This window comes from Lolium rigidum, chromosome 1 (genome assembly GCF_022539505.1).
Source record: "Lolium rigidum isolate FL_2022 chromosome 1, APGP_CSIRO_Lrig_0.1, whole genome shotgun sequence".
Classification (NCBI taxonomy): Eukaryota; Viridiplantae; Streptophyta; class Magnoliopsida; order Poales; family Poaceae; genus Lolium; species Lolium rigidum.
In genome coordinates this window covers 75,470,174-75,542,262 of record NC_061508.1, presented here as the reverse complement: position 1 = coordinate 75,542,262, position 72,089 = coordinate 75,470,174, and the positions used below count along the sequence as shown (strand labels likewise).

Sequence of the window (72,089 nt, the reverse complement as noted above, 5' to 3'; positions counted from 1 at the left end):
TTTACTCTCCGGAGGGGCTGAACCTGGGTAAACCCTTGCGTCCTGTGCACCTCGATCCGCGTATGGCCATGTTTCCTTGCCCCCGCATCAACGAAGTGCTGCCCCCGGTAGCATCTGCCGTGGTCATATCCACGACACCCTAGACCCATAAATGGTGAAGTGTCATGTAGTCGACGTTCACACGACACCACTAGAAGAATAACACCACAACTTAAATATCATAACATTGAATATTACTCAACCATAATTCACTACTAACATTTAGACTTCACCCATGTCCTCAAGAACTAAACGAACTACTCACGAGACATCATATGGAACATGATCGGAGGTGATATGATGATGAATAACAATCTGAACATAAACCTTGGTTCAATGGTTTCACTCAATAGCATCAATAACAAGTAGAAATCAATACCGGGAGAGTTTCCCCTATCAAACAATCAAGATCAAACCCAAATTGCTACAGTAGTGACGATGTCCAGCGGTGGAGATGGCGGTGATGATGATGAAGATGATGGTGATCGTGATGGAGATGATGTCCAGCTCGATGACGGTGACGATGGCGTCGATTTCCCCCTCCGGGAGGGAATTTCCCCGGCGGATTCCTGCCCGCCGGAGAGCTCTTTTCTCTCTGGTGTTCTCCACCCCGCAGAGGCGGCTGTAACCCTTCGTGAGGATTCCTCTCTGGCTTCCCCTTCGGGACGAAGGGTTTCGCGAAGAAAAGGAGGCGAAAGGGGCTGTGGGGGCCCCACACCACATGGTGGCGCGGCCAGGCCATGGGCCGCGCCGCCCTATGGTGTGGGCCCACCTTGGGTCCAGCTGGCTCCCCCTTCCGGCTTCCTTCGTCATCCGGAAAAATAGGATTTTTGGTAAAATTTCCTTCCACAGTTGATCTTCCGAAATATTGCATCCCGACGGTGCTTTTTCCAGCGAGAATCCTGGCTCCGGTGCGCGATCTCCAAATAATCATGAAACATGCAAAATAGATGAAATAACATAAGTATTGTGTCCCAATATGAAATATATCAATGAATAACAGCAAATTATGATATAAAATAGTGATGAAAATTGGACGTATCACGGCCCAAGCGCACCAGTTGCTTGTTGGGCTGCGCTGTGCGAATTAAATCCGTTTCGGCCCAGTAGTGTTTCCCGCCTAGCCCAATAATTCAAACTTAGGTTTATTAATAATTCAAATTGCTCTGCAGATGCTTTAGTAAATTTTGAATAGTTTGAAATCTACCAATCCAAATTTAGCAAATTTTATACCGTTGGAAAGCTAATGAATTTATCTATCCAATGCCACTGGTCCCATCTCCAAATTCGTAGTAGAATTCAAATGCTAAAAATAACAAGTCAGGGACTTTTGCAACTTGAAACTTAATTTAAAATTCAACCAAAATTGATTTTGAGTTGATTCCAATTCTCATAAATCACAATTGATGTTCTTTAATTGTTTATGCCATAATATAGCCTAGTTGTTTGCATGATCATGTACTGGATCAAAATAATGGTTACGTAGCCATTTCTAGTGCATTTCAAATTGTGGAATTCAAATTCTACAAATAGTATGAGAGCTACTCTCTCATTTAAATCTTGATCCTAAGTAATCCAACCAGAGGAAATGACCCTAGGCTAATGAACCTCTGATTAGTATTACTTAGAGATTTTAATACATTTAAATGGTACTATTAAATTGCGTGAAGTATAACACTTCATTTAAATTATACTCCCATACAATAGATGTGGAATGTTGACCTTGGTCAACTTATATTTCATACCTTATTATTATTTGTGGAGATTAAATCTTGATAGGATTTAATGAGAGGAAATTATTTTCTCTAAAGATTTAAAATAGCAAATCAAATAAATACTTAATGGGAGGAAATTATCTTCTCTTTAAATAAGAACAAACCAAGTAATCCACCATGCCATGATTGATGTGATGTTAGAATTAGTTGAGTGAACCCTCTTGTGTGATTTAGTCTAGCATGCAAGTATTTGTGTGGTGATTGTGTACTCGTATTCGTATATAGACGCTAGTAACGAGGAATACGTGGAGGAGGGAAGCTACTATCAAGAGGAGGAGGAAAACTTTGACTCCTATCCCCACCAAGGCAAGCTAATACTCTTGCTAACCACGATGATGCAAAGCTCTACAAGAGCAAGGCACCATCACCCCTTTAATTTTATGTTTTACCTATCCCATGTTTTTACCTTGCAATTATTTTTGCTTTTACTTCAAAGTACTTTTTGATATATGATTCACTTGGTATAGAGTAAAACAAGATTAAAGGTGAGCTTAGAAACACTCAAAGCTAGATAGCACCCCTCATGAAATAGTTGCTAGTGCTAATCAAATAAAATTTGACTACTCTAGATGGGAACATGTGACTTTGAAATGAATTTGAAACCTTGGAATGATGAGTCATTCCATTGAATGATTTTTTTTAAGGTGAATGTGACCAAGAGAAGATGGTGACTTTTGATATAAAACTGATATGGGTTTTGAATGCGATACCCTTCCAATTATACAAGTACCCCCACAATACCTGATTATGGGTAGGGCTTAACTAGAAGCTTGTGTATTTTAGTATGGGTTCCCTCTAAACAAGCATCATAGGGGTTACGCCGAGGCTGCCTCCGTATATGGGAAATGATGTGAATATGAGGTGAATGTACGACCCAAGCCATGTGCAGTTCCCGGGTTAACAGTTGGTTTTCATCGGGAGGCCAAGCTCATGGGGAGAGGTGCCTATACTAGTATATATAAGTGAAAGGTTAAGGTTGATGATCCGCGTACTGAGTTACGATGATTCGGGGTTATCCTCGACGGATGTAATCAAAAGTTGTGGCACAAGAGTACAACCTCTGCAGAGTGTTAAACCTATTCGAATAGCCGTGTCCGCGGTTATGGACAATTGGAAAGGCCATACTATTTTTCCGTTATCAGAATTTTGATCTTAAAAAGGATTAATGAATTGAAAGGTGATTTGACTTGGATCACCAATGATTTGTGGGAATGACACTAATGTTCCCACTTGAGTTAGTCTAGCAAATGATGGGTCTTTACTATATGTTTGATAAATTAAACTTGGCTTTATGCAAATCAACCTAGAGCTTAGCACCCCTTACTATACTCAATAAGTATTTAACTTAGTATTAGTTTGCGAGTACTTTAAAGTACTCATGGCTTTGCCCTGGCTATTCAAATGCCAGACTTTGAAGAGGAGCAACAATATCAGGATGACGGACAATAGGACGTCTATGATAACTAGGATCGTCTTCTAACGTCAAGCGTTGCCTGTGGAATAGATAGTCCACTACTACTACGCTTCCGCAACTTATGTGTGATGTTGAACAATCTATTTATGTAATATTGGATCATGAGATCCGTTGTTGTAAGACAAGTATGTGTTGTAATAAACGATGACTCTGAACTACTTACTATTATGTCTCGCAAAAACAATCTTCCTGGGATTGCGATGTATGATATAATGGGGCATCTGGACTTAAAAATCCGGGTATTGACAAGTCCTTCCGGGACTCCACCTTCCAAAGTGCGTTTCTTCCGGACTTTTCTAGAACCTTCTAGAACCTTCCATAAATGCACCGGATCATTTCCAAACTTAGAATATGACTTCCTATATATGAATCTTATTCTCCGGACCATTCCGGAACTCCTCGTGATGTCCTGGATCCCATCCGAGACTCCGAACAAAACTTCGAACTCCATTCCATATTCCATATCTACTCAAACGACATCAAACCTTAAGTGTGTCAACCTACGGTTCGCGAACTATGTAGACATGGTTGAGACTTCTCTCCGACCAATAACCAATAGCGGGATCTGGAGATCCATAATGGCTCCCACATATTCAACGATGACTTAGTGATCGAATGAACCATTTACATACGATACCGATTCCCTTTGTCACGCGATATTTTACTTGTTCGAGGTTTGATCATCGGTATCTCTATACCTCGTTCAACCTCGTCTCATGACAAGTACTCTTTACTCGTACCGTGGTATGTAGTCTCTTATGAACCATTCATATGTTTGCAAACTAATCAGACGACATTCCACCGAGAGGGCCCAGAGTATATCTATCCGTCATCGGGATGGACAAATCCCACGGTTGATCCATATGCCTCAACTCATACTTTCCGGATACCTAATCCCACCTTTATAACCACCCATTTACGCAGTGGCGTTTGATGTAATCAAAGTACCCTTCCGGCATAAGTGATTTACATGATCTCATGGTCGAAAGGACTAGGTAACTATGTATCGAAAGCTTATAGCAAATGAACTTAATGACGTGATCTTATGCTACGCTTATTTGGGTGTGTCCATTACATCATTCACATAATGACATAACCTTGTTATTAATAACATCCAATGTTCATGATCATGAAACGATGATCATCTATTAATCAAGAAGCTAGTTATACAAGAGGCTTACTAGGGACTTCTTATTGTTTACATAACACACATGTATCAATGTTTCGGTTAATACAATTATAGCATGGTATATAAACATTCATCATAAACACAAAGATATATAATAACCAATTTATTATTGCCTCTTGGGCATATCTCCAACAGTCTCCCACTTGCACTAGAGTCAATAATCTAGATTATATTGTAAGGTACCTAACACCCATGGCATTCTGGTGTTGGTCATGCTTTGCCCTAGGGAGAGCTTTAGTCAACGGATCTGCTACATTCAGATCAGTGTGTACTTTGCAAATCTTTACTTCTCCATCTTCGATGTACTCACGAATCGAATGAAAACGCAGCTTGATATGCTTCAGCTTCTTGCGTGACCTTGGTTCTTGTGCATTGGCGATGGCACCCATGTTGTCACAATAAATGACTAGTGTATCCAATGCACTAGGAACCACACCAAGCTCAACAATGAACCTCTTCATCCATACCGCTTCCGATGAAGCCTCCAAAGCCGCTACGTATTCCGATTCTGTTGAAGACTTCGCCACCGTGCACTGCTTGGAGTTGCACCAGCTTACCGCAACACCATTCAATATAAACACATAACCAGACTGAGACTTAGAGTCATCAGGATCAGTGTCCCAACTTGCATCGGTGTAACTGGTTACAACGAGCTCTTGGTCACCGCCATAACAAAGAAACATATCCTTAGTTCTTTTCAAGTACTTCGGGATATTCTTGACCGCTGTCCAGTGTTCCATTCCTGGATCACTTTGATATCTTCTAGTCAAACTAACAGCATGTGCTATATCCGGTCTAGTACACAGCATGGCATACATGATAGAGCCTACTGCCGAGGCATAGGGGATCTGATTCATCCTCTCTCTCTTTCTTCTGTCATAGCCGGACCTTGAGTCTTACTCAAGACCTTACCTGGCAACATCGGTAAGAATCCTTTCTTACTTTCATCCATTCTAAACTTTTTTAGAATCTTGTCCAGGTATGTACTCTGTGAAAGCCCTATTAGGCGTCTTGATCTATCTCTATAAATCTTGATGCCTAAAATGTATGCTGCTTCACCAAGGTCCTTCATTGAAAAACACTTATTCAAATAACCTTTTACACTGCTTAATAGTTCTATATCATTCCCAATCAATAATATGTCATCTACATATAATATCAGGAATGCTACAAAGCTCCCACTCACTTTCTTGTAAATACAGGCCTCTCCATGGCACTGTATAAACCCGAAGTCTTTGATCACCTTATCAAAGCGTCGGTTCCAACTCCTGGATGCTTGCTTCAGTCCATAAATGGAACGCTGAAGTTTGCATACCATGTTAGCATTTTTAGGATCGACAAAACCTTTGGGTTGTACCATATACAACTCTTTCTCAATGTCACCATTATGGAACGCCGTTTTGACATCCATCTGCCAAATCTCATAATCGAAAAATGCAGCTATTGCTAACAAAATCCTCACAGATTTTAGCTTCGCTACATGTGAGAAAGTCTCATCGTAGTCAACACCTTGAATTTGTCGGAAACCCTTTGCGACAAGTCGAGCTTTATAGACAGTAACATTACCATCAGCATCTGTTTTTCTCTTGAAGATCCATTTATTCTCGACAGCCTTGCAGCTATCGGGTAGATCTACCAAAGTCCACACTTTGTTATCATACATGGATCCCATTTCGGATTTCATGGCTTCTTGCCATTTGTTGGAATCTGGGCTCATCGTCGCTTCTTCATACGTCGCAGGGTCCTCATCATTGTTGTCCACAATCATGACATTTAGACAAGGATCATACCAGTCTGGAGTGGTACGTTCCCTTGTCGATCCGCGAGGTTCGGCAGCTACTTCGTTCGAAGTTTCATGATCATTATCATTAGCTTCCTCTCGTTACCGGTGCGGGCGGCACAGAACATCTTCCAAGATCTGCGCTACTTCCGATCAACGACAGAAGGTTCAGTAACCTCGTCGAGTTCTACTTTTCTTCCAGTCACTTCTTTAGCGAGAAACTCTTTTTCAAGAAAGGTTCCGTTCTTGGCAACAAAGATTTTGCCTTCAGATCTGTGATAGAAAGTATACCCTATAGTTTCCTTAGGATATCCTATGAAGACGCATTTCTCTGCTTTGGGTTCTAGCTTGTCCGGTTGTAACTTTTTTACATAGGCTTCGCAACCCCAAACTTTAAGGAACGACATCTTAGGTTTCTTATTAAACCATAATTCATACGGTGTCGTTGCAACGGATTTAGATGGTGCCCTATTTAAAGTGAATGCGGCTGTCTCTAATGCATAAACCCAAAACGATAACGGCAAATCTGTAAGAGACATCATAGAACGAACAATATCTAAGAGAGTTCGATTACGACGTTCGGACACACCATTGCGCTGTGGTGTTCCTGGCGGTGTCAATTGTGAAAGTATTCCGCATTTCTTTAAATGCATGCCAAACTCATAACTCAGATATTCGCCTCCGCGATCAGAACGCATGAAACTTGATCTTCTTGTTACGTTGATTTTCTACTTCACTTTGGAATTCCTTAAACTTCTGGAAAGTTTCGGATTTATGTTTCATGAAATAGATATACCCATATCTACTCGGATCATCCGTGAAGGTTAGAACATAACGATAACCACCGCGCGAGGCTACACTCATTGGTCCGCACACATCGGTATGTATGATTTCCAATAAGTCCGTAGCTCGCTCCATAATACCGAGAGAATGGAGTCTTAGTCATTTTTCCCATTAGACATGCTTCGCATCCGTCAAGTGACTCAAAGTCAAGTGACTCAAGTAGTCCATCGGAATGGAGTTTCTTCATGCGTTTCACTCCAGTATGACCAAGACGACAGTGCCACATATAAGTAGAATTATCATTCAATTTAATTCGCTTAGCATCAATGTTATGAACATGTGTATCACTACTATTGAGACTTAATAGAAATAAACCATTCTTCTCAGGCGCATGACCATAAAAGATATTATTCATAAAAATAGAACAACCATTATTCTCAGACTTAAATGAATAACCGTCTTGCATTAAACACGATCCAGATATAATGTTCATGCTCAACGCAGGCACCAAATAACAGTTATTGAGGTCTAAAACTAATCCCGATGGTAGATGTAGAGGGAGCGTGCCGACAGCGATCACATCGACCTTGGATCCATTTCCAACGCGCATCGTTACTTCATCCCTCTCTAGGTTTCGTTTATTCCGTAGTTCCTGTTTCGAGTTACATATGTGAGCAACCGAACCAGTATCAAATACCCAGGCACTAGTACGAGAACCAGTGAGATAAACATCTATAACATGTATATCAAATATACCTTTCTTCTTCTTGACAAGGCCGCTCTTCAGATCAGCCAAGTACTTGGGGCAATTCCGCTTCCAGTGCCCCTTCCCATTGCAGTAATAGCAGTCAGTATCAGGTTTAGGGCCACCCTTAGGCTTCTCAGGAGGAGCGGCAGCTTTCTTGCCGCCCTTCTTGAGGTCCTTCTTAGGTTTGCCCTGCTTCTTGAACTTGGTGGTCTTATTGACCATCAACACTTGGTGCTCTTTCTGTATCTCAATCTCAGCAGATTTTAGCATGGAGAAGAGTTCAGGTAACTCCTTGTTCATGTTCTGCATATTGTAGTTCATCACGAAGTTCTTGTAACTTGGTGGCAGTGATTGGAGAACACGATGAATGCCCAGCTGGTTGGGGATGATAATCCCCAAGTCACTGAGCTTCTTCGCGTGTCCGGACATAGCGAACACGTGCTCACTAACGGAGCTGCCCTCTTCCATCATGCAGCCAAAGAACTGCTTCGAGGCCTCATAGCTCTCCACAGCCGCATGAGTTTCAAAGATAACTTTGAGATCATTGATCATATCACAGGGGTCATGGTGCTCAAAACGTTTTTGGAGCTCTGCCTCTAGGCTGCATAGGATGGCACACTGAACTTGAGAATACACTTTAGTCCGATTCTCGAAAGCATTCCTTTCTTCCTCGGATACTGCAGGAGGTGGTGGGGAACCTAGCGGTGCGTCAAGCACATATTGCAGATTTCCGCCATTGAGGAAGATCCTCACATGACGGAACCAGTCGGTGAAGTTGCTACCATTGCTTTTAAGCTTTTCTTTCTCTAGGAACTGGTTAAAATTGATTGATGAGGACGCCATGATCTACAACATATATTTGCAATAGTTTAGACTAAGTTTATGACAAATTGAGTTCAAATTTTAATTCAACAAAAATAAAAATTAGGTGAACTCCGACTCAAAACAATATCCCTCGCATTGTCTTAGTGATCACACGAACCAAATCCACCACACCAAGCCCGATCATCACGAACAAGATGTAATTTCAATGGCGAACACCCAAGTGTTCATCATATCAATCATATGACTCATGCTCTACCTTTCGGTATCCCGTGTTCCGAGACCATGTCTGTACATGCTAGGCTCGTCAAGGCAACCTTAGTACCCGCGTGTACAAAACTGGCTTGTATACCCGTTGTATGCACATGTAGAATCTATCACACCCGATCATCACGAGATGCTTCGAAACGACAAGTCTTAGCAACGGTGCATACTAAGGATGAACACTTTATTATCTTGATATTTAGTGAGAGGGATCATCTTATAATGCTACCGTCGCGATCTAAGCAATATAAGATGCATAAAAGGATTAACATCACATGCAATTCATATGTGATATGATATGGCCCTTTTGTCTTTGCGCCTTTGATCTTCATCTCCAAAGCACGGACATGATCTCCATCATCAATGGGCATGATCTCCATCATCGTCGGCGTAGCACCAAGGTCAATGGCGCCGTCTTCATGATTGTCCTCCATGTAGCAACTATTACAACTACTTTGAAATACTACTCAACATGAAATTTAAAGACAACCATAAGGCTCCTGCCGGTTGCCACAATACAATAATGATCATCTCATACATATTCATCATCACATTATGGCCATATCACATCACCAAACCCTGCAAAAACAAGTTAGACCGTTCTAATTTGGTTTGCATATTTTACGTGGTTTAGGGTTTTCGCATAAGATCCAATCTACCTATGAACATGAACCACAACGGTGATACTAGTGTTGTCAATAGAAAGAGTAAGTTGGATCTTTACTATAGTAGGAGAGACGAGACACCCGCAAAGCCACTTATGCAATACAAGTTGCATGTCGAGCGTGGAGCAAATCTCATGAACGCGGCCATGTAAAGTTAGCCCGAGCCGCTTCATCCCACTATGCCACAAAGATGCAAAGTACTCGAACTAAAGACAACAAAGCATCAGCGCCCACAAAACAATTGTGTTCTACTCGTGCAACCAATCTATGCATAGACACGGCTCTGATACCACTGATGGGATTTGTAGCATAGAAAACAAAAAAATTCCTACCGCAAGAACGAAACACAATCCAAGATCTAATCTAGTAGACGGTAGCAACGAGGAGATGAAGAGACTAACCCTCGAAGATTCGCAAAGCTTAACGAGATTAGATCTCGGGGTGGATGTAGACGATCACTTGCCGCTTGCAAAAGCGCGTAGAAGATCTTGATCTCGACGGTGCCACAATCGGGCAGCACCTCCGTACTCGGTCACACGTTCGGTGTTGATGAAGACGACGTCCTTCTCCCCGTTCCAGCGGGCAGAAGAAGTAGTAGATCCTCCTCGGAATCCCGGCAGCACGACGGCGTGGTGGCGGTGGTGGTGGAGATCTCCGGCAGGGCTTCGCCTATGCGCTGCGGGAGATGTGGTGGAGGAGGAGGCGGCTAGGGTTTGGGGAGAGGCTAGGGTTTGGGGCGCCGGCCACTTGGGGGCTGCGGCCTTGGAGGCTTGGTGTGGCCGGACCCCTCCCCTTGGCTCCTCATTATATAGGTGGAAGTCCCCAAGAGTTGTAGTCCAAGTCTTCGAATAAGACCCCAACAACAAAACCTCCCAAAAGTGGGAAACCTACTCAAGGAGGGAGTCCTACTCAAGGAGGGACTCCCACCTTTCCTTGGTGGGGGGGGGGGGTGGCCAGCCACCACAGGTGGAGTCCACCTGGGACTCCTCCCTCTAGGGTTTGGCCGGCCATGGTTGTGGAGTCCTTCCGGGACTCCACCTTCCAAAGTGCGTTTCTTTCGGACTTTTCTAGAACCTTCCATAAATGCACCGGATCATTTCCAAACTTAGAATATGACTTCCTATATATGAATCTTATTCTCCGGACCATTCCGGAACTCCTCGTGATGTCCTGGATCCCATCCGAGACTCCGAACAAAACTTCGAACTCCATTCCATATTCCATATCTACTCAAACGACATCAAACCTTAAGTGTGTCACCCTACGGTTCGCGAACTATGTAGACATGGTTGAGACTTCTCTCCGACCAATAACCAATAGCGGGATCTGGAGATCCATAATGGCTCCCACATATTCAACGATGACTTAGTGATCGAATGAACCATTTACATACGATACCGATTCCCTTTGTCACGCGATATTTTACTTGTTCGAGGTTTGATCATCGGTATCTCTATACCTCGTTCAACCTCGTCTCATGACAAGTACTCTTTACTCGTACCGTGGTATGTAGTCTCTTATGAATCATTCATATGTTTGCAAACTAATCAGACGACATTCCACCGAGAGGGCCCAGAGTATATCTATCCGTCATCGGGATGGACAAATCCCACTGTTGATCCATATGCCTCAACTCATACTTTCCGGATACCTAATCCCACGTTTATAACCACCCATTTACGCAATGGCGTTTGATGTAATCAAAGTACCCTTCCGGCATAAGTGATTTACATGATCTCATGGTCGAAAGGACTAGGTAACTATGTATCGAAAGCTTATAGCAAATAAACTTAATGACGTGATCTTATGCTACGCTTATTTGGGTGTGTCCATTACATCATTCACATAATGACATAACCTTGTTATTAATAACATCCAATGTTCATGATCATGAAACGATGATCATCTATTAATCAACAAGCTAGTTATACAAGAGGCTTACTAGGGACTTCTTGTAGTTTACATAACACACATGTATCAATGTTCGGTTAATACAATTATAGCATGGTATATAAACATTCATCATAAACACAAAAATATATAATAACCAATTTATTATTGCCTCTTGGGCATATCTCCAACATTTGCGATCGCCCCTATCGAGAGCCCTGAGAGAAAACGGTTCGGTTACGTCCCAACATCACACCTTTGGCCGTACATTTAGCCTTTTATGGCCATCAACTTAAAGCATAGCTCTTCCTAACCCTCCCTCAAAAAAGGTATATCTCTGATATTTTTTATGGTTATTTTATAGTGCTACTAATGTTGGGTTTCGCCCATAGGTCGATCATATCAAAATAGACGATCACACATGAACACAAAATATATCGCCAAGGGTGCGTGTCGCACCCTCTAAACTTTTATCTTTATTTCTTGTTGTTATTTTCTTGATATAATCTGATAACACGGTGCGCATTAGCGTGTATATATACACGCAAAACCTGCACCGGCATATCCTATCCTACTCGAACAGGAGCAAACGAGTCTTGCTTGGACTCGAACACACTTCGTGGCATGCAAGCCATGACCTATATACGACTAATCTACTTAGAATGGGAAACTAATCCTAAACAGCTAGTCACGTCCGAACATACTGGAACTAGCACCAGGACTTGGTATTGACACGGAAGCTAACTAGGACTCACGTACGGCAACCTTGCCAAACTAACACTGGTACCGACTCGATCACTCAAATACCAGTGGCGCACTAGGGCCCATATGCGCCATAAAATGTATTACTGTAATAATAATAGTACTGTAAATAGATTTGTATATCTAACCTAGATTGAGATAAAATGCTTCCAACACACTTGTACATCCGGGCTGATATTGTATCATGTAGCAAAAATAGTAATGTAAACAGATTTATCTGGTAAATAGATCAAATTAACACATTTGTACATCCCACATGATATTGGATCAGTTTAATATAACGCAATATAGTATATCCAAGTAACATATTTGTACATCTGCCCTACATAAATAATGGATTTAACTCATGAACGAGTAAATGATCTAAATCACTAATCAAATCTTGCCCAATAGACTAGAGAAAATGAATATAATAGCAAGATCAAACCAACACTTGTAGATCCGCGCTATAAAGAGAGGGTAAACATGCAAAATCTAAGATATTAAACATTTGGCTCGGTGAGGGTAAAAACTCATCGTGGCCACGATGGAGGGTGAGGACGATTCAGATTGACCGAAGGTTTCGACGACAGGTTCAACCTACGAGCACGTTGAGTGGAGCGACTTCAGAGCCAACATGCATCCCGAGAGGTCATAGGCATTCTAGCGAGAAGATCTCCGTCCAGAAGCTAGCTTCTGCCTCGCTGACCAGATGAGTGTTCTGGGGACTAGTCGTGGTTCTAGAGAGGAGGCGATTGTGTAGTGGAGTGAGGCAAGATAAGAATCCCAGTTATTATTTATATAAGAAATTAAGTTGTTAGTGTTTGTAACTATCGTACGTTTTATCAACATGAAACTGTTTGTGTTGTACATGCGTCCTGACGATCTGCAGTTAACCATGTGAGATAGATTTTCCCAATATATTTCTTCCAGTTTTCACCCATTACATTATTTCATTTTAACACTTATCAGGATTGTTCTAAAATCTCTACTACTTGCACATGGATAAAGCTGAAAGTGTTATTACAACACCTATTAGAATTACAATGGAAGCCCAATCATAATGCAGCCTATTGTATATGTGATGGACATATCTTTTAATCTTCTTCATCTCCAACTTGCATGTCTAATTCATCTTCTATCTATGGATAATATCTGCCAAATGATGTTTCATCTTTGTATTTTCTTCTTCAAACATCTTTGTTTTTTAATATGTTTCTTCTTCTCCTCGACATCAATGTTCAACTCTTTAACACATAGCTTTAACTCAACATGTAGATCCTTGCATTTGCAAAGAGACAGCTAGAATATTCACAAAGATAAGACGGATCGTGGTGAGAAAACCCGAATCCTAAACTAGAACGTATCCCGAACTAACTAAGTCTATAAACAATACCTCGTCTGAATATGCGGTGTCGATGCTTTTAGATCTGGCGGGCTCCTTGACCACACACTCTCAATCCTAGAGACCATGGCGACAGTTGACAGTACCATCTCGTTAGGATGTGAGCGACGGGGCTCGAACATAAGGGCTAGCAATGTCTGAGGCGTTTATACACACTACGGGAGAGATGTTGTATGCCGACGGCCGCCAGCCGTCGGCACAGCCTAGAAGGCCGTCGGCACAGGCTGTGCCGACGGTGACCGTCGGCATAGCGTCGTCGGCATAGTTCTGGTCGGGGATTGCCCGATCACCGTCGGCACAGACTGGCCGTCGGCATAGATTGTTGTGCCGACGGTAACACCGTCGGCATAGTATTTCAAAATTTTCAAATTTATTTTCGAAAAAATATTTGAAAAAAAATTTGAAAAAAAAAATTTAATTTTTTTTCACTTTTCTTCTTCTACTTTTTTACTTGTTAATCTTTCACAATCAAACTTAGTACACTTAATCTTAGGTCAAATTGCACTTATGGTCAAACTTCCCAGTTGGTCACCCATCCTCACACTACTCCCGCCCCGGCACGCTTAACTTCTTGGTTCTCTTCGGATGAGCTTCCCTGAAAGAAAATGACACCTTGATGTTAATATTACCATATCTATCATATTAACCCTTTGACCGTGATGTCACACCTCTATATTTTTAAATTCTAAACAATTATTTAAGTAAACAACAATGAATATATATAAATAATAATAATATAGAATTTGAAATACAATTAAATGATTTTATTTTTTGTTTTTTATTTAATAAGGAATAATTAATATCAGTAAATGCGAATTTGGCAAATAATATGTCTAAATTGATCAGAAAAATGAGAGGAATACAAATATGACATCCATATCATCTTTTGAACCTACAAAGTTAACTTACCCAAAAATCATGAGCATTAGATCAAGTACCTCTAGTTTAAATTTGACTGACTTTATCAAAAATAAGGTGGGAAACGGCCTCGGCATGGCATAGTTTGCCGAAACAAGATCGTATTTGGCACGTGTGTGGGCCCTAGGATGGGAAGTAAGACCCCGGATGCGCATTTCAAATCCGATCCACGGTCGGCCATCTTTTCATTTTTAGCGTGCCCAAACGGTTTTTATTTGTGAAGCAGCTACATGGGGCGCATTTTAGTATGAAGTGAAACCTCCATGCGATGATAGTAGATCACCTACGCATCACCTATCACATGCCATGTGCACGCGTTAGCTTTTTGGGAACCCATGCGGCTTCCGGCGGTGTCCCGCCGTATCCGCTGGAAACTGACCGGATTTGAACTAGGGGTCAATTATCCGTCGCTCCAGAAATTCCGGAAAAATTGTTTTTAGTTCAAACACGCATCATTATATGTGCTAATTTTTGTCCGTTTAGTTTGTTCGCGAATGGGTGCACCCGCACGCCCGGTACGGCGATACCGCATGTCTCGGGGGTCCTGTTTTGGCCAGATGTCAATTTGAACGAAGTCAAAAATCCCACAGAGTCACGTGACGTTATTTTATATGTCATAGTAACTATTCCGTTTGTTAAAACTGGGATACGGCAATTATTTTGAAAAACCATTCACGAAAAGGGCTATCACATCCGAAGTTCTATGGATTTCAAGGGAAATGAGGTGGGAAACGGCCTCGGCATGGCATAGTTTGCCGAAACGAGATCATATTTGGCACGTGTGTGGGCCCTAGGATGGGAAGTAACACCCCTGATGCGCATTTCTAATCCGATCCACGGTCGGCCATCTTTTCATTTTTAGCGTGCCCAAACGGTTTTTATTTGTGAAGCAGCTACATGGGGCGCATTTTAGTATGAAGTGAAACCTCCGTGCGGTGATAGTAGACCACCTACGCACCACCTATCAGATTACATGTGCACGCGTTAGCTTTCTGGGAACTCATACGGTTTCCGGCGGTGTCCCGCCGTATCCGCTGGAAACTGACCGGATTTGAACTAGGGGTCAACTATCCATCGCTCGAGAAATTCCGGAAAAAAAAATTTTAGTTCAACGACGCATCATTATATGTGCTAATTTTTGTCCGTTTAGTTTGTTCGCGAATGGGTGCACCCGCACACCCATTACGGCGATACCGCATGTCCCGGGGGCCCTGTTTTGGCCAGATGGCTTTTTGAACGAAGTCAAAAAATCCCACGAAGCCGGGTGGCGTCATTTTGTATGTCATAGTAACTATTCCGTTTGTCAAAACTGGGATACGGAAATTATTTTTAAAAACCCTTCATGAAAATGGCTATCACGTCCGGAGTTCTATGGATTTCAGGTGAAATGAGGTGGGAAACGGCCTCGGTATGGCATAGTTTGCTGAAACAAGATCATATTTGGCACGTGTGTGGGCCCTAGGATGGGAAGCAAGACCCCGGACGCGGATTTCTAAACCGACCTACGGACGACCATCTTTTCATTTTTAGCGTGCCCAAACGGTTTTTATTTGTGAAGCAGCTACATGGGGCGTATTTTACTATGACATGAAACCTCCGTGCAATGATAGTAGACCACCTACACACCACCTATCACAAGACATGTGGACTCGTTAGCATTTTGGGAACCCATGCGGCCTCCGGCGGTGTCCCGTCGAATCTGCTGGAAACTGACCAGATTTGAACTAGGGGTGAACTATCCGTCGCTCCAAAAATTCCGGAAAAATTGTTTTAAGTTCTACGACGCATCATTATATGTGCTAATTTTTGTCCGTTTAGTTTGTTCGCAAATGGGTGCACCCGCACGCCCGGTACGGCGATACCGCATGTCCCGGAGGTCCTGTTTTGGCCAGATGACAATTTGAACGAAGTCCAAAAATCCCACGGAGCCGCGTGACGTCATTTTATATGTCATAGTAACTATTCCGTTTGTTAAAACTGGGATACCACAATTATTTTGAAAAATCCTTCACGAAAAGGGCTATCACGTCCGAAGTTCTATGGATTTTAGGGGAAATGAGGTGGGAAATGGCCTCGGCATGGCATAGTTTGCCGAAACGAGATCATATTTGGCACGTGTGTGGACCCTAGGATGGGAAGCAAGTCCCCGGACGCGGATTTCTAATCCGACCCACGAGCGACAATTTTTTCATTTTTGGCGTGTGTGAAAGTCATGAACCCTCGAACATTATAGCTCATTTCTAAAAATATTTGTTTAGGTATTTGAAATATTCCATTTTTTATATTTTTCTATGATAGATCTTGTTTTTCTGCAAAATTTGATATATTATTCTTATTTTTCTCAATTAGAATGATTTAGTTATGATTTTTTGAAGACTGTCGTGCAGAAATAGAAAAAAGCAATGCCGACGGTATAACCGTCGGCACAGGTCTGTAGTAAAAAAAAGAAAAAAAAATGTTGTGCCGACGGCCAGACTGGTCCCGTGCCGACGGCCGAAGCTGTGCCGACGGTGACCGTCGGCACAACCGGCTTGTGCCGACGGCCATTTTAACGCCGACGGCCATCTTTGTCGCCGCGGTCCGGATGCTTCTGTGCCGACGGCCCCGATATTTGGCCGTCGGCACACACGGCGGCCGTCGGCACACACGGCGGCCGTCGGCACATCTGTGCTCTCCCGTAGTGACACAAGACTAAAGAAAGGATCCTTAAAGATGTACAAGTCACATACAGATTTCTATAAGACAACCATGTGTGATGTATAAGGGTAGGTTTAATGTTTTCCTGTCTGTAGCATATGGTTTTTTTGGAACACAATCGTGTGTGGTGTTATAAGGATAGGTCTAACATTTTTTCTACATAACATACGGTTTTTTTCAGGCACAATTGTGTGTGATATCCAAACATACGGTTAATGTTCCAACAATGCAGAAAAAACTAGCCGTTGTGTTGCCTGCTATGCTTGCTGTTGAGTTTTCCGTTGGGCTAGATATTTTTTCCCAAATCCAACTCAAATTCATACCAATCACACTTATTTGCCTTCCCCATTCAACCCAATCCCAAACCAATATATCTACGCCATGGTTAGAGTCAACCGGACAATATGTTGGCTAACAATCTAATGTGTCCCTTTACATGCCAAGGATGTGGTGGCAGTCCAGATCCTAAAGAGCATCGCCGCTGACATGGTGAGGATAGTGATCATTGATCTCCCACTGGTCAGAGGGATTGCATGGATGCACGATTTTCTGGCAGTGCCAAACTTCTACAATCTCCTCCTCGAGTCCGGCGAGATGCATCCGATCACCATCGGCTATGACAATAAAGATCCTAATAAAGAGAAGTTAAATAAACTCATACAAGAGATCCGCGAACTAGGTGAACAACTTTTGTTTGAGAAGAAGTAGATGGTTCGGCCAAAAATTTGGAGGAAGAGCGCAAAAGGAGGCAGATTAGAAGATGGTAAATGTGATTGTGTATTAATGCTTTTTGAATGACTTGTGACTATTGAATTTGTTGTACTTGTTAAAATTGTTGTATCTATTGTTAGTCTTGTAATTTATATTATTAATAAATTTAAAGTGTGTGCAATTTTTCTGGACCACCCAAATAAATCCTAAAGGCCTAGGATAGGAAAATGGCACATTGTTCACATTAGCTAAGTCGTATACCATTAATCATGTCACACGCCGCTAAGTATATTAAATAGTGCGGATAGTCAGTATCACATACACTTTCACCAGTGAAAATCACGTGTCACTTCGAAAAGTAAGTTGCAAATTACTAACATGGTAGTCTGGTAAAAGTTGGAATAGCTCCTCATTGGGATAAATATACTACTTCATGGTGTTCGCAACATTTATATATTAATCAAACATGTCAGTTGCACATGACATGTAAAGGTATGATACACTTAATATTTGGAGGGCTCACGCATGTTCAACATTTCCTGCCTATATTAAATACATATAATAACTAATTAAACTAAATGTGCTCATCAACACGGACATTTTCAGAGTCTGAGGCCTCAACGACACCAGTGCGCTCTTTGTGGACTAGTACTTTTTCTCTTTGGTTTGGGGTCTACGATGCTGCTACTCTTATGATCATTTAGCATGTACTAGATTTAGATGTGCGCCTTGGCGCACGGCCCCGTAAAAATCGAACGATTTACATGTAAAAGAAAATACGTTTTATAGAATTTAGAAAGCAAAGTTAATAAAAATTGAACACGAAATCAGAATGGAACAACAATGCTTATACACAATGAGGGAAATATCAAAATATATTAACACTCTTATGGTTTTTTAGAGACAGATAAAATAAAGCTAATAATAACAAAAGTAACCTCTAAATAAGCTCGCCGCAAATCAGTCTTTGAAAGCCACTACACACAAAAAAAACTTAATTCTAATAGTTAGTTGCACCACCGAAAGGTGCAGATTCTGCAACATAGCTTCTACTATGACACCGGGCAGGATCTCGACAGTCTAGAGCTCTACAGCCTCCATCTTGACGGCCTCCATTAGTCTGCAACAAAGCAAATAAATGTTATAATTACAGCAACATTAAGAACACCACATAATAAAAAATGTTGGAGAACAAAGGGAATGTTATACTAATGTTGTAATCAGATGAAAGTATTTGTAAATCAAGAGTACTATTTGCACTTAGATATAGCATAAGAAGAAACCCAAGCCTCAAGAGTTGCCTCCATAGGTGAATAAATAAAAATGTAGGTAGTTTTAGACAAGCATTAGCTGATATATTATTAGAAAATATATAATTAGTTTTGTAGGAGTTTAATAAAGGATATAGATTTTGTGTCCTACCGAGACCAAAAAATCCCTACGTATATGTTCTCAAAATGATATCAATAAATAAATAGGTGATGCCATCTATCAGAAGGAAAGCACCGGAGGCCTTACTTGCGGATGATGTACACTAACTATGCTCGAAGGACAAAAAGTACCCTAGTTATTCTTGCTACATGTGCTCGAGGGCACACACTCGGCCTCGACAACAATCTATTGACAAACCCAACATGGGTAGTGTTGAACATATGTAAATAGAAAGAGTTGAACCAGATTGTGTGATACAATGCTAATAGCTAGACATGATAAACATATGATTCAACCATTAACTATGTTGCAGATCAAAAGACTAAAATAGAATATATCCAATATTAATTTTAGAAGCAAGAAAATGAATTATGAATACCACATGTTAGCAGATAAAGAAAATACAAGGCAATATGAAAAAATCAGGTAAAGCAAAAAAAAAACTTGAGGTCTTAGTTAGTTGAGCTCTAGCCCGTTATCATACAGGCTTGCACCAGCCGACCAGATCGCATGGTTACATAACTTTTCTTGTCATTATATTTATATACTACCACTATTTGTGCTACTGCCTCAGGTTTATTTTGAACCACAGGGAGTACTAAATCTTCTTTTCCTCTTTGTATAACCAATTTTTGTTTGATTACCAGCACTAAGTCTGCGTAATTTTACATGTTATAAAATGACCGAGAATGATAGTCCTCATCAAAATAGAGCAAGAATTTTGCCATTTAGTAGTTTAACACGAACCCAGGCATGCACGTTGATTATCAGCACTGTGTCTACATGTAAAAAGGAACCTATAATGTAAGTACAATCAAATTTGCAGCGTACAGTGATAGGAAGCACCAATTGACTGTACTGATATGCACTTACAAAAATGATTGAGTCAGGCTGGATCTATATATTCATGCATTTATTTGAAGCATATAGCTAGTGTACGTAGCATGAAACTCAACGGTATATGAAAACACTACTATCCCTATGTAGTAGCCATGATCAATCCAAGAAAGTTAGTTCTTACAATTACAGAGCCATTATCGATATTGCATTCTCCATATTAACTAAGTGTTTTTCCTTGGAGCTTTTATAGATACCTGTGGCAGTGGTAGATGGCTTCTATTTTCCGTTGCAGGTGCAGTGATCGTCCTGGACAAATTACATGCTTCTATTCTTTGGTTTCCTGGTATATACTTGCTTCTCGCCGGGTTGATCTCTGGTATGTCCAAGCTTCAATATAACCTTGTTCAGAATATTGAAGCTTCATCGTTATGAATTGCCAACTAAGCTAACCATGCATCATATGAGAAAAGGTACATCTGTGTGAGTATGCTAGCAGACCATGAAACATGAAACCCTGCCATAATATTCTAATGAACATAAGTGTAAAATATTCAGATTGCAGTACATGGAACTTATACACATTCAACTTTGCTTCTCGGACTCAAAACTCAGATTAATTAGTTGCACTTTATTTCTTCAAAACACAACATTTGTACTATTACTTTTCAGTGATTTTGAACTGGATTCAATAAGCCAGATTTCCACACTTTCAACAAACGACTTCAGGACAAATATAAGTTTTCGATTTGAATGTTCAGCAACATTTCTCTCGCATGTATCAAATAAGTACCAAAATATTTTCATACGAACAATCCATATAGTCTAAAATGGTACATGATGCTTATTACCAATGCAACCTAACCATGCATGCTAATAAATTACGGCAGCTAGTTGACATCTCCTTACCATGTATTGATTTATAATGCATATAACATTTACTATTCAGGCCTTGAGAATATGACGCGACATATGGTGTATTTTTCCATGTATGCTCAACTACCAAAATAATTCTAAAAAGATTCTTGCACTATGACAAACTATGAACAAAAATATTATACATGGTTTAATAGAAATAGATACCTCAGTTTTATTTTACTTATTCCGACCAAACCATCTTTAGTCCAAGGTTGCCCAGCACAAACTGCATGAGAAACGACATAACATGTAAGAAACTCTCTCCCTCTCCCCAACTGCTCAGCGACGGTCTGATTCACATGTATTAATCATACTTTGATGTGTTTCGGTATTTTACCCTTTCTCTGATCTAAAGATCTAAAGATGAGTATCTCACCTCTAAAAGGGCGATGCTGACGGAGAGGAACCAATCAGGTGCGGCCATCCAGACACAGTTAGGTGCTCGTCCGCTTGGCTGTCAGCAAAATTGCATACGCAAATTGAAATAGTTACAACAACGTAAACTCACTGTTCTATTTGGCCAAACTACTCAAACTGAAATAGTGCTACATACTAACTCATAGCTGAATGATTTTACCCATATTGAGATCAAAGATTCATATTTCGGTATTATGTCCATTAAAAAGATTATAGAATTGGGTACTGCTTCTGCACATCTTCCTTTAAATAAATCTATGGCTAAAATCTCAACCCACAAAGGTTTTAAACATTGCACCAAAGCAATGCAGTGTGCTCAATTTTATTATATCTGGAGACCACCAGCAATCATGATTTGAATATCCTTGTAAGCTCAAGAGTCTGAGCATAAAATTCAATGAGTGAATGGGAAGTTTAGAAGGACGGTCCTGAAGTGTTGAATACTCAAAAAACTGGATGAAGACAAGGTTCCCCAAGAAAAAATAAGAAAAAGAGTTGAAGGAGTATGCATGTCATCTCATCAATGCAAACATTTAAGCCTACAAACATCTATAAAAAATATATTACTTTGGTACAGAGCAATGGCTAAAGATGAAGCGGAAATAAATCGGTACTCAAACAGCCCATGCTAAACTAAATAAGTAGTGCTAGAACTCATCAGAAGGAAAATAGTGAAGATACATGAAGATACCATCCTGTTCTACTAAAATGTGCGTTAATTAAGCTATGTTGGCCATTTTGCCAAGGACACCATAATGTCGAAGTTAGGCCGATCTGGCAGCACTGCAATCCCAAATCTGCATGGACAACAGTTGCCACAACAAAGGGAATTAATGCGAGTAGAACAAATATCTCTGCACCATCGAAAAATCTGGAGGTGTTTGTTAGCACTACCACATGCAGTAAATTCAGTAGTTGAAACTGGAAAGAGGTACAGATCAAGAATCTTTCCAGTAATGAAGATATGTTATGTCATTTAGATGAAGTGCTGAGTAAGCAGCTCTGAGAAATATCAAGTCGGAACACTCGCAAAAAAACAGCTCTCAGAGTCTGGAATCGCACAATATCGATGCACTCATAATCCTATGCTAATGAAATAGAACACCAATGAATTTCATGCATCTCAATTAGGCTAGGCAGAAACTCCCAATCGAAAATAATTTATATTTTGAAGAGTAGCATGATTAATAGGGAAAGCGACATGAAAGTAAGATAGGCACATTTTCTGACACTATTTTACACAAAAGCGTATAAACTAAAAAATCAATGTAAAATTTTCCTGTACCTGAGAAGCATTGTGTTCCTTAACTTTGAGATGGATGCAGTTCCAAACCACAATCTACATCCTGGAATAAAACATGGGAGCAAACATTCAGAATACCAGCGAATCCGTTCTTCTCCGCTATGAGAACAGATGAAAACGGATTAAAAGCTAAAGCACATTAACTGCAGTTAAAGTATTAAGTTACAGGTATGTGAACTCCCTCTAGGTATAAGATACATCTCAATAGGTCATCGAAAGGAACTTGACAGCCTCCTATAACAAAATAATAAGGTAGAACAAATACCTTATCGTTTTTGCTATTTTGCTTTGATGTCTTCCCCTACTTTAATAGAGCAGCAATGGCCAAGAAACAAACTAAATTTCACATTTGTGACAGACACAAACGCATATGCACTACCATAAATTGGGGAAATCTTTAGTATATGATGCTTCTATGACATTGCTGCATAATCAACAACAAAAGCAATAGAAAGCTAACCTCATTTAATTGATATCCACCATACTCTGTTTTCTCATGGACCACCCTCTCAACAAATGAAACCTACAATTCCAAAATCATTGGAGCATCAATAAATCAAGTATATCACAGAATAATATAAAGAGCAGCCAATGGTACAACAAGATCAGAATGTGTAAGAGAAACCAGAGAAGATGACAAGAACGTAAGATTTGAATTCCATCAAAGCTGCCACAAATATTCAAACAACCAATTTGAATTCATGACATGTAAGAAAGAACGGAGACAATAAGAACTGAATCTGTACTGAAAGGAAGTTATTCACCCAATCAAATTTATTATTACATCAGAGCTCAAGGCTTACCAAGAATAGAAGGAGAATCATAAATCCAATAGAAATCTGCGCTATATATAGGCGACCAGCACATATTAAACCTTGCAACACTTACCCTAGACAAGACCAATGTAATACATGAATATTAAGATCACAATATAGAGTTAAATATTATCAAGCAACCATCTTACACAAATATAGATCGATTTGACAGCTCTGTGGGCATGTGTACCTCATTACATGTTACATCTTCTCAAACTCCTACAAAAACCAACACACTAAAGCTTGGATATGTAAGTAATTATCTCATGATATGGACATAGTCAATACACCAATCTAATAATTCTGACAACCTCCTTATTGAAAGAGGGACCCAACATTTTGACAAAGTACATCATGAATGGCTTTGTGCATTAGAAAAACCATGCATATTTCTTCAATGTGTCGATTTGAGGCTAAATAGTTGCATAACATATACCATCCATGCATGTCATTGAAAAGGGAGAAACAAAGTTCACTTAGAACCGGATAAATAGCGCACCTCTGAGATGATAGTACCTCTCACATTGCATTGGTAGGTGAAATAAGATATGTAAGGCCCATTTAATAAACCTATAAAGGAATTCTCTGCCTCATTGATCCCAACTTGTAGCTGAAGTACCAACTCGCATTACAAACATGATGTAATAATATATATAAGGAAGTTGACACCTGAAACCAAATGCATCATAGTGGAGATTTCTCAGGGGAATTACCTATAATTAAGCATGTTACCCCATATCACAAGGAATAGTAAAACCATCAATGGATCTTCATCATCTGACGTGCACAACAAATATGGGAGGGCACCAATTACTCCTTTAGATGCAAATCCACTAATTAATTCCAATCCACACTATTTTTGCAAGCTGCAACATAGCTACTACAACTGCTGTAAATTGGAGCCACGCACAAGATTGAATCTATTACCTTTTCATAGAGGGCAGTGTTGTGCAGAGTGAGAACCAATCCAGCACAGGTCTGCGGGGAGGGGAGGAGGTGGAGCGCCCTGTCCTTGGCCATGGCCACAATATATGCAGACCTCCTGTGAAGAGAGAAACCACACTGTCAGGCCATTCTTAGCTGATAAATCTGACGTGAAGGGATAGAAGGTGTGTGACCAAATCGACTTTACTGTGGGGAGTAGAGGACCAGAGCACACCTGCAGCGGGGGTGGAGTTGGGGAAGATATCCCCACCTTCTGGTCCCCCGCCGCGTCCCTTCTTCAGGTTGCGCGCCCCTGCACCATTGACATGTAGATCGATTTGATTTCTACGGGATCGATTTTCTTGATATCTCAATATAATCAGGCCCAGATCCTAACTATTTTAACCCCTCCCCCCTTCTTTTTTTTACTTCTGTGTAGTTTTAAATGGTTTCTTTGGTTCACCACCACTAATAAGAGAAAACACGTGAAATGTTGAGCAATGTATTAAAAACCAATCGAAGACAAAGCGGACAAAGGCGCGTCATCCATTCAGATAAAGAGCAAGATATTTTTGCAAATGAGAAGTCAGAAGTGTCACCTATATATGAGAATATCCTATTTGGATTTCTGCCGAACATCTTGTATGCATAGATTAATAGGACATGCAAAACAAATAGGTTGGAGCTCTCACAGCCAGGAATCGAAACGCCCCTAACCTGCATTGCTTCCAAACAGTACCCACTTCCTATAACTTAATTTATCATACCTAGATGAAAACAAATCAGATTTCCTTACTCATTGAAACTTCTTTTAGCCACTATTAATTTCTTAGTTACTTATATAGGTTCCTTCCTTCTGGTTCAGATCATGTCCAACTTTTTCAGGTGACATAGGTTTGGACGATTTTATCAAGTCATCTTCAGCTACGCTAATTTGTTCTGCTTACTACTGTACTTCCGAGTGCTCTTCTTCTATGACTACTTCAGGTAACCTTGTTTTGATTTTCGATATTGTCAATATCACCATTTAACAGAAGTATAGCTAGGCACATACTTAATGGTCTTCTCCAGATCTCCCACACGGTAAACAGCATACATCATCCTCTTCTTGTCCTGCTTAGGCCACTCCAGCACGGCCTCGGCGGACTTTCCAGCTTCGCTACCGGTCACCATCCCTGTTATGAGAGTTAACATTTGATGATCACAAGAAAGAGGTAAAAATACTGCTAATCATGAGAAAAAACAATGAACCAACAAAGCATGAAACCTGGAGCCCCCAACAGGAAAGTAAGGCATCCACGCCATCAGAATTATGGTAAAATATCAGAATGCTTCCAAAGCATAATATCAGTAAACAGAGCATGTCTCTATCCACGACCTACCGTAAAAAAATATAATTGCTTCGAGAACAAAATAATGTCAAAACCGTCACTCACCGGAAACATTACTTCACAACTACAAAATAAATCAGCGTTTTCCCAACGGAATTCAAGATCTGTAAGCATCTCATCTTCCTGCCCCTTGATATAGATTCCTACTAAGTCTACACAATCTTTCTCTCTCGGTAAGGGTCTCTGCTAAATCAAACTAAAAAAATGCATCTAGCAAACTACATACACATAGTTGGACTGGGGAACTATTCCTATGATTTCTACTGGATTTGCCAAAATCCTGCCCAGCCGCAGTGCTTGAAACAGATCAAATTACACAGATCTGGCCTAAACCAGCGCGCAATCGGAAGCAAGCGGAGGTGTTAAAGAAGGGGATTAGGTTTGGAGATGCTAACCTTGGAGATTCGATCGGGCCGAGTCGACTGGATTAGGTTTGGTTCTGATCCCGCGCTGAGGAGCTCGCACTCTCGAGGTTCCTTTTCTGGCTAATTACATATGAAAATTTTAAAAAGCCCAAACACTAAAATGCAGACATAGCAAACGTAAATAGGCCTAGCTCGTCCAGGGGCGCGCTCACCACCGATGCCCACGCGCGCGCTCGACGCCGACGCCCACGCGCGCGCTCACCTCCGCCGATTCCCACGCACGCTCACCCGCTGACGCCGACGCCCACACGCGCGCTCGCCGCTGCTGCCCTGTCTCCCACCCGCGGCGAGGTACGGCCAGTGCGCCACCAAGGAAGGCTGCGGCCGCCCATGGCCCTGCATCGCCGGAGCCGACGAAGACGAGACGAGCATGGCCGTGCCAGCCAGAGCCGCTCGTCCTTGGCCTTGATGACCCAGAGCGGGAGGACGCGGGCGACGACTGCTCGCTGGAGAAGAGGCCGACCGCAGAGGAGAGCGGGATATGGTGAGGCGGCGGCGGCAGCGGAAGAACGACGAGATTGGGGGACGAAACGATAGGGGATTGGGGGATGGAACGCACGAATGGCTAGGGTTCTGGTCCCGGACTGGAGTTTTGTCTCATCCAATCGCCCCACAAGGAAATACCCAATCTACCCCTGTGGGTGGAGATATTTTGCACGACCTGAAGGCAAGCCCGACCGAATGAAATCCACCTGCAGTCACTGACATGAGGGCCCGGATGGAAGTGGGACCCCCGTGCAGTCTCAGTGGCGGGTAACATATGGCCGTTTCATGGGTTTAGCTAGTGGGAGGGCCAATTGGAACACTCACGAATAAACGGATGAGATGCAAAGTGGGGCAAAGATGGGGTGATCCGACGGCCGAGAAGCTCAAAACGCTGTGAGAGCCCCATGGGGGTGCAACAATCATACCTTTAGATGCCTGTGACCGGTCGCCGGGCATAGCCTCAGAGATCTCCACGGGATGCACCTAACATTCTTCATGCCACCACAATGCAATGGAGATCTCCAGCGACTCGGGCACCTCCAACAAAGACTCTGTGCTACAGTCGAAGACCGAAGTCACACCTTCAGCGGGCATTAGGAGGACTAGGACATCAAGGGTTTGTTACAGGCCAAGTGGCTCTGCGGAAATCGGAGTCCTTAGCGTCACCTCCATCCGCGTTCTGAGCACGAGCAGCGCTTGGTAACTCGACACATATCTGCGGCATCGAAGCATTGGTCCTGTATTTTGTTCAGCCATTTTTGCAGGTATAAGCTACCAGCGATGCTCACTGGACTTATAGACGAGCCAGGAGCAACGAGAAGGTAGCTTAACGGCAGGAAAAGGGAGCGGGGATGGAAAAGGAAACCGCTTGCGTTACGTCAATGGACCTTTTGCGTAACGTCGCATATCTTTTCGGGCTTGAAAGCATGTGGTATGTTTTCGCAGCGCGGGCAGTTCGCAGACCTACCATTGGAACCTTAAAAGGCTGATCTGTACTCGTAATGATGCACAAAGACAGAATAAAAGTGGTGTACCCATAAGCTGGACGTTTAAACAGTATATATTTTCGTATGGTAGTATATTAGATATGGGTGTAACTACATCCAGGAGTAGGAAGTATTCCTACCATACGGAAGTATATCTGGTATTTTATCATTTTTTGTATGTTCCTACACTATATCTAAGATACTCCAAACCAAGTTTGGTGAAAAAAAATACAAATAAACTCATAGTTTGCACTATATATCTGACATGCATATATATATATATATATGTCCTACTAGCACAGTACCCGTGCGTTGCTACGGGTCACGGGTGGATCAGTTATTCAGCTTATGTAGATGGCAAACCAATTATATTTTATTATTATTGAATAGAAAATGATTTGATTCCTCCCAAGGACGCGGGCTCGAGCAACCTCTCGGCCAGCCACCATTGGAAGCGTCTAATCGTCCCAGGCCCGCGTGTGACACATGTCATATGGGGCCCACCAGCCACGTTCTTATCATATGATCCACAAACACAACACCGTCTTTCTCCTGGGTCGTGAAAAACCATAGCACGCCTCCCGTTCCCCATGCTGCGCCGCCGCTATCGCCATGGACTGTCGCCTATACGATCCGCACGCAACCGGGGGCGCCACCGCCGCCGTTCTCCAACCCGCCGCCATGTGCCTCGGTGCCGCTGCCGCCGTTATCCAACCCGCCGCCACTGATCTCCACCGCGTCACTATGTGCCCCGATGGGCTGTTCAAGCACTGCCCAGGCGCACGCCGTTAACCAACACCATCCAGCTCTGCATCCGTTCCTGTCCTACGCGCAGGCGGATGGAGCTGCAAAGGCTTCCACGTGGAGCTGCAAAGAAAGAGCGGTCATGCTGCAAATGGTAGTCGGCGGAGCTATAAAATGTCAGCGGTGGTGCTGCAATCTGCATGCAAAAGTTCAGCGTGTGTGCTGCAGAGGATATTTTTGGAACCATACTTCATCGATGAAAATTTAGAGTCCAACACTGGAAAAGATTTGAGCAGCCTGCAAGAAGAGATTGCACCCCAGGCCAACTGCAGGGCGAGTTGTTTAGTCAGGTAAACTAATTGCATATGTAAAAAAAAGATCGATCATCCGTCTGCATAACGAGCTAGCTTTGCTCTGCTTTTTCATGTGGAGAAGCTGCGCTGTATTGCGCATGCCAGCTTGGTTTCTTGTAGAAGCCGGACCTGTCTACATGAGCGTCGTCCCCGGCTGCGTGAGCCAGCGCAGGGTGAGTGCATGCCGTCTGCCGTCGACGACACCAACGCACACGGCCGTTGGTGCCAGGCGAGATGTCCACGGCTGCTTGAGCCACGACGTGAATGCCGTCTGCGGTCGTATGCGCCTACGGCGAAGTCCAGGTGGAGTGAACGGCACCGACGGCGGTCGTGGGCGGAGGCCACAGGTCCACAACAGCTGGGCGATGCTTCTTGCTTACGCGCGCACAGGGAAAACCGACCAAATACATATGCGCTTGTGCCTTTTAAGCACACGGATTATTTTCGTGTCTCATGCCGCATCGAAAGAGGACTCTCTTTCCGGTTCTTTTAGACAGACGAACAATTTAGGACTGGTTTTCTTAGCGATCAACAAGGCACGACCGGTTTTGTTTATCGGGAGCGGTTTCTTTATCGATCTGGAGCAGTTTCTTTGACGTACGACGCTTTATTTACTTACGGACACCACCGGTAGCCGTTTAATAGTAAAGATATATATCAAGGTTTTAGGTATCTATAGAAAAAAATCTTAAAAGGGCCGGGATAGGTTACCGAGTGCCCTAAGAGGAAATATCATGCACGTACCAATTAACATGCAATTGCCACGAAAGTGGCGGAGGTAGTATTGTAATGCACGATAGCGACGTGGATATATAAATCTATATACCTAATAATAAAGGGAGAAACGTTTCCGCGGTTCGGTACGTTCGTCCGCCGCAATATATCTATGGTTTGTTCGTCCGTCCGTTCGTTCCTATACGCGTTTTTTTCCCTACCGTGGCACAATCCAGTCTATGTGGCTAGCTAGCAACCGAGTACAACTCAACTACGGGTAGAGTTCAGATAGATACGGCATTGCAAATTTCTGTATAAGTAGACAACGCCACGTACGAGTCGTCCAGCAGATCTCAGCTGTTTCCAGGATATTTCTGCTAGCAATAATCAGACGGCAATGTCGACGGGCTCAAGTTTCCAGCAAGCCTAGGGTGGGGTACGCTGCTGGCGACGCCGAGATTTGAGGCAAGGGCTGCAGGCTGCGTGGGAACCGGCAGCGAGAACACCAGCACATACCAGATCGTATCTAAATTGTGTTGAAGTCAAAAACCACACTACATATTCTTCGCGGCTTGGCCCTTGCCGCATACGCCGCCATCGGCTCATTACAGGCCACACCGCCACATAACCTGGTGTAGCTCTCTCGCACGCGAGCCACTTCCTCCGCCCTGCGACGGTAGCGGCCTAGATGAGACAGCATCGCCGCAGAGCGATGTCGCCCTAGAGGACCCGTGGCGGATTGCGATCTCGTGATGAAGTAGTCGGAGGCAGTGCACAAGTTCTTCTCAGGCGTCCGACGAGTTCTTCTCATTCTGGGCGGCGGCGGGATGCACCAAGCAGGCTGACAGCATGGAGGGTCATGTTCTAAGGGCGACCACGGACGTCCGACTGGCTAGATGGTGGTGCTGTTTTCGAAGGTCATTATTTCGTCCGGTGGGTGTCCAGCTTCGGCTAGGCACGAACCGACGACTTCTTCATGGCGGCTTGCGGTGGTGTGCCTCGACGTGTGCATCAGTATGTCGATCTATCGATAATCGATCTATTCGGTCTCGCTTAGATGGCGTCCAACTGATCCTCAAGGAGCCCGCTGCCCCTATCCCGATGTCGAGACTATTGGAGAAGAAATGACCCTCGGCGGCCATCACCAAAGCAGCCCCATGCTGGCGCCAGCCTGGACCATGGCCGGCACCGGCTTGAAGAAGCAGCCCACAGTTGCCGTCACAAAGGCAGCCCACCAGCCCCACGACTGCGCCAGACTAGGCAGCCGCTGACGCGACGAAAGCAAGCAAGGTGGATCTGCAGATACTCGACGTCCGCTGAAGAATTTTCATGTGGAATATATCAACGAGGGGGTCTGCCTTTGGAGACTGAACCGAGCTTTGGCCTCACCACGACGTACGGAAACAAGGAGGACACCGAGAAAAGAGCATATTGATCATAGAAAGTTCTCAACAATATAATAGTTCATGTACAAGCTGATCTATCTTTTTGTTGGTGACCTTAGATTTTGAGTAGAGGAAAGGAAAAGGATCACAAGGAGACTGTTGTTATGTTGGACTCAAGAGAATCACGGGTGAAGAATTATCATCACACGAGGTGACAGATCTCTAATGACATCACAGAGTAAATATAGGTTAGTTAGTCTTTCAAATTGCATAGGTTATGAGAGGCTAAGGAAACTTCTGAAAATTGTATTTATCATGGTATCTATTATTAGAAGAATGAACTTATACACTGCTGAATAATGGAGATGACATATGATTTTTTATAGAACATGTGAGATATGAAGGTACATTTCTTAACACGCCGATATGTCTCTTACAACTTACTGAACTTCTTTCATCTACATCATTCTCCATAACAACCAGCTATGATGCATATGGTGCATTGTTTTTCCCCTTGGTAGCTAATTCAGCCTATGTATATTATATGAGTAATCAACAGATTACATGAAAAGCTGTCTGGCTTATGTGTACAGTTGTATATGTTGGCATTGTTTTGAGTTGCATATTTTTATGCCCCAACTTTAATGGAATGACACATTTTAACATGTTGTATTCACAAAGCGTTGAATTGTTGCAGATCATAAGCTTTGTGAAATGGAGGATGAGACCTTGAGCTGCTACATCAAAAACATACATACGTCATTCTTTATTAATTTATTAATTTGTTGCAGATCATGAGTATGTAAGAACAGCCTATTACTTTGGTGTAGACACTTTGATTTTATAATAAGGTGTAAAATACATGCTATAGCCGTAATTTGTTGTTATGTTTGACATCATTGCAATTTTCACTATTACACAATCTAAGTTGTCTCTGATTTGTACCATTACATGTTTCAAATTCATGTTCTATAATTTTCACAATTGCACGGTACAAAATATATGTCAATTTTTATTCCATTTCCGTAAAAATTCAAACATTTAATTTTGTGTTCTTTTGATTTAATTAATGTGCCAGTGAGTTATCACGCCATGCGGCTCTCCGGTGTTTGGGTGGCGGAGGTCCTCCTCAGTTTTGCTATCATCGGCAAAGCTTTCTCCGTGTTCTGCATCCGCGGTGTTTCTCGTTGGGCTCTCCCTTGGTGTTCCTCGGTCGGCCTATGGTGGCGTCTGCGACAATGGTGTTGTCTCGTCAGTTGCGGTGGTTGCCGGTCCGCTCGTGCTTGGCTGAGCACTGGTCCGACAACATATCCACCCATGCGCTTCCTCAACCTTATCTAGCTTGTAATAGTCGTGCCCGTCGAGTGGCCCTTGTCGTGTGTATATGTACAGTTCTAGCTTGTAAGCTAGACTCAACATCTTATATTTGTTTCTCTGTTCAAGTCGTTATTAGTTTAATATTGAGCTTGTGTCCATTTATCTAAAGAGTTAAGGAGAAACTGACTTTCTTTGATAAAATTTTAAAATGTAATCCGTGGCAACGCACGGGCAAATGTACTAGTACATAGATAAAGACACAGATCGATCGGTTCCTCCCTATATGTGTGTGTATAGCCCGTGTGTGCCAAACTGAACAGGCGCCCGCCGTATAGATAACAAGATCATGAGAATCAGCACGATGGTCATCAATGGCGACTCCGAGATGGGCGCGCTGCTTAGGCGGCAGCAAGAACTCGTGACGCAGCTCCGAGCGCTCATCCTCCCGGCCCTTAACCAAGCTGACGGCAGGTCGGCTGAGCTCGCCATCAATCTCTTAGACGAAGTGACAGACTGCATCGCCGGCATCATATCCAGGCTCCAGCTTAGTGGCTTACCCGTCGGCGCCAGCAAAGCTGGTGGACCGGCGGTAGCCTGCAACCTCGACGACAGAACGATCAACAACGTTGGTCAAAAGAGAAGGTTCTTGGCTACAGAACTCCTGATCAAGATAATTTGTTGGTCTCCACTGTTATTATGCCTCATCATCGCGTCAATCAAAAATGTTTCTTCCGCATATTTGTAATTCGTGGAATCCCATTTTATTGACACCTTTATATATGCAGGAGGAACAACATTCACAGGCGATATTCAAGATCAATTGTATCAATTTCCCCACATTACGATGGCCACTATTGGAGAATATATGGGCAGAAGAGAATCAATGGAAGGCAACATGCTAGGTACGTCCTACCAGTGATTTCATTCTCGACCCAGATTAATGGTAACTGATTGCTTACCGGAAATACCGTTTCCTTCTAATTAAGAAATGTTGTTAGCAGCCAATTTTTCTTGGATATAAGTTGATTCTTAAAGTTTATAGACGTGGTAAAACAGATTACGTATTCTTATGGTGTGAGAGCTCGCAGGCTCGGCTGCCCGCGGTGCTATATGATGCAACGTGCAAAAAAATAGTTTGTTTTCTAGCTTTCCCCCTAGTTTGTGGATGCACTTTGAATCTTTGATGCTATTTTTCCATATGAACAAAATGGTATCCCTCGGCATATGGCCCTCTGCAATATCCCGGTCAGCAGCCAGTCGCATGCCCATCAACATCCAGTAACCAACAGCATATATGGGTATGCCGAGCATTTAACGTTTTTTATAAAGAGTAGTATTTTTATTACTTAAAAGTTCAAGCATTATATTTAGCCTCTACATAAGTAAAATGCACCTAGCCACAACAAATGCATCAAAAATGGGGAAAACAGCGAAATACAGACATCCATCAAAAACCTGTAAATCATCAGCGCGATTGACAGCATCAGTGTGGATGCCAAGCGGTTAGCGCGGCGTTCAGCAAAAAAAAACTCTCGGTAAAAAAACGGTTACGACACCATCCGTTTGATGGCGTTGGCAAGAGGGCTTTGTTCACACAAAGATATTTTCACACACATATTTTCATGACCGGTTAATGCTCATACAATTAGATAATTTGCTTACTGTTCATCCAATGTTGCTAGAAGTTCCTAAAAACATTAACCATCAAATTTGAGAGCGGTCATGCAAACATTGTCAAATTTGAGAGCGGTCATGCAAATTTGAGAGTAGTTATGTGAAAGGGACTTATGCGTTTTCATAACAAATAGGGCAAAAAAAACCTAGAACGTCTAGTTCTTAGGAAAGAACGTTGGAAGCAATTTGCTTTGAGCCCCAGAGCTGTCTCTGAATATTCAATTTTATGTACGGTTCTCAGGTTGGGTAAATGTAAACTAAAATCCCGATACTTATTATGGATCGGCGGAAGTACTAAATGACACAAAATGTTTAAATATGCAACTGTGTATGGTACATAAACCACATGTATATTTGACCGGTCCTCTGTGATTAGCTGTCTTGTGTGGAAAAATACCCTATTTTGACTTCATATTCTTAATTGTCTTTTGTGGAAATAAGCAGAAGCTACTACAGATGCGCCTACAAAGAACGGAACTGCTCAGCAAGCAAAACAATCCAGCAACAGGATCCTGATGGGACACTTAAGAATGATGAGGAGACTGCAAAGTACAACGTTGTGTACTACGGTCATCACAGTTGCATGCTGGACGACAACAGTGGAAGTGGCGCGACCAAGGAAGCTAGAACGGACCTAATTCCAGGCGGCCAAGTGGCAGGAGGATCCGGAGCAACATATTTTCAAGAGTTCGATCAGGGAGACTTGGACGTCCCAGCTCTACTAGAGGTGCTGGACGACTGTCCGCTGGACTGGGATATCCTCTTCTAGCTATCAACGACATATTGGTTTGTTTCATCATTTGCGTGGCGTTTGTAGCGTTGGAGAGAGTATGCATGCGTGGTGAATTTTTGATAGATTGTTAGATTTGTTGTATGCATTTTTTTTGTACTGCATGACCTGCATCGATGGAAGATTCCAAAATATATCAGGGCATGCATCTTTCGCCCTTCAACTTGATGTGGTGATCAAACTTAAGAACACTTGTACAGAATAGGCCTTCACATGTTGCTGAAATGGTGTGCCACACACGATTTATCGGGCCGTCACTATGCATGGGTGTGCGATAGCACTACTGGGAAAAGGCTTATAGCCCCAACTGCTCGCATGGCGTGACAATGAAAGTCCGCCAGTGGTAAGCTAAACGACTGACGGGCACAGAAAATTCTGTCACCGGTTCCTCGTTTTCTGGTCTCCACGACGCCTACTGCTGACGACCAAAATAAAATATTGTCGTTGGTTGGTGCTTCAGGAGCCGATTTGGCGAGCAGAAAAAACAAGTGACGGTGAAGATTATCCAATCGTCGCCGGTTTAGTACAGAACTGTGACTGAGCATTATATAAGGCCGTCGTTGCTTCATGGATGTCAGTACTTGCATATGAAAATTTGACAAACAGGTTCATTTATGCATCGCTGGTCTATGGTAGTACGGTAGAGTGAAAAGAATTCCGTAAAATTGATGGACGTTTTTTGAATTTTTTTACTCCTACTGACGGGTAGAGGTTTGCTGACGGTGTTTAAGACGTGGATAAAGCGCATATATGGACAGAAATCACCGAGACACCAATGACGAAGGCACCCCAGTTTTTCCTACATATACTTACTTGGATCTGTTTTAATGATACACTATTAGATTTATATAGTGAGCAGCCCTAAATAGGAGAACTGGGCAATCCAATTTTAGGAATCCACATCAGGATGTCTCTTGGAGATGATATTGTAGATTTGCTACTCAGTTACATTGAACCAATTACTCCGTCCTACGACAGATGCATGTTTTAACTTTGTCTAAATTTTAATGTATTTAGACTATAAATAGAGTCTAAATACATTCAAATTTAAACAAATCTAAGACATCTTTTATGAGAAAGAGGGAGTTAAGGACAAGCTGAGTGAACCAGAACTAGCATGTGGCACTGGCAGCCTCGTAGGTGGGATAGGGCCCTTCCAAAAACAAAAGAAGAAGAGCCTTGGTTAGCAGTTACCAGTTACTACACATTGCAAGTCTTAATGGAGGTCATGTGTGTACATATATTACTAGACAGTCTTGCATGCACCGTCCAACCTTTTGGCTTTTGCAGGTGCAGTCATGTACATCTTTGGAACAATGTGAACATGTCGAGGCAAGCATTCATGTGACCATGCTGCAATTGGTAAACTACAACTGGTAGCAGAGGAGAGTTGATAATGGCACGACACAGATTTGGTATACAAACAAAGCTAAGCAACGTCTCGCCAGCCATCCATGCATCAAATACATCTACTCAGATTTCCAGTTGATTTCTCTATTGTCATTTTGTCAAAGAGGCAAAAAATGTAAGGCCACCAGCTAAGCAACACATTTATACCTAGCATACACAAATAGCATCAATTTACTGATACATTTGACAAGCATGTTCATATACTGCTGCATGCAATCCCCTTTCGCGCACGCCTAGATATGCTTAAACTTGTTTTTGTGTGCTGATGTATACTCCCTACTGCCTATATTATGTTACGCCAATATTATATTATGCGTGATTTTTCATCTAAGTAAAACTTTGTAAATTTTGATTAAGAATATAGATAATAAAATGAATATTATACCAAATGCATATAATATGGAAATATATTTCACAAAATCATATTTTTTAAAATTTTATTGTATATGTTTATATTTTCTTATCAATATACATGGTCAAGCTTTATAGAGTCTGACTTTAACTTTATATGCAACCTATGTTGGACAGGTGGAAGTACGTCAATAGTGTGCTACCTCTACTCACAAAAATAGAGTTTGCCTATATCTGAGTCGATTGATATTTTCTTATGTGTATGTCCATTGTGCTATCTATCTTGATTCATCCAACCACTATATATTAATATAAAGCGGACTCATGGTATAGCTCATAGCATGGACTTGGAAATAAAAAGATCTTAGACTATGTTGAATTTTGCAAACCTGTGAAATATATGAGGTCTATATATTCTATATAATCAACATTCGAAATCATGCGCGCCACGCGATTGAGCAATTTGGCTGTACTCAGTTATTAATAGTATGTATGTCATGGAATAAAGGAAAATTTGATGGAGAATTATTAGGATATACTCCCTCCGTTCCATTCTATAATGCCTATAGTTTTTTGGCACGGAAATTAGCACAAGAGTGTTCTTTACACAAGACCCGCTATATTAACGATTTGAGATCAGAGTAAAATGAGGGAAATCGGTAACTTCCTAAATTAACATAACAAATCCCACAAATCTCTCTGGTTGACTCTCCATATATGTGCAGCCATGTTATATTAAGGAAATAAAAACATTGGTTCCTGAATCTAAGGAATCGTTGGGGTCTAATTGTTTCCTTTTTTGTATGGATTTTTTTCACCCATGTCAGTGTGGGAGCTGAACGGTAGAGGGGGTAATTGAAAAAGAGCCAAGCTACAACCTTATATTCTGAAACAAATGCCAAAAATCTATAGGCATTATAGAAAGGAACGGAGGGAGTATATACTCATTTATTAGGAATTATTAGGAGTGTATAAGTTGTCCATTTTCTTTTATAGTTTTTTCTACTTCATGAGGTGTTAACTCACATTCACCTGTTTGGACCTACATGTCAGTAACATAAACCCAATGGCAAACAGAAGCACGATTATATAATGGAAATAAATAAATTGGTATGGGTCTTACATGGAAACATCAAATTGCCATAAAGCTGTAAAGATTTTCGGGATCTCACACGGTTTCTTTCATCACTCTGGATCGACCTCGTCACTAGGATATAATTACCCTTCTTCCACCCTAAACCAAATACCCCAATACAACACAAGACAACCCTTCTCTTCCGGTGAGCGCAATGCCGTTCGCCGGAATGGCCGTCCCCTGTTCCATCCTCCTCCTCGTCCTCCTCATCAGCGCGTCTCCGCCATGCCACGGCGACGGAGTGCCGACCCACAAGATCACGGACATCCTCGCCGCCAGCCCTGACTTCACCGACTTCAGTGCCGCCCTGGTCGCCGCGAACCTCACGGGCAAGATCGACGAACGACAGACCATCACCGTCCTGGCCGTCGACAACGCGGCAATGGGGCGGCTCAGAGCGCGGCAACTCAAGCCGGACAACGTCCGGTACGTGCTCTCCCTCCACGTCCTCCTCGACTACTTCGGCGACGCCAAGCTCAAGGCCCTCAACGGCACGCCGCCCACGCAAGAAGCCAGCCTCTTCCAGGCCTCCGGCGCCGCGCCGGGCGCAGCCGGCATAGTGAACATCGCGCCGGTTGCTGCAGCCGGGGACGTGCGCCGCGGGGTGGCGTTCTCCGCGGCGGACGCGGGTGGTCGCGTCGTGTTCTACGAGAAGTCGGTCAAGGAGTCGCCCTACGACATCGCCGTCCTACAGGTGAGCGGCGCCATGGAGTCCCCGGCGGCGGAAGGGAAGGCGCCCGCGTCGTCGCCGACGCCTTCGCCTTCGCCCGCGCCGGTGGCGGCGCCGGTCGTAGCTCCGTCCCCAAAGAATCAGACCGCTCCACCTCCAAAGCCGGCCGTAGCTCCATCGCCAAAGAATCAAACCGCGCCACCGCCAAAGCCGACAGGAGCTCCGTCTTCGCCAAAGAACCAAACCGCCCCGCCGCCAAAGACGGCCGGCGAGCCCACGGATCCTCCAACAACGCCGGCGGGTGCGCCAGAAGACGACGACCAGCCTCCTGCGGATGAGAACGAAGGGCACAAGAATGACGCCGGCGGGACGGCGGCTCCGTGGAGCGTCGGCGCGGTGCTGGTGGCGGCCATGCCGGCGGTTGTGTTCCTGCTGTGGTGAGCAATTAATTGTGCTTGGAAGGAAGTAGTGCCGCTGTTTGCGCTGGCGCTTGCCCAGATGGAAACAGACAAACATTGGTTGATGTCCCTGATTTGGGCGGAATAATATGATGATTTGCCTTTTTCTAATCACGTCTTCATGCATGGCTGTGTTTTAGTAGTTGCTACTAGTAATTATTTCCTGCCATGAATGCATTGACAAATCTCTTAGCCTCATCATGAATTGAGTTTTTTTTAGCAAGATTTGAGAAATTTTGTAGCTGGCAAATTTCACTTCTTCTAAGACAGGTGCTCTGTCACGTTCGAGCGGCCGATCGCATGTGGTTCATCACGCGCCGCGATTATCTGTTTCGGCTTTGTTATTTACCAGTTTAAATTCGCCTCCTCTCCGCCGCTCATCAATGTCACCTCCTTCTCTCCGCGCTAGACATTGAACCACAGTCTCCTTCATCCCATGGGGGTAGCCTCCTACCATCGATGATCTCTCGGTCGCCGTCCCTGGCGAGCTCCCAGTACCACAATATGAAGGTGGACACATGAGAAGAGGATGTGGACGGAGACAAGCGCCGGAGGTGTGCCTCGCTCTGCTGAGCAAGGCACTAATTAAAGAGTTGATGGACGGGAAACCTATGCAAACCGCCATGTTTTCACATGTTATAGACATCTTTGAACCACCATCATCATCCCAACATTTGGCCTCATCTAGATTTTGAAGCAGCACTTGTATGCTGGGAGCTCGTTTTTTTTTAACACACATGTATAGCAAGAGGTGGTTTTGTAAATCTTTAGTTGGGCCTCCTTTATTTGATAAAGAGGGCTTTATTACTTATAAGATTTTAGCATTATATCCAGCTTCAACATTCCTAGAGCAAACACAAAAGCTATTTTTTTTAAAAGCACTCATTCAAGAGTTGTTCGATGGGAAACCAACACAAACCGTCATGTTTTCACATATTGTAGACATCTTTGAACCGCCCGTACGTGATGTCTGCCTCGTCCCGACATTTATCTTCATCTAGATTTCGATAGAACACTTTTATGCAGCGAGCTCGTATTTTTTGAACACACATGTATAGAAGAGGTCGTGGTGTAAAATTTTAGTTGGACCAGCTTTTTTCGATAAAGCACGCGCTATTACTTAAAAGGTTTAACCATTACAGTCGGCATCTCAGCATCCATGGACCAAACACAAAAAGTAAAGTAAAAAAAAATGGCTCAATACAACTAATCATCTCATCATTACAGATCAAGCCTTCACACATGGTTGAAATGGCCCATCGCACACGATAAACCTTTTCATCACATAGAATAGGCGATGGGGCCTACTTTCACACACGGTCTTTTTCCCGGAATCATTTGCGATTCGAAGTGCCATCACAAACATATTTTCCACCCGATCGTACGCCACTTGTAAGAACACATACAATGTGCTTTTAAGCAGTCATATGTGTTTATATCAGATAGCATGTGTTCATCTAGTAGTATTCTTTTTGCAAGCAGCGCATACGTTTAACTATGCAACAAGCATTACTCAGCTGTATCTAGTAGCCTATAACTCAAAATATACATATCTTTCCACATAGATTCACTACCTAGTTATACATTTCATACACAACATGTATACATGTATTTTCACATAGATTTACTAATGTTCTTGGTTACATCGTTGACTCCATGCCAAAGGTTCCGCTGGAAATAAGAACCTTTGGTGTTGCCCGTAGATTGGATTGCTTCTCAACTGGGTACATAAAAATACGGAAGTGAATCAGTGGAATGATTAAAGGAAAATATATCAATTTCATTGCAACATCACATATACTTACGAGTATCCTTTTGGCTATTGCATCATTAAAAAATCCATATGAGAAAGATCTTATCCAACTCACTAAGATACTGCACAAATATATATTTGGAGTTAGAATATATACATGCAAAACACATGATAGCTAGAGTTAAACTGATAAAGTACAATTGAAATGTGTTCTTACTCCAAAGGGAAGGATCATGATTGACTCTACTGGCCCTAATTTTTCAATCAAATTCTTATGCAATGTCACCAAAATACAATCTTTGTGATTTAGCTAACACCAAAATACAGTCATACGCATTAACATATAGTTTAAACAATTTAATCCTATCATACAACATAACATATAGATCAAGGTAACTTAAACATCAGATCACAAAACACCCAGACCTAACAATATTCTAATGAATATAGGCTTGCTAATTGTGGCAATGATTGAAAAAGGCGAAATCACCGATGCTAACACAATATTCTAATGGATCTGACCTTGCTAACTGTGTTACTCATTAGATCTGTAGTTTACTTAAATAAAAATGCATGAGAAAGAATGTATACCTCCAGGCAGGAGACGTGTGCAGACGGTCGATCTGGCAAGGATGCCCCGGCATGACAGGCATTCGACCATGCGGTTTGGCCGGTGCAAGCGACGAAGAAAACCCGCCGATGAGGTCATCTTCATTCGGACATGGCAAGGCTCCAAAAGCTAGCTAGCTTCCGCCTCACCGACCAATTGACTCCGGGAAAGTAAGGCGAGTCATGCGTTTTTCCTAAATCTTGAGTAGTGGCTGTGTAGAACGAATCCGGGCAGGCCCTGCTGATCCTTATATATACCAAAAGAATGGTAGGGTTGGATTTCCTGGGCCCACACGATTTGCACATATTAAACCTTATGTGTTCCACCTAGGGTGCACAAGTTTGACGTTATCAAAGTCAAGCCGTATGGGTTATAGCGCAGAAGCGTGTGTTACACATGCACCGCCACCAGCTTCACAAACGAGTTAACAATATAATACCGTTTTCATTACAATCATTGTCTTTCTCGTCCGACTCTAATTGGGCATAAAAGGGGGGAAAATTGGTGTCACATTGCACACAATTCATATTGAAGAAGAGTTCGTAATATAATTAGGCTTAGATTATAATGTAACCAATTTATCAAGTATGGTTTCCATTCCTTTTACAAAGGTCATCAAAAATATATGGGCATCGGTTGGAAGGGCACCAATGAAACCTGTTACAAAAAGACCGGCTTCAACTTCACATTACATACATATATAGGTCCTAATAAAACTCTAAATAACTATATACTAAACGCCCTCCTCATCACCAGCGGAGATGTCGCTGACGTCAACGCAATTGTCAGTGTCTGATGCCTCGTCGACAGCTATACCCTCCTCGGAACCTAATGCGTCCACATCGTCGGCCAATCAGCCGCTAGAGCCCAATGCCTCTGCTTCTTAGTCATCCATGTGCCTTGCGAGTGCGTTCATGAAGAACTTTCAAAGCTTGTTGGCGGAAACTATAGAACACCCACTACTTGGTCGGCCTTCATATATACGTTTGTTCTTGGCATGCAGTCGTTCCTCCGAAAGCAATCTCTACCATGCGATGCTCAGCCACCCTCCCTTGCTAATAGCATAAACTCCACACTTACCCATGCTCTCGATTTCTCAGCCAGCATCCTCAATCAGTAGGTTTCTACTTCCTCCTTCCTACAAATATTGTTTCATCTTGATTTTCGAGATCTGCAGATTTCTTCTTCTTTGTAGTTACTCACTTGTTTCTTCTTTTTTTAGATCCGCTGATTTCATCTTCTTTATAGTTACTCACTATTTTCGTCTTCATTTTTCTAATCCGTGGCGAGTTCGTCAGTCTATGGCGCGTGAACAATGGCGCTTGGATCTACATTGATGTCGTCAGCGTACGGTGATAGAGGATGGTCTCCAATATCGTACACCCTTGTCGCAATTGACAAGTTAATAAAGAACAAAGAGGATCTCTCAATATTAATAGGCTCATAAGGAGACTACTCCTACTTAGGAGTTCATTTAAAAAAATATTAATTAGCTGTTTAGATCTAGCTAGGGGCGCTAAAAAGAGAGGGGCTCAACACATTTCCTGTCTTAGAATTAAAATCAGCACCTAGTATAGATGACGACGGGGCTCCTCAGCAATGCTCACTATGATGGGCTTATGGTTGACGGAACTGCAGGTTAGCACGAGACATCGGATACCATGCAAGCAAAGAGCGAGATTTACCTAGATTCGGGGCCCTCGATGAGGTAATACCCTTACTCATGCATGTCTGATCTTGATTATGGGTGAAATCGATACAATGGGACAGTCGATGGACTGCGTGGTGGTGATCTCACTGAGAGGCAAGATTTCTAGGGTTTTGGTGCGTACGTGGTTGTATACGGTTATGAGGTTTGATCCGGCAGACTCTCTCCAGTCCTTTATATAGGAGGCTAGGTCCCAAGAGTCCTGCACGGATTCGACTATGATGCAATAAGATCTGATCTATCATTTCCTTATTCGCGTCTCCTTGCCTTGATCTACAACAATCCGTCTCCTTCCATCTTTCCACCTCGCAACCGACGTATTGGTTTGTCCTGGGCCGGGATGCTTCGGATGGGGCCCCTGGTTGAGCCAGAGGAGTTAGGCCAATATCGGATACCTGAAAGGTAATGCACAGATCAATAGACTTAATGAGATCAGAATGGATTGCAATGTAGTTTAATGTGTTTTATATGTTAGTTAAATGTATCATATTTTTGTTAGCCTTGGTTACAGTCTCAATGGAATGGAGAAGCTATTTTGTTACTATTTATTGTGATTAACTTTTTCTACCGTACAAAGGTGCATAACACAGGGCAAAAACAATGTGTCACACCTTACCACACATGGCACTAAATTTTGTGTCGTCTAATAATGTACGTACTGAGTCGTATTGGCATGGTGCCACGATAGGAGAGCGCGGGGCGGATCCGAAGTGCCACAAAAAAAACACCACAGTTGCATTATTCCGGACGCAGCTGACGGTTTCTGTTTGCCGCCTCAACGCGAGCGCGACGATTACCCGTGTGCATTGACGTTTAAAATCACCAGAGCCCGTCTGGGTTGTTGTAGTGGCCTGCCATATGATCCAAGTGGGAGGACTGTTTTCCTGCACAGAATTCTCCTATAACAATAGCTAGCACGATGCCCGCGCGTTGTGGCGAACCAAAAAAAACTTAAACTAAAAAAAATATTCGACAACGGAGGCAGGCAGCAGCAGGTTGGAGACGAGACCTATAGGCTACATCAAGTGGTCATGAAGGACGCCGGAAGCAGCGGGCAGCAGCTCTAGCGGGAGACCACCAGTAGGAGCGCCCCTCCATCGAAGAATTGCTGATGTCGCCGCCGCTCATGTTCAGGTGGCTGTCGAGCGATGAGTGAGGCCCTCGCTCTGCTTGAGTGTCCCTCTGACATGGATATGCCTCCGCGCAAGGCCCTTGAATTGGCTTCCGCCGCCATCCAGACCCTTTCCGCAGCCCTCGCCTACCGCTGTAATGAATCAAAAACTCACGTTAACATTTTTTTACATCAAATCTGCAATCAAAGTTGTTGACAATTATCATCTATTATGTTGGAACACTTATTAATTTAGCTAAAAGAAAAGTCTGATTGAGACATTCAACAAGTTGGACTCGTCATGAAGGAAGAGGCTTCTGGTAGTCGCGGGAGTTCACGACAGAGAGCTCTGGCGATTTGGGCGATTAGAAGGCGATTTTGAATTTCGGCCGCTCGGGTGGTGGCGGCGGGGAGGGGCGGGGCGCCGGGATGGGGGCGCCACGTTCTCCCTCGACCACGGGAGCGGGGAGCTGCCGTGGTAGGTTCTGGGTGCTGGAGGAGGCGGACGGGGCGGCCTCGCCGGGATCCGATGCGGAGGAGGCGGATTCTTCAGATGCGGGGGCGCCGTGCTCGCCTAAAAGCGGGCCGTCGGAGCTGAGGCTGGACGGCTTTGTCCAGCGTGCGGAGGAGCTGGGCGGAGCGCTGAAGACCGGAAGGCGGTCGGCGTTCGCGCCCGGAGGTCGGGGCTCCTGGGTTCGGCCGCGGGCGGTGCCCCGTTTCCGGCGCCTGGGAGATCAGGATGAGCGGAGGTCTCGGAGTGCGGGGGCACTGGTGGGAGCTGCCAGCTCACCAGCTTCGGCACCGGCGGGGGAGAAGTCGGCTCCGGTGCGGGCAGGGGCGTCGTCGCCGGAGCTGCTGGGATCTCCGGTGTCGGCGCCGCCAAGGCTGGGGCTGTCCGGTCCGTGGGCCGCCTGGCCCAGTTGGGAATGGTCTTTGCAGCACACCGGTGGGCCTTGGGATGGAGACTGAGGAGGGCTCCTGGCTGGCGTTGTCCCAGGATGCTGGGCCGCTGTCGGCCCATGTGGTGGTGACGGCGGTCCCGCAGGGCGTGGAGAGGCCCAGCAAACGTTTTAGGTGGCTGTGGCTGCCGAAGGACTGCGTTATACCGTCTCTAGGGTTTCCTGCCCGAGCAAGTGAGGTGAGACAGAGACTAAACGACCCTTTTGCGCCGCCACACCGTCTGCTCCGGAAAATCGCGCCTCCACCACCCTTCTCGCGTTCCTTCGCGGCGGCGGTGATGGACAGGGGGTACGAGGAGGGGCGGAAGAGGCGGCTGGAGGGGGAGGCGAGCCAGTGGAGGTCGGATGGTGGCGAGTTCGGCGAGGGTCGCGGCTCCGGCGCGGGTCGCGGCGACGGCGGAAGGCAAGACGGTGGCGGCAGGTCCGAGGGGAACGGCCGCCGGGCGGGGACTACCGCTACCAGGGCGCGGAGTTCCGGTACCAGGGGCGCGGCCGGGATGACTGGGGCTCGCCGCCGCCGTGGTGGGAAGAACAACAGCGCAGGGAGGCGGCGCAACGCCGTGAAGAGGAGCAATGGCGCCAACAAGAAGCGCAGCGAGGCAGGGGCACGGGTGACCGTGTGGCGGCTGCGGGTCAGGGTGACCGCGGTGGTGCAGGGGCGCCTCGCCAACACAACAACAACAAGGCGAGGCCTTTCAAGAAGGTGCAGGGTGCAGCCGGGGGTGCTCAGCAGCCCGTGGTGAAGGGGAAGAACAAGGCCAGCGCTTCCAAGGGAGGGACGCTGGTCGGCGGGGAATGCTTCAAGTGTGGCCGCGAGGGGCATTTCCAGTCGGAATGCACCTTCGATCCGCTGTGTGTGATCTGCAGCGCCGAGGGCCATTCTTCGGCGAACTGTCCGTCGAGAGGGAAGGCGCTGAGGCTGCAGTCCATGGGACATGCGATTTCGGGGGGCGGGTTCTACAACATCGATGTGGAGCCATTGAGGGGCAGCCAGGCACCGGGGGAGGTGTTTGCGGCTATCATTAGCTCCAAGGGGAAGCCGCTGTCGGAGGAGATGCTTTCCGATGAGCTCAAGCACCTCGTGGATGAACTTTGGGATTGGCAAGTGCGCAAGCTCTCGGAGGTGGAGTTCTCCGTGGTTTCCCCTCCCGTGAGACGCTTAGGGCTGAGCACGGGGAGTGGTAAGCTGTACCTCCCGCCGAGCAAGACGGAGACCGCTATCCGTGAGGCCTTTCTTGCGCCAAAACCGAGTGTGCTACTCCCGTCGACTTGGGTTCGTCCGACCGGGGTCCCGGAGGATTTGATGACGAAGGAGAGGCTCATGGCAGCGTTTGTGATGGTGGGTAGGCCCTTTGAGGTTGATGAGCTATCGCTGAAGAAAAAGGACACGGAACCAATTCGCATGCGTTTCCACTGCCGGTTCCCGGAGAGGATCAAGGGGTCGATCCAGGTGTTCGTGAATGGGGAAGGGTTCACGGTGGGGGTCCAGGCTGAGCTTCCACCTCGTGGGGGAGCTGGCGGGTCAGGCGGACCGCCCAAGCCGCCAGCACGCCAAGATGAGGATGATGATGAGTCCGACGGCTTCTCCACGGACAATGAGTGGAACAGGCATCGGCGCAGGAGGAGCAAAGAGGGCGAGAAGGCAAAGGAGGGAGAGTTGGAGAAAGGCAAGACCACTGTGGCGGCTGCCACCGGCAAGAGCCACTTGGGAGCGGCTGAGACGGGGCAGGGATCACAGTCTGCACCCCCGCTTGGGAAGGGGACGGTTTCAGCTGGGCTGACGCCGGACCGATACGGGTCGAATTTGAAGGGCGCCGCATCCCAGTTCTCCTTCCCCGTTGTGACGGCGGCTGGTGTTCCGGAGGTGGCGCAGGGGAGCTGCCGGGAGTGGAGACCGGCCGGGCAGGCTTGGAGGGCTCTGCGCTCTCCACGGTTACGGACCCCACCTCCGCCTCGGTCCGTGGACAGCCCGGAGCCGCCGGGTCCTCCGGCGAAGGTGGCGAGGCGGGACGGGGGCCCTGGCTGCACGGAGGAGGAGGTGGCGATCGCTGGGAGCCACCGAGGACGTCGATGGTGGCGGCGCGGGGCAGGTGGGGGTCAAGGACCTGGTGAGGGAGGCGTATGCGACTACGCCGGTGGCGCGTGGCCCACGATCGGCGGCGATCCCCTACGCAAGGAGGACGGCGACCAAGCCGGCCACGGCTGTCCGCAAGAGCGCAAGGCATGGGAAGGGGGCGGTGGCCGCGACGATGTTGGAGAAGGCGCAGCAGCTCGCGGCGGACAAGAACCTGGAGACGGTCATCATCAACAAGGACGTCGACAAAGGTACGGACTTCGCCATCTTGGACATCCTTCCCGACTCTCACCTCTCTTCCGTTGTCAAGGATAGTTGTATCGTTTTTTCGCCTAGTTTGGGATGCCCCGGGGAGGCGCTTTCCATTGTAAGAGCCAAAGAGAAAGTTCAGGCGGCCCTTGCGGCCACGGCACGACGGCTGAGGCTGGAGGCGGAGGCCCGCAAGGGGTTGGAGGAGAACCTCTCGGCAAATGGGCTTGAGCGGCAGGATGTCCTCCATGAGGCGGACCCCGACCCGGGGACGGGGCTACCTCTCGGGGAGAGAGAAGCGGGGTCTGAGGCAGCTGACGAGGAGGAGGCTGATCGGGTGCGGGGGACGCACCTGAGGACGGTGGGGGAGCCGGTTTTGAGTGGGGCGAAGGGCGGCACCACTCGAGCTCCCAAGCGTAGGAGGAAGAAGTCCTCGCTCACGGTCAGGAAAGGCTCCAGTAAGCGTCGGGGAACATCATGAGGTTTCTTATTCAAAACATCCGAGGCTGGGGGGCGCCGGGGAGGCGGACCCAGCTGAAGGACATTTTCAAAACGGACCAGGTGGACATTATTGGCTTACAGGAGACGATCAAACAGGATTTTTCGGCACAGGAGCTACGTTGGCTTGAACACGGGGGTCAATTCAATTGGAACTGGGTGCCGGCTACGGGGCACTCCGGGGGCTCCTTCTTGGATTCAGGGATGAATTCTTTGAGGTTGGATTCTGGAGGAAGGGTTCCTTCTTTATCAGCGCTGACATCCTACAGCGGAACAACAACCTGAAGTGGCGCTTCATGCTTGTGTATGGCCCGGCGGATCACTTGCGGACGTCCGAGTTCTTGGGCGAACTCGAGACGGAAGTGGCCAACCGCCCGCCGCCAATTGTGGTAGCAGGAGACTTCAATCTTGTCCGTAGGGCGGAGGATAAGAGTAATGGGGCGGTCAACTGGCCACGGGTGCGCCGGTTCAATGACGTGCTGGCTAGCCTCTCCCTGAGGGAAATCTGTCGGGCGGGGGCCCGCTTTACGTGGACTAACAACCAGGCCGCTCCGATCCGGTCGGTGCCTGGACAGCAGTGTTTGTCTCGCCTTCCCGGGAGGTGATCTTCCCCTTGCGTCCCTTACGGCAGTCACGAGGATTGGTTCCGACCACTGCCCTTTGATCTTGGATAATGGGGAGAAGGGTCTTGTGCGTTCCCCACGGTTCTTCTTCCGTACGTGGTGGTTCGGGGTACCGGGCTTTGGGGAGCTGGTACGCGGTAAGATTGACTCGGCCGTGGCGGCGGCGGGTGCTCAGAGGTCAAGTATTGACCTTTGGCAGCTGATCACTCGAGGGCTCAGGCAATTCCTCAAAGGATGGGGTGCCAATCTAGGGAGAGAGCGTCGATTGTTTCGCGAGGACCTGGTCAAACGGATCCAGGATTTGGATGCGAAGGCGGACGCGGACGGGCTGGATGAGGAGGGATGGGCTCTCCGATACAGCCCGGAAGATCAATTAATTGCGTCTGATAGTCTTGAGGAGGAATACTGGAGACAGAGGAGCCGAGTTCAGTGGACGCTAAAGGGAGACGCGTGCACGGCCTATTTTCATGCATTTGCGAATGGCAGACGACGGAAATGCATGATTCCCCGCTTGATAACGGAAAACGGGGAGATTTCTGTACATCAGGACCTGGTGGACCACATTTACGGCTTCTACCAGGGGCTCATGGGGTCGGTGGGGGAGGAGAAAGTTTTTTCCTTAGGTCCGGACTTGTGGCCGGAGGCGGAACAGGTCTCTCAAGGGGAAAATGAGGATCTGCTTCTTACTTTCACGCCTGAGGAGCTGGATGCGGTGCTTGCGGAGATGAAACCGGACTCGGCCCCGGGTCCGGACGGGCTTCCGGTGGTGTTCTTTAAGAGGTTTTGGGAGAGCCTTAAAGGACCCATCCTAAACATCTTGAACGAGTTTGCTCTAGGGAGAGTAGACATTGCGCGTCTTAACTACGGGATCATCTCCTTAATTCCGAAGATTAGAGGGGCGGACGAGATTAGACATTACAGACCTATTGCGCTCATCAATGTGATTTTTAAATTCATAGCAAAAGCGTATGCGACTAGATTGACCCCGATTGCTCATAGGACGATAGATAGGAGTCAGACGGCCTTCATTAGAGGCCGCTGCCTGCACGAGGGAGTGTTGGCACTTCACGAGATTGCCCATGAGCTGCGCATTAAGAAGCTCAAGGGTCTGCTGCTGAAGCTGGATTTTGAGAAGGCTTATGACCGAGTGAACTGGGAGTTCCTCCGTGAAGTCCTACTGAGGAAGGGTTTCTCAGCAGGGGTGGTGCATAGGTTGATGCAACTTGTCTCGGGAGGACAGACGGCGATCAACATTAATGGGGAGGTGGGACAATATTTCCGAAATGCTCGTGGGGTGCGGCGGGGGACCCCTGTCCCCCATTCTCTTTGACTTCATGGTGGACGCCTTGGCAGCGATCCTGACCAGGGCCAAAGAAAGTGGACACATCCAGGGGGTTGTGCCACACCTGATTCCAGGGGGAATCACTCACCTCCAATACGCGGACGACACGATGATCATGATTGAGCCCTCCGACATTGGGATTGCGAATCTGAAGCTCCTCTTGCTTTGCTTCGAGAACATGTCGGGTCTCAAGATCAATTTTACGAAGAGTGAGGCTATCGTCACAGGGGTTGACGAGGCGGAGAGGCGCAGGGTTGCGGACTTGCTTAATTGCAACCTTGGGGACCTGCCCATGACCTATCTGGGCCTTCCAGTCTCTGACAAGACCTTGTCCGTTGCAGACTGGTACTTTCTCACGGAGAAAGTGGGACATCGGGTGGACCCATGGCAGGGGCTCTTTCTGGCATCCGCGGGGAGGCTTGAGCTGACTAACTCATGTCTGTCGAGCCTTCCGATGTTCGCAATGGGGATTTATCTTCTCCACGAGGCGACACACGGGGAAATGAATAAGTCCAGAGCCCGCTTCTTTTGGGAAGGAGCCGGGAATAAGAGGAAGTACCATATGGTCGACTGGGCGACGGTGTGCAAGCCTAAAGAGCTTGGTGGATTGGGAATCCTCAACACGAAATTGATGAACATTGCGCCGATGTCGAAGTGGATCTGGAAGCTGTACCAGGGTGCGGAAGGACTCTGGGCGGATCTGATCCGAGCCAAGTACCTGGGGGGAATGATATCTTCTCCCCGCTTGTGCCTACGAAGGGATCCCAGTTTTGGAATGCCATACAGAAGATCAAATGGTATTTTAAGCTGGGAGCGAGGCACAAGGTGGCGGATGGGAGACGCACGTACTTTTGGCTTGACTGGTGGACGGGGAAGGGTCCCCTGAGATTGCTCTTTCCCCGCCTCTTCCAATGCTGTGACAATCACTTTGCCACAGTTGCGGGAGTGCGGGATGCCAATGGGTGGCACATCAGGTTTCGGAGGACCTTTGGCACCGCGGAGGCTGTGGAATGGGAGAACCTCTGTAGGATCTTCGACCTCCACCCCTTTTCGGAAGGGGAAGACGAGGTGTCTTGGGCCCTTGAGCCATCCGGGAGTTTCTCCACTAGGTCCATCTACGGGCGCCTATCGCAAGGGGCGGTAGTGACGCACTTTAAAGAGGTTTGGAAGACAAGGGTTCCGCCTAGGATTAGAGTTTTCCTGTGGCAACTCATCGGGAGCCGGCTTCCATCTGGAGTGCAGGTTGCTAAGAGGAATGGCCCGACGAATGGGGCTTGCGCCTTCTGTGGGGAAGAGGAGGATTGTAACCATATCTTTTTCTCATGCCATCTCGCCAAACTGGCATGGGCAGGTGCTAGGGAGCTCCTGCAGTGTGACTGGAACCCAGCAGGGGTTGGGCAGTTCATTGCATTAGTCCAGAGTCTCTCGGGGTCCTTACGTAGGCTAGCTTGGTTCACCTTCGCGGCCCAATCCTGGGCGCTTTGGAATATTAGGAACAAACTAGCTATGGAAGGAAAGCTTATCAATAACCCCGCTGATATTTTCTTCCAAATACATTCATATATGCAGCGTTGGAGGGTTCTGGTCAGACCGAGGGACCATGCGACTCTGGACGTGGTGATGGAAGGGGTTAGGAGGCTGCAGACGACGACGCACGCACAAGCCGGCTGAAGCTACATGTATCTCGGAGCGATGTGTTGTTGTGTGGGTGGCGGCTTCTTGTATCCTGTGATCTGATGCTATGTGGACTTATGTACTGGGTGTGTTGAGTTCAGGAACCTGTCTGTAAGCTATTTGAACCTTGTGGTTGCCGTGTGGCTTTATATATAAAGCCGGGCCTATGGCCTTATGTTTAAAAAAGACATTCAACAAAGCCAGAGTAATATCAAGTCTGTCGTTATAATGCAAAACATGAAAGAAGAAGTTTAGATACGGGGAGTAACTTACATCTTCTTTTTCCTAAAATCCTTCTATTTTAATCTGATCTTAGTACGTCGTCGATGTTGTCCGCTCGAAGTCTCATGCTCCACCGATTTTGGCTTCACTGTCCTGCCTCAGCTAGTCTGCCCTCTCCCGTCGTTGTATCTCTTGCGTCCTGCAAGCTGCAGTCCAGTACGAGAATCTCATCGTGCTGCAGCGGGGCTCCTATTATCGCTCGTGTTTGTCGCCGTCCCATGAACCCTTCTTAAATCCGAAGTCATCTTCCTCTTCCGCTAAGAGAAAGCATCTGAATGTAATGCGCCAAATTCAGCAAGTAAACTTTATTGCCTTCATTAGATACTTGATGAAGGAAGCATGCGGTACGCGGAGTCAGCACAACACTATATCAGATAATGGCCGCAGCGAGACCACTACAGGAATGGGAGGCTATGCCGAGGGCCAGGCTATACGCCGACGGCCAAAAGTCGGGGCCGTCGGCGTATGGCCCGGCCAGGCCAGCCTGCCCTTTCAACACTCGGCGAAACGTGGCCGTCGGCGTAGCGACCTCTACGCCGAGGGCAGCCCTCGGCATATCTTTGGCCCTAGGCGTAGACAGGGCTACGCCGACGGCCACCCTCGGCGTAGGCTATTTTTCAAATTTGTCTAATTTTGTAAAAATCATAACTAATTCATATGATGTCAGAAAAATGCGTATGAGGTATCAAAATGTTCAGAAAAACATCCTCTATCCGTTTATGTCAAAATCATGCATATTTGAATCATGTAGAATAACATGTTAACATAGAAACAATTCAATCACTTTCATATATGTTCTCAGGTTCCCGTTTTAGCCAGATGGCAATTTAAACGAAGTCAGAATATCTCGCGGAGCCGCATGGCATCATTTTATGTGTCCTAGTAACCACTCCAAAAGATGGAATTGGGATACGACAATTATTTTGGAAAACCCTTCACGAACAGGGCTATCAAGTCCGGATTTCTATGGCTTTTAGGGCAATGAGTAGGAAACAGTCCGTGACACCGCATAGTTTGTCGGAACGAGACCATATTTGGCACGTGCGTGGTTCCTGGGATGGGAAGCAAGGCCCCGGGAGCGAATTTCCAATCCGACCCATGGGCGATGGTTTTTTCATTTTCGGGGTGCCAAAACAGGTTTTTTTGTGAAGGAACTACATGGGGCGTATTTTAGTATTGCGCGAGACCTCTGCGTAGTGGTAGGACACCGCCTTCGCACCCCATATCACATGCCATATGTGCGCGCTAGCTATCTGGGAATCCATGCGGCTTCCTGCGGTGTCCCGCCGAATCCGCTGGAAAGTGACCGGATTTGAACTAGGGCTACACTTTCCTTCGCTCAATAAATTCCGCAAAAATTGTTTTTAGGTCTATGACATATCAGTTTATATGCTAATTTTTGTCCGTTTAGCGCGATGGTAAATGGGTGCACCGGCGCGCCGGTACGGCCATACCGCATCTCCGTGGGGGCCCTTTTGGCCAAATGACAATTTAAACAAAGTCAGAAAATCCCGCGGAGCCGCATGGCGTCATTTTATGTGTCCTAGTAACCACTCCAAAAGTCGGATTAGGATACGGCAATTATTTTGGAAAACCCTTCATAAACAGGGCTATCACGTCCGGAGTTCTATGGCTTTTAGGGCAAATGAGTAGGAAACGGCCCGTGACACCGCATAGTTTGTCGGAACGAGGCCATATTTGGCACGTGCGTGGTCCCTGGGATGGGAAGCAAGGCCCCGGGAGCGGATTTCCAATCCGACCCATGGGCGATGGTTTTTTCATTTTCGGGGTGCCAAAACGGGTTTTTTTGTGAAGAAACTACATAAGGCGCATTTTAGTATTGCGCGAGACCTCTGCGTAGTGGTAGGACACCGCCTTCGCACCACATATCACATGCCATATGTGCGCGCTAGCTATTCGGGAATCCATGCGGCTTCCCGCGGTGTCCCGCCGAATCCGCTGGAAAGTGACCGGATTTGAACTAGGGCTACACTTTCCGTCGCTCAATAAATTCCGCAAAAAATGTTTTTAGGTCTATGACATATCAGTTTATGTGCTAATTTTTGTCCGTTTAGCGCGATGGTAAACGGGTGCACCGACGCGCCCGGTACGGACATACCGCATCTCCGTGGGGCCCGTTTTGGCCAAATGACAATTGAAACAAAGTCAGAAAATCCCGCGGAGCCGCGTGGCGTCATTTTATGTGTCCTAGTAACCACTCCAAAAGTCGGAATTAGGATACGGCAATTATTTTGGAAAACCCTTCACAAACGGGGCTATCACGTCCGGAGTTCTATGCCTTTTAGGGCAAATGAGTAGGAAACGGCCTGTGACACCGCATAGTTTGTCGGAACGAGGCCATATTTGGCATGTGCGTGGTCCCTGGGATGGGAAGCAAGGCCTCGGGAGCGGATTTCCAATCCGACCGATGGGCAATGGTTTTTTCATTTTCGGGGTGCCAAAACGGGGTTATTTTGTGAAGCAGCTACATGGGGTGTATTTTAGTATTGCGCGAGACCTCCGCGTGGTGGTAGGACACCGTCTTCGCACCACATATCACATTCCATATGTGCGCGCTAGCTATCTGGGAATCCATGCAGCTTCCTGCGGTGTCCCGCCGAATCCGTCGGAAGCCGACCGGATTTGAACTAGGGGTACACTTTCCGTCACTCAATAAATTCCGCAAAAAATGTTTTTATGTCTATAACACATCGGTTTATGTGCTAATTTTTGTCCGTTTAGCGTGTTGGCGAACGGTGCACCAGCCCGCCCGATACGGCCATTTCGCATCTCGCGAGGGGGCTATTTTGGCCACATGGCAAATTGGGCGTCATATTTGGATTCCTCTAATTTTTAGGTTCAAATGATGATATGTATATTATATTTAGATTCCTCTCATTTTTCTGATCGATTTAGACATATTATTTGTGGAATTTTGATTTTCCGATTTAAAGATATTAATTATTCAATATTAAATAGAAAAAAGACCAAAAAACAAAATCATTTTATTTTTATTTGAATTCAATATTATTATTACTTATATATATTCATTGTTGTCTACTTAAGTAATTGTTTGGGATTCAAAAATAAAGAAGTGTGCATCACGGTTCAAGGGTTAATAGGGTTGATATGCTATTATTATCGGCAAGAGGTGTCAATTCTATAATGGAAGCTCATCCGAATGGAACCAAGAAGTTAAGCGTGCCTGAGGCTAGAGTAGTGTGAGGATGGGTGACCGACCGGGAAGTTTAACCATGATTGTAATTTGACATAAGATTAAGTGTAGTTAGAATTAAAAGTGTATTGGGTGAAAGATAAACAAGTAAAAAAAAGAATAAAAAAAGAAAAAAAAAAGAATAAATTGTGTAAAAGAAATTAAAATTTTAAATTTTTTAAATGTCTATGCCTAGGGTTTTGCTGTCGGCATATAGAAAAAAATATTTTTTTTTTCGAATATTTTTTTGGAAACGGAAAATTTGAATTTTTTAAAAGTCTATGCCGAGGGTTTTGCCGTCGGCGTAGCGTGCTACGCCGAGGGCCGGGCTACGCCGACGGCGATAGTGCCTTTGCCGAGGGACTTACACGCCGAGGAGCTATGCCGAGGGCGGCCCTCGGCATAGCCTACGCCGAGGGCCAAAGCATGCTACGCCGAGGGTTCCCGGCCCTCGGCATATAGCTCCATTCCTGTAGTGGACGAACAATTCGGAGAGGGGTACTCGCAGAACGGGCACCTTATCTTGATTACAATGATGGCTGCTGGCCGGATGGACTCACGTGATGCCCGCTGGATGACTCTTTCCATGGGGACTATCAACACGGTGGTGTAGAGGGGTTCGGTGTAGTAGCGTAGGTACCTGGCGGCTGTAGATACAACACCGACGACGGCCGGGACGACGGCAGCTAGAGCTAAGCTAGTGTCGGCGGATGCCCCCGGTAGGCCAAAACTATGGCAAAATTAGCCATAACATGGAAAGTGATCCGGATTCTAAAGTTAAGTTCCGTAAACCGGAGTTGGTACGAACCGGTATCCCCAAAGGGGTATACCAAAGTACCAGCTTCAAGAGGTTGTGAGGCTAAGTACAAAGCTACCGGAGCTCGGAAGAAAGAGTACGGAAACCGGTATCGGGTAGCTTGTAGCCGATCGACACTTTGGTCAAAGATTCCTTCAAGTACTAGAGGACAAGGATGAGCGAAGCACTTCAGCTTTAAACGAAGCCCTGACGCCAAAGCAGAAGATGACGTAAAAGATACCGGCGGAGGTCATCGCTCCCTGATTAAAGTCATAAGAGCATCTCCAGCCGTGTCCCCCAAACCGTCCCCCAAAACGCGCCGGATTGAGCGTTTGGGGGACATGTTTGTTCGTGCCGCGTTTGGGGGACGTCGCTCCCCAGTCGCGTCCCCCAAACAAAATTTCGGAAATTTTAAACTTAACGAGATTCGATTAGATTCGTCCAAACTTACACGAACGAAATTTGACTAAATTTAAACTAAACCTAATCTAGAAGTACTTGCGGCGGCCGGAGGCGTCATAGTACTATTGGAAGTTGTACATCTCGTCGGTGACGACCTCCTGCTCGACGGGCTCGTCGACGGGCTCGTCCTTCACCAAGCCGCTTGGTCCTGCCTCGCCGTCGTCGGTGAGGTCCACGAGCGGCTTGCCGGAGTCGCGGATGGACATGGCGATCGCCGTCTCGACGTCGCCCTCCGAGCGTCCTTGTCGTTGAGCGACGCCAAGAACGCCGCCCGCAGCCCCGGGCGGTCCTCGGGATCGTCGGCTGCCGGCGATGAGCCGCTGCTGCCGCTCGTACTCCGCCGGCGGCCGCCGCCTGCGACGCTTCCTCCGGCTCCTCCTTCACCTCCGGCTTCGGGATGAGGAGGCGCCGCCGCGCCTCCCTTGCTGCCTGATACGTCCCAAACGTATCTATAATTTCTTATGTTCCATGCTACTTTTATGATGATACTCACACGTTTTATACACATTATATGTCATTATTATGCGTTTTCCGGAACTAACCTATTGACGAGATGCCGAAGGGCCGATTCTTGTTTTCTGCTGTTTTTGGTTTCAGAAATCCTAGTAAGGAAATATTCTCGGAATCGGACGAAATCAACGCCCGAGCATCTTAGAATTCCACGAAGCTTCCAGAACACCCGGGAAGGACCAGAGGTGGGCCACAGGGCCACCAGATGATAGGGCGGCGCGGCCCGGGGGGGCGCGCCCCCCTACTGTGTGGCTGCCCCGTCAGCCCTCCGACTCCGCATCTTCGCCTATTTAAAGGTCCCTGACCTAAAACCTCGAGACGAAAAAAGCCACGGTACGAGAAACCTTCCGGAGCCACCGCCATCGCGAAGCCAAGATCCGGGGGACAGAAGTCCTCTGTTCCGGCACGCCGCCGGGACGGGGAAGTGCCCCGGAGGGCATCTCCATCGACACCACCGCCATCTTCATCAACGCTGTTGTCTCCCATGAGGAGGGAGTAGTTCTCCATCGAGGCTAAGGGCTGTACCGGTAGCTATGTGGTTAATCTCTCTCCTATGTACTTCAATACAATGATCTCATGAGCTGCCTTACATGATTGAGATTCATATGAGCTTTGTATCACTATTCATCTATGTGTTACTCTGGTGATGTTATTAAAGTAGTCTATTCCTCCTCCATGGTGTAATGGTGACGGTGTGTGCATCATGTAGTACTTGGCGTAGGTTATGATTGTAATCTCTTGTAGATTATGAAGTTAATTATTGCTATGATAGTATTGATGTGATCTATTCCTCCTTCATAGTGTGATGGTGACGAGTGTGCATGCTATGTTAGTACTTGGTGTAGTTGCAATGATCTATCATGCACTCTAAGGTTATTTAAATATGAATATCGAATGTTGTGGAGCTTGTTAACTCCGGCATTGAGGTGCTCTTGTAGCCCTACGCAAATATGGACAACAATGAGCTTCTTATTCTATTTCCTGAGTTAAGACATGGATTGTTTGATGCGAAAATTAAAAAACCTATGGAATCTTATTTGCATGCTGGTAGTAATATTAGTATGAACGCTTTGAACACCATTGTTGATAATGATATAGAAAGTTCTAAGCTTGGGGAAGCTGGTTTTCATGATCTCTTTAGCCCTCCGGGTATTGAGGAGAAAATTTTCTTTGATGATACTTTGCCTCCCATATATGATGATTATAATGATAGTGGTCTTTTGGTGCCGCCTACTATGGAGAGTAAATTTTATTGTGATGATACTATACCTCCTATATTTGATGATGAGAATAATAATGATAGCTACTTTGTTGAATTTGCTCCCACTACAACTAATAAAATTGATTATGCTAATGTTGGGAGTAGTAATAATTTTATGCATGAGACTCATGATAAGAATGTTTTATGTGATAGTTATATTGTTGAGTTTGTTCATGATGCTACTGAAAGTTATTATGAGAGAGGAAAATATGGTTGTAGAAGTTTTCATGTTACTAAAACACCTCTCTATATGCTGAAATTTTTGAAGTTACGCTTGTTTTATCTTTCTATGCTTGTTGCATCATGCTTCATGAATTTGTTTATTTACAAGATTCCTATGCATAGGAAGCATGTTAGGCTTCAATTTGTTTTGAATTTTCTTCTTGATGCTCTCTTTTGCTTCAACTCTTATGTCTTGCGAGTGCATCATTAAAATTGCTCGAGCCCATCTTAATGGCTATAAAGAAAGCACTTCTTGGGAGATAACCCATTTTATTTTACTACAGCAATTTTGTTTTATATTTGAGTCTTGGAAGTTGTTACTACTGTAGCAACCTCTCCTTATCTTACTTTATTGCATTGTTGTGCCAAGTGAAGTCTTTGATAGTAGGGTTGATACTAGATTTGGATTACTGCGCAGAAACAGATTTCTTGCTGTCACGAATTTGAGAAGTAGTCTCTGTAGAAAATTTATAAAAATCTGCCAATTTACGTGCATGATCCTCAGATATGTACGCAACTTTCATTCAATGGGCATTTTCATATGAGCAAGTCTCGGTGCCTCTTTAAAATTCGTCTTTACGGATCGTTCTGCTTTTGACAGATTCGCCTTTTATTTCGCATTGCCTGTTTTGCTATGTTTGATGGATTTCTTTGTTCCATTAACTTTTAGTAGCTTTGTGCAATGTCCAGAAGTGTTAAGAATGATTACGTCACCTCTAAATATATGAATTATGCACTGACCCTCTAATGAGTTTGTTTTGAGTTTGGTGTGGAGGAAGTTTTCAAGGGTCAAGAGAGGAGAATGATACAATATGATCAAGAAGAGTGAAAAGTCAAAGCTTGGGGATGCCCCCGTGGTTCATCCCTGCATATTTTAAGAAGACTCAAGCGTCTAAGCTTGGGGATGCCCAAGGCATCCCTTCTTCATCGACAACTTATCAGGTTCCTCTAGTGAAACTATATTTTTATTCCGTCACATCTTATGTGCTTTACTTGGAGCGTCTGTTTATTTTTGTTGTTGTTTTTGTTTGAATAAAATCGGATCCTAGCATTCTTTGTTTGGGAGAGAGACACGCTCCGCTGTTTCGTATGAACTAATATGTTCTTAGCTTTATCTTTAATGTTCATTGCGAAAGTTGGACTATTTCATTCATTGTTATATGGTTGGAAACGGAAAATGCCGCATGTGGTAAATGGTAAAATGTCTTGAATAATGTGATACTTGGCAATTGTTGTGCTCATATAGATCTTGTTTAAGCTCTTGCATCATGTACCTTGTACCCATTAATGAATAATTACATAGAGCTTGTTAAAATTTGGTTTGCATGATTGATCTCTAGAGTCTAGATATTTTCTGGTTAAGGTGTTTGAACAACAAGGAGACAATGTAAAGTCTTATAATAGTTACAATATGTTCATATGTGAGCTTTGTTGTACTTGTTTTATACTTGAGTTTGCTTCAAACAACCTTGCTAGCCTAGCCTTGTATTGAGAGGAATTCTTCTCATGCATCCAAATCCTTGAGCCAAACACTATGGCATTTGAGTCCACCATACCTACCTACCTACCACATGGTATTTCTCTGCCATTCCAAAGTAAATTACTTCATGTGCTACCTTTAAACAATTCAAAACTTTATTACTTCTTATTTTGTGTCAATGTTTTATAGCTCATGAGGAAGTATGTGGTGTTTTATCTTTCAATATTGTTGGGCAGCTTTCACCAATGGACTAGTGGCTTCATCCGCTTATCCAATAATTTTGCAAAAAGAGCTGGCGCGGGTTCCCAGCCCCCAATTAATTAACTTCATTAATAATTCTCTTCACATGTTTTGCTCGATTCATCAGTAAGCAACTTAATTTTGCAAATAGACACTCCTCCATGGTATGAGATTGTTGGAAGGCACCCGAGGATTCGGTTAGCCATGGCTTGTGTAAGCAAAGGTTGGGAGGAGTGTCAACCATAAATAAAACTAAAATACATGTGTAAACAAAAGAGAAGAGGGATGATCTACCTTGCTGGTAGAGATAACGTCCTTCATGGGAGCCGCTCTTTGAAAGTCTGTTTGGCAAGGGGGTTAGAGTGCCCACTACCATTCGTTGACAACAACAAACACCTCTCAAAACTTTACTTTTATGCTCTCTATATGATTTCAAAACTTAAAAAGCTCTAGCACATGATTTAATCCTCGCTTCCCTCTGCGAAGGGCCTATCTTCTACTTTATTGTTGAGTCAGTTTACCCATTCTTTCTACCTTAGAAGCAAACACTTGTGTCAACTGTGTGCATTGATTCTTACATGTTTACTTATTGCACTTGTTATATTACTTTGTGTTGACAATTATCCATGAGATATACATGTTGAAGTTGAAAGCAACCGCTGAAACTTAATCTTCCTTTGTGTTGCTTCAATACCTTTACTTTGAATTTATTACTTTATGAGTAAATCTTATGGAAGTCTTATTGATGCTTGTCTTGAAAATACTATTCATGAAAAGTCTTTGCTATATGATTCATTTGTTTAGTCATTGTCTTTACCATTGCTTTGAATCTCTGCATTCATCTCATATACTTTACAATTGTATTGATCAAGATTATGATAGCATGTCACTTAAGAAATTATCTTTGTTATCGTTTACCTACTCGAGGGCGAGTAGGAACTAAGCTTGGGGATGCTTGATACGTCCCAAACGTATCTATAATTTCTTATGTTCCATGCTACTTTTATGATGATACTCACATGTTTTATACACATTATATGTCATTATTATGCGTTTTCCGGAACTAACCTATTGACGAGATGCCGAAGGGCTAGTTGCTGTTTTCTGCTGTTTTTGGTTTCAGAAATCCTAGTAAGGAAATATTCTCGGAATCGGACGAAATCAACGCCCAGCATCTTAGAATTCCACGAAGCTTCCAGAACACCCGGGAAGGACCAGAGGTGGGCCACAGGGCCACCAGATGATAGGGCGGCGCGGCCCAGGGGGGGCGCGCCCCCCTACTGTGTGGCTGCCCCGTCAGCCCTCCGACTCCGCCTCTTCGCCTATTTAAAGGTCCCTGACCTAAAACCTCGAGACGAAAAAGCCACGGTACGAGAAACCTTCCAGAGCCGCCGCCATCGCGAAGCCAAGATCTGGGGGACAGAAGTCTCTGTTCCGGCACGCCGCCGGGACGGGGAAGTGCCCCCGGAAGGCATCTCCATCGACACCACCGCCATCTTCATCAACGCTGCTGTCTCCCATGAGGAGGGAGTAGTTCTCCATCGAGGCTAAGGGCTGTACCGGTAGCTATGTGGTTAATCTCTCTCCTATGTACTTCAATACAATGATCTCATGAGCTGCCTTACATGATTGAGATTCATATGAGCTTTGTATCACTATTCATCTATGTGTTACTCTCGGTGATGTTATTAAAGTAGTCTATTCCTCCTCCATGGTGTAATGGTGACAGTGTGTGCATCATGTAGTACTTGGCGTAGGTTATGATTGTAATCTCTTGTAGATTATGAAGTTAATTATTGCTATGATAGTATTGATGTGATCTATTCCTCCTTCATAGTGTGATGGTGACAAGTGTGCATGTTATGTTAGTACTTGGTGTAATTGCAATGATCTATCATGCACTCTAAGGTTATTTAAATATGAATATCGAATGTTGTGGAGCTTGTTAACTCCGGCATTGAGGTGCTCTTGTAGCCCTACGCAATTAGTGGTGTTCATCATCCAACAAGAGAGTGTAGAGTGGTTTTATTATGTGATCAATGTTGAGAGTGTCCACTAGTGAAAGTATGATCCCTAGGCCTTGTTTCTAAGCATCGAAACTCCGTTTATTTACTGTTATGTTGCATGTTTACTCGCTGCCATATTTTATTCAGATTGCTATTACCACTCATATACATCCATACTACTTGTATTTCACTATCTCTTCGCCGAACTAGTGCACCTATACATCTGACAAGTGTATTAGGTGTGTTGGGGACACAAGAGACTTCTTGTATCGTGATTGCAGGGTTGCTTGAGAGGGATATCTTTGACCTCTTCCTCCCTGAGTTCGACAAACCTTGGGTGATCCACTTAAGGGAAACTTGCTGCTATTCTACAAACCTCTGCTCTTGGAGGCCCAACACCGTCTACAAGAATAGAAGCACCCGTAGACATCATCTGCCGCCGGCTGCCGCTGCCGCTGCCACCACGCCTCGTGTTGACGGGCATCGCCGGCTCCTCCTTCACCTCCCGTTTGGGGACAGTGTAGGGCGTCGAGCGGTACGACGAGGACGGCGTCGATCGCGCCGGTCCTGAGGAAGAAGAGTGTGAGGAGGACGAGTATGTCGTCCTCCTCGGCTGCCATTGCGGTGGTCCTCCTCGAGGAGACAGTGGCGGTTACGACGGCGTCTCCAACCTTGGAGCGCCGTTGCGGATGCCGCGGATGACGTTCTCGAGGGTGCGCCCCTGAACGCCCTAGAACAGGGCGCGGCCGTCCTTGTTCCAGCTGTTGGGCCCGCCGACGAGCCCCTGGGTGTTGTGCATCTCGACGTCGTACTTCGCCTTGAAGTACGTCTTCCACCAGTCGTCGTTGTTGTTGGCCGCCCACGTCGGATCCTGCCGCCGCGGCGGCGGTGAGTTGAGCCCGCCGGGCCCCGATGTCGTCCCTCCATTGCTCCGTGCCCGGCTTCGGCGGCGGCGGGACGCCAATGCCGTTCACGGCCATCTTCCAGCCCGCCGGCGCTTGGCAGCCCGCATGTCCGGCGGGACTGGATATTGGGCGTGGTACAGCGCCCACGCCTCCGGCACGGTTAGGCTGCCGCGGCCGAAGCCGTTCGCCGCGGCGATCTTGCGGGAGGACGAGCTCGACATTTTTGGAGCGGCGAGGAGAAGATCTGCGAGGGGGAGGCGGCGACGAGAAGGTTTGGGAGCGGTGAGAAATTGGGACGAACTGCAGGGCGTCTTAATGTACAGCGGCGGCAGCGGGGTGGTTGCACGCAATAACGCCGGCGCGGACGGCCACGCGGCCATGCACGACGAGACGCGTCCTGCGTCGCCCGGGAAAACAGGGACGCTATTAACGTCGCTTGACCAAAGGTAGGCGACGGGGTTTTAGGCTTCTGAGCCGCTGACGCATCGGGCCCGCGTCGGTTCGCCTCGCTTTTCATTGTGTCCGGTGTGCCCGGAGCGTCCCCTGTGGGACGTGGACGGGCTCAGGGCGCCAGACACCGTATCGGGGAGCGCCGAACAAAAATGGGCTTTGGGGACGCGACTGAAACGGTTTTTTGGTCCAGTGCGCCCCAAATTGCTTTGAGGGACGCTTTGGGGGACGCGGCTGGAGATGCTCTAACCGGTGCCAGGTGGACCAAAGTAGCTTTATAAAGTAGCTTAGCTCATCCTAGATTCCATTAGGGTTTCTTCCCTTATAAGCCACCCTCTCCCCTATATAAGGAGAGGGGGCACACCCCTGCGCGGGAGGTTGAGTTCTCACATTACGAGATCCATTGTTTAGAGATCGTGTACTGTACGTCTTCTACCTCTGGCCAAGGGTCAAGTTAAGGAATACATACCGGTTTCTTTTCATCCCTTTTTCCTGTTAACCAAACCCTCCCCCGGATCCTCTAGCGCACATTCGGCCCCAACTTAAGCCATCCTATGGCATCTGTTGTTACCCCACGACGACAGTTGGCGCCCACCATGGGGCCAGCAGCTGCGCTTGCCGGAGTTCATATCCGGCGGGCCTTCCCACCGTCTCCGGCGAGCGCGTGGTCTCTGGTCTCGTCTACCGCCTCGGTTCGCTGGACTTCATCGACGACAACGCGGGTTGCTTTGCCAACGGCGGCCGCTACCCGTAGGAACGGCCGCATCATCGAGTTCGGCAGCCACCGCGTCTACCTCGGCACCGTGAAGGAGCGCCAGTACCCCTCGCCAGTGCTGGTGGCGCCTGATCCGCCAAGGTCTTCAGCTGCTTGCGGGCCGCGCTCCGACCACGCCGCTGGCAGCGTGGAGGTGCTAATGGCTGGCGCAGGAGGCACCGGCAAAGAAGCTGCTGTGGAGGGCGCTGGGCAGACCAGGTCTACGCGCACGGCCAAACCGCCGACCGAGCGCGACGAGGTTGTCGCCGGAACTTCTACCGCGCCACCGGAAGCGACACCGCTGCAAGCGGCCATGAGCGTGTTGGTCACGCCCACCGCGCAGAACATCGACCCCGCCGCAGCTCAAGCCGAACTGGAGGCGCAGCGACAGAAGCTACTCTCCGGCGCGACAAACATCGTCAAGGCACAGCAAGAGCTCAACCTTGCCCTATGTGAGTATAACGCTGCCCATGGCTTTGCTTCCGTGAGCGCAAACCCTGCTAGAGTAGCGGGAAACCGGCTTAAGAGTCGCAACCTAGAGTAGGACTTGCGCCGGGAAGTGCTTTCCGGTAAGAGTGCGTCGGTATCTTTGTGCATGGTAGAGAAACCTAAGTACAGCAGTCCGGATAAGACAATAAAAGCTGCTAGGGCTGTAGTAGAAATGTGTGACTCGCTTTCAGGTGAGGCTTTAGCAAAGCAGCAAGATCGAGTAAGAGAGTTGCTTGATATGATCGAGGCACAAAACGTTGAGCTGGCTCGTATCAACAAAGCGGCTCTAGCGTTAAAATCAGTTCGCTCGACAAGAAACGCCGGAAGCAAGTCACATGGGCAGGCATCGTCCCCCCATCCTGACAGAAGAGAAAATGATGCGAATGCACAGCAGATGACTGTGTATGATCCGATTTTGGCCGGAAAACAACAAGACGGGCAACACGATGCCGGTAGAAAAAGCCAAGGGGCAGGCCGTGGCTATGCCGGAAATGGCTACGCCAGAAACGCTTACGTCGGTAAAGGAGAAACCGGGCAAAATCATCGAGCGGCAAGAGCAGCTTATGTTGAGGAGGAAATGCCTCCACCAAGGTACCGGCAAGGAAAAGCCGTGGTACCAGAACGATACGATGAAACCGATTCCAGAATGGAAAGAGCTTATCGGAACCCATTGGGAGAACGTGTTGGAGAAAGATGTCTTCCAGACCGGGATGCAAGGCACAGGCTGGACAGAGTATATCTTTCCGAAATGGTCGAGGCTGAGGGTCCTCCGGATCCAAATGCTTTGACCCGTGGATCATGAGAGAAGAACCACCAGTGCGCAACTTTCAGTTGCCTCATGACACAAAAAACATACGATGGCACCACGAAGCCGGAAGATTGGCTTGCGGACTATGTGACAGCGGTATACGTCGTTGGAGGTGGAGGAACCGCAGCTGGCGGAGGAAACCGGCGTTGTGCCGTGAGAATCATACCGTCCTTCCTGGTAGGACCAGCACGTATTTGGCTTAACAATTTGCCAAAGAGAAGCATCAATGGTTGGCTTGACTTTCAAGAAGCTTTCATGAGCAACTTCAGCAGCACATACCGGAGGCCAAATAGACCGCAGCACGCTCGCCTTGTGCCAGCAGCGCGATAATGAAACAGGCCGGGATTATCTAACCCGGTGGAACTCCACACGAAACTCTTGCGAAGGCGTGATAGAAGCGCAAGCTATTGCCTGGTTCTGCAACGGATGCCGGAGAGGCTCACCGCTGTGGCAAAAGCTACAGAGAAACATGCCAACCACCTTGGCTGAGATGATCCGAGTGGGCTGATAGCTACGCGCCGGGAGATCCGATGCAACCGATGGTCCAGGCTGAACCGGTGCAAAGGAGTAAGCCACGCCGGGATCATTACCGGAACAACCACCACAACAAAATAAGGGAAGACTTTTTCGGAACGGAGGTATGGAATGCAGCAAGTGGCCGCCGTGCCAGACAATTCCGGCGCTGGCAGAAGCCAAAGACAAAAACTAGATCGCAGCCGTGGGCGGGTCCGAAGAAACAATGGGTTGAGAAAAAGCCATGGCAAGATCAGGAAAAATACACCATGGAATCCGCTATGGACCAACCGTGCCGTTGGAACACGCCCAATCCAGCGAGGCTGGCGAACCACTTAACAAAAGATAGCTCCTGGACCAAGAGGTTGATGGAGAGATGCATGATGAAAGATGCCAGAGACCAAGGTTTCAAAATTCTGCCGCCACCACCACCGCTTACCGGGGCGAATGCGCAACCGGTTTACGCTCAGCCAAATCGGCCGCAGCGAGCAAGAAGTTCACCAAGTGGCACGAGGCAATAATCAAGTTCCACCGCCGGCACCTTTGGCCCGGAATGTTTACCACGATCCGGATTTGTGCTCTGTGTTGTGTTCGTAACAGAGCCGATGGACCGGAAAAGTGTGCATCGTCGTTCCATGGAAGTGAACGCGGTGATACCGGCGAGTACCAAAATACATGTTGTGGTCGGATCGGAAGCCGACTTGGTCGTTTAAAGATCATCCAAAAGTGATGTCGAATCCGGACGGATATGCTCTGGTGGTGGATCCGATCATGCATGGACCATCGTCGCGAGTCCGGTTCAGCAAGGTGCTGGTGGACAATGGGAGCAGCATAAACATCATGTACCGGCAAACCATGCAGACGCTTGGCATAACACCAAATATGCTGGAGCCAACCCACACGACTTTTCATGGCATCGTTCTGGGACTGTCATGTTCGCCAATGGGCAAGGTCCAAGTCGATATGCTGTTCGGAGGGCGTGACAATTGTCGCGTTAAGAACATTCTGTTCGAGGTAGTTGATCTTGACAGCCCATACCATGCACTGCTGGGGAGGCCGATACTGGAAAAATTCATGGCCTCGACCCATACCGCATACCTTAAGATGAAGATGCCGGCACCCACTGGACTCTTAACTGTGGTTGGAAACTACAAAGTGTCGCTCGAAACCGCGTCTGCCGGATCAAATCTGGCCGAATCGCTGGTGACAGCGGAAGAAAAGAAAAGAATTCAAACCGCCGTTGCGCTCGGCTCAATCCTCCCAGCTAAACTTAGCGGCAATGAGCGGCCAGCTTGGCGCACCGGCTTTCAAGCCGACAAAAGAAACAAAGGACATCGTGCTGGATCCGGCTTGCCCAGAGCGCACCGTTCGTATCGGTGCCGGCCTGAGTGAGGCATAGGAAAGCGCGCTCGTCAACTTCCTCCGTGAGAATCGGAACATCTTCGCTTGGTCTACTGATGACTTGGTGATTGTGCCGAGGGAGTTGGCTGAGCACTCTCTGAATGTCCGGAAGGATGCGAAGCCGGTGAGGCAACCTTTACGCCGGTTTGCTGAATACAGGAGGAAAATCATTGGAGAAGAGGTAACAAAGTTGCTAGTTTCCGGTTTCATCGTGGAAGTACTGCACACTGAATGGCTGGCCAACCCGGTGCTGGTCGAGAAAAAAAAGGATGAAGACTGCAAGGCCCCGAAAGCATGGCGCATGTGTGTTGACTACACCTACCTGAACAAGGCATGTCCTAAAGATCCGTTCCCGCTACCCCGGATTGATCAAGTGATCGATTCCACTGCCGGTTGTGAACTGTTGTCTTTTTTAAATGCTTATTCTGGTTTCCACCAAATTCCTTTGAAAAAGGAAGATCAAATAAAGACTGCGTTCATTACCCCGCACGGGCTTATTGCTATGTCACTATGCCTTTTGGTTTGAGAAACACCGGCGCAACGTACCAGACATTGCATGCAAAAATGCCTTCATGATCAAATCGGTAAAAACGTACAAGTTTATGTGGACGATGTTGTCATAAAACGAAGGTAAAAGATACCTTGATCGATGATCTGAGGCAAACATTTGACAACTTGCGAAGGTTCCGGATGAAACTTAATCCGCCAAAATGCACCTTCGGCGTTCCGGCCGGAAAGCTACTCGGTTTCTTCGTATCGAGTCGCGGTATAGAAATGAATCCGGTAAAAATCCGGGCCATCAAAAGAATGGATGTACCTCAAGACCTTAAGGACGTGCAGAAGTTTACCGGAAGCTTGGCATCGCTAAGCCAGTTCATAAGCCGGTTGGGAGAAAAAGCTTTGTCGCCGTATGCCTTAATGAAGAAATCGGATACTTTCGTCCGGACCCTCGAAGTGACGCAAGCATTCAAAGAGCTAAAGAAAATGCTAGCCACTGCACCAGTATTGGCTTCACCTTTGGAAAGGGAACCCATGCTGCTTTACATAGCTGCAACAAACCGGGTTGTGAGCATTGTGGTTGTGGTAGAAAGAGAAGAAGAAGGAAAAACCGTGCAGAGGCCGGTATACTACCTGAGCGAGGTGCTCTCCCTCTCAAAGCAAAACTACCCGCACTTCCAAAAAATGACATATGGCTTGTTCATGGCCGCTACAAAGCTCAACAACTACTTTGAGGAGCATCCAATGAAAGTGGTAAGCGAGGCGCCTATCTCGGACATCATTTGTAACAAAGATGCCAGCAGCAGGATTGCCAAATGGGCGATTCAGCTGTCACCAAGAGAAGAGATGCCATAAAATCACAAGGTTTGGCAGGTTTCCTGGTTGATTGGGCTGAGATGCAATACAAGCCGCCGAAACTGGAAATGGAATACTGGAAGATGCACTTTGACGGATCCAAACTCAAGGAGGGTCTAGGTGCAGGAGTGGTTCTCACCTCACCAAAGGGGGATCACTTGCGATACGTCCTGCAGATACACTTCAGGGCATCGAACAATGTCGTTGAGTACGAAGCTCGGGTTCATGGGCTCAAGGTCGCTAAAAGAAATCGGTGTACACCGGATAATTTACTACGGCGATTTAGATCTAGTGGTACAGCGAGTGTTCGGAGATTGGGATGCAAAAGATGCCAACATGGCCGCATACCGGTTCCATGTGCAAAAGATTGCCGGATTCTTCGAGGGATGTGAATTTCACCATGTACCGCGAGCAGAAAATGAAGCCGCGGACACGCTCTCCAAGCTGGGCTCATCCAGGCAAGAAATTCCTTCCGGAATAGCCTTGGCTCACCTAAGAGTACCATCAGTCAAGCCAAGTCCGGAATCCGAATCAATTTTTGTACCGGAGTCACACATTGTACCGATGAACATCGAAGGAGGAAACCCGGGGACTGCTTCACCTAATCCGGAGACTTCAGAATCGAAACTAGAGGAAACCATGATGGTGGACTACATGGAAATTGATGCGCCAGTTTTTCTAGTTCGGGAAGCACCAACTTGGGTAAAACCTATTAAGGAATTCCTGATCAACGGGGGCTTACCGGCAGATGAAGTTGAATCGAGGAGGATTCAGAGAAGGTCCAAAGCCTATACCATCATTAATGGTGAGATGTACAAACGATGCGTTACCGGTGTCCTCCAGCGTGTGGAACTGGAAGAAGGGAAAGAGATGCTCCTGGAAATTCACCAAGCAGAGTGCGGGCACCATGCCTCATCCAGGGCGCTGGTGGCAAAAGTGTTCCGGCATGGGTTTTACTGGCCCACGGCTTTGGAAGATTCTGAGGACTTAGTCCGGAAGTGCAATGGGTGCCAGAGGTACGCCAAGCAGAATCACATCCCAGCATCTGGTTTAAAAACAATACCGATAACTTGGCCATTCGTTGTTTGGTGCCTGGACATGGTTGCCCCATTCAAAGCGGCAAGAGGAAGCATGACTCACATCTTGGTGATGGTGGATATGTTTACTAAGTGGTCGGAGGTTAAGCCAATCGCAAAGTGTGTTGGGCACACTGCCGTGAAATTCTTGAAGGACGTGATTTTGCGGTATGGATACCCGCACAATATCATAACCGACAACGAAACGAACTTTGCTCAAGGAGAGTTTAAGTGGTTCCGTGACGATAACAATATCCGGTTGGATGTATGTTCGATGGCGCACCCACGGTGGCAATGGCCAAGTGGAAAGAACAAATGCAAGCGTGCTTTCCGGTATCAAACCGAGGCTTATCGAGCCGCTTGAAAAAATGCCAGGATGTTGGCTTGATGAACTACCATCAGTGATGTGGAGCATAAGAACCACGCCAAACCGGTCTACCGGATGCACGCCATTCTTCATGGTATATGGAGCAGAAGCGGTCATACCAACCGATATCATCCATGATTCACCACGAGTCCAACTCTATGCCGAAGAAGAGGTAAAAGAGGCTAGAGAAAATGATGTGGACTTGCTCGAGGAGAAAAGAGAGCTAGCTTTGGCAAGATCGGCCATATACCGGAAAAACCTCGGACGCTATCATAGCCGGAAGGTTAACCCGAGGGTGTTCCGGGAAGGAGACTCGGTGCTATGTCTTGTGCAGGTGCATCGAAGGACGGCACAAGCTCTCACCTCCATGGGAAGGGTCTTTCATTGTGAGCAAGGCTCTGCACAATGATGCCTATTACCTAATTGATGCACAGGAATACAAGAAAGGAAAGAAGGACATGTCAGGAGAAGAAACCAAGCGCCTGTGGAACATAACGTTGCTTCGTCCTTTCTATTCCTGAAGATGTGATGTAAGGCGTTCCTTTTTGTACCTTTTTTGCTATAAATAAAGATGTCGGCACCTCGAATGTATCTCGGGACTGCCTCAACCGGAATCGCATGCAATGTGTTTATTTTTTCTGTATACCGGTTTGATTGTTGGAAGCTTTCCTTTCCGGTTTAGTAACGTGCTAAACCTAAAGGAGTCTTCGACTTAGCTGCTGTCCGAAACCCGGCTTCATGGCAAGCAAGATAAACCGGAAGGTTCTAAGCACGTGAAAAAACGAAAAAGAAACCAAAAACAAACAAGCTGAGGGAAATTTAACTAACCCCGGTCATACCGGTTTTTTGTGAAAAATTTCGAATTTTTTCTAAGTTCGAGAAAATGCTTGCTTGGCAAAAGAACTTTGAGCTCATACGTCAAAACACCAAAAGAGGTAGACAGAGCCAAAGCAAAAGAACCAAGCGTGCATCGAATTGAATTCGGGAATGAATCCGGATTTTTCACCGTGCAAGATCAAAGCAAAATGAAGTAAGCAAGTTAAAGGCAACAACGATACCGGATTGCATATATGCTTAAAGAGTTTAGCATGCAAACCTAACAACTACTTAGTCTTCAGAACCAAAAGGACTTAGAGTATTTTACATTCTCCCACCCCGGCATACCGGGGGCAAATTTAACAAGCATTGTTTTTGTTGAGGCACGGCAGGTGTTCACCGATATAAAGGAGATGAGCTCTCGGGGCTGATCCTTGGTAGCAGGTACTTCAGCGACTTCGGGGGCAGTTGGAGCTGGCTCTAGGGCACCGACAGCAGGTTCCCCTGGCACTTCTGCCTCGGCCTTGGCATCGCCCTCTCCGGTTTCTTCATCTTCCTCCTCCTCTTCGTCTTCGGTAAATTCCTTTTGGAGGTCAGCCGGAGGAGGGATGAAGGTACTGGGCGGGCATAGCTGGCGATTTCGTAGGCTCTAGCGCGGCATGCGGCATCCTTCGTTGGATCCTTGCTGGTGGGAGCATCCTCCCGCATGCTATGAAGTGCATCCAGATCCAGGCCTTCGTACCAGGAGCATGCAAAGCGCAGTGCCATGTCAGCTTCGGCACGGGCAGAAGAATGGCGCCACTCGTGTAGCCGCCGGCCTGTTTCCTGGAGTAGGCGCTCAGCGATGACCTCGTTGTTCTCCGGAACAGGCTCGTCGGACCAGAGGCTCTTGAAAACTGTAATGGCAGCACCAGGCAGCAGGCCAAGGGTCCGATCGACATCGCGCATGTGAGTGATCCTGCTGTACAGCGCGGTGAGGTGGTCCTTGGTGGTCCAGGGGAGATTGGCGTCAAACACATCCTCAACCCGGCCCTTGGCAACAGCGGTCTCGGCGCGCATCTGGGACTCCGGAAAGAGCTCTGGGCAATTATTCAAAAAGACAAGTATAAGAACAAGCTGGTGTATGAGCAAACCAGTGAAAACTCGAAAGCTTATAAGCAAGAGAACAGCAAACTTACTGACAGCCTTGGCGTCGGTATCCTTGACCATGTCCTCGATACCGGTCAGGTAAACCTGAACCGCCGCGAG

General features: G+C 46.1%; 2 protein-coding genes across 2 annotated transcripts; both read left to right on the top strand.

Annotated features, from left to right (window-relative positions):
• The first annotated feature begins 32,696 nt into the window (after positions 1–32,696).
• Positions 32,697–34,790, top strand: LOC124647524 (transcription factor WRKY45-2-like). The gene is made up of 3 exons (XM_047187456.1): positions 32,697–32,989; positions 33,133–33,249; positions 34,466–34,790. The coding sequence occupies exons 1-3, from the start codon at positions 32,709–32,711 to the stop codon at positions 34,788–34,790; spliced, it is 723 nt and encodes a 240-aa protein (XP_047043412.1). The 5' UTR covers positions 32,697–32,708.
• Positions 34,791–37,876: 3,086 nt separating this feature from the next.
• Positions 37,877–38,818, top strand: LOC124675922 (fasciclin-like arabinogalactan protein 14). Its single transcript, XM_047212003.1, has one exon. It carries the CDS (start codon positions 37,877–37,879, stop codon positions 38,816–38,818), a length of 942 nt encoding a protein of 313 aa, XP_047067959.1.
• The last annotated feature ends 33,271 nt before the right edge of the window (positions 38,819–72,089 follow it).

What these genes read in the sequence shown, in the direction of transcription:
- LOC124647524 (XM_047187456.1), top strand. Translation starts at nt 32,709, where the DNA reads ATGGTCATCAATGGCGACTCCGAGATGGGCGCGCTGCTTAGGCGGCAG. An exon ending in AACGTTGGTCAAAAGAGAAG is followed by an intron (nt 32,990 to 33,132) that starts GTTCTTGGCTAC and finishes TTATATATGCAG; the next exon opens with GAGGAACAACATTCACAGGC. An exon ending in AATGGAAGGCAACATGCTAG is followed by an intron (nt 33,250 to 34,465) that starts GTACGTCCTACC and finishes GGAAATAAGCAG; the next exon opens with AAGCTACTACAGATGCGCCT.
- LOC124675922 (XM_047212003.1), top strand. Translation starts at nt 37,877, where the DNA reads ATGGCCGTCCCCTGTTCCATCCTCCTCCTCGTCCTCCTCATCAGCGCG.